Source organism: Camponotus vicinus, unplaced genomic scaffold (genome assembly GCF_025532165.1).
Source record: "Camponotus vicinus isolate PSW18456_S1 unplaced genomic scaffold, iyCamVici1.0 SCAF_10, whole genome shotgun sequence".
Classification (NCBI taxonomy): Eukaryota; Metazoa; Arthropoda; class Insecta; order Hymenoptera; family Formicidae; genus Camponotus; species Camponotus vicinus.
This window is the reverse complement of record NW_028141946.1, coordinates 8,091,456-8,163,544: the sequence shown is the minus strand read 5'-3', so window position 1 is coordinate 8,163,544 and position 72,089 is coordinate 8,091,456. Positions and strand designations below refer to the sequence as shown.

At 31.2% G+C, this 72,089-nt stretch overlaps 2 protein-coding genes across 2 annotated transcripts; one reads left to right on the top strand and one right to left on the bottom strand.

Moving 5' to 3' along the window:
• Positions 1–24,454: 24,454 nt before the first annotated feature.
• LOC145960356 (uncharacterized) lies at positions 24,455–68,252 on the bottom strand. The gene is made up of 20 exons (XM_083079737.1): positions 67,473–68,252; positions 55,699–55,759; positions 48,404–48,521; positions 45,983–46,213; positions 45,328–45,596; positions 44,233–44,517; positions 43,740–44,104; positions 42,291–42,418; positions 41,797–41,923; positions 40,463–40,611; positions 39,369–39,567; positions 38,746–38,898; positions 31,293–31,601; positions 30,747–30,888; positions 30,417–30,574; positions 30,157–30,337; positions 29,677–29,830; positions 29,385–29,508; positions 28,902–29,050; positions 24,455–28,527 (listed from the first exon to the last, which is right to left on the bottom strand). Exons 2-20 carry the CDS (start codon positions 55,749–55,751, stop codon positions 28,327–28,329), a joined length of 3,495 nt encoding a protein of 1,164 aa, XP_082935863.1. The 5' UTR covers positions 55,752–55,759; positions 67,473–68,252; the 3' UTR covers positions 24,455–28,326.
• LOC145960357 (uncharacterized) lies at positions 50,026–52,572 on the top strand. The gene is made up of 3 exons (XM_083079738.1): positions 50,026–50,288; positions 51,797–51,829; positions 52,311–52,572. The coding sequence occupies exons 1-3, from the start codon at positions 50,079–50,081 to the stop codon at positions 52,407–52,409; spliced, it is 342 nt and encodes a 113-aa protein (XP_082935864.1). The 5' UTR covers positions 50,026–50,078; the 3' UTR covers positions 52,410–52,572.
• Positions 68,253–72,089: the final 3,837 nt, after the last annotated feature.

Sequence of the window (72,089 nt, the reverse complement as noted above, 5' to 3'; positions counted from 1 at the left end):
GAACATTGAATCGTTAAATCGCTAGTCAAATGTGCGGTAATTAGATTTATCAAATGGCATTCATTAGGTTCATTAAATTTTTCTTCTCAGGTCAGAAAAACTAAATACGTTACATCATTCAAGTATTTCAATGAAAAAATTCATTTTGCACTTATTTAACATTCATTTAAAGTCGTAAAAATAATAATAGCAAAATAATATTGCCTGATCGAAACCGCATATGTCTTTTGTAGAAACGTTTCTCCGTCGACGAACGGATTCACTTTCACCCTTTCCTGCGGGATCGTTAGCGAAATTGCAGAGAACATACTCAATGTCGATGCGATGTGGCACGTTTGGTCGTGGGAGCCCCCCCGCGAACAACCGCGACAATGAACACCCGTTCGCGGGGGGTCCGTCTACGGGTGCTGCCGGGTATTCGCTCGACGGTGGGCGCACTTCCGACTTCTCGTGTATATTAGTGTCACTGGACCACCGTGAACAGAGGGAAATAGCGAACTATCTTGATATGAAATGTTTAATACACTTGTACCATTTATTAGAATATAATTTATCTTTCATACTAACGTGTACGAGTTGTAACGAATTACACTGGGATGTTTCGATTGGCGACACCGTAATCTTGTACTTAAAGTTTCTGAATGAATAAAAATCACTCTCACTTATAAATCTTGAATTAAATTTTAATCAAGCATAATATTTAAGAATTAATACACGATGTAATTTCAGGTAGAAGCAATACACAAGGAGATTGATCGTGATCGGTATGGTGGAGATGTTTCTTGCTCGAAGGAGATTTCTGTATTAATGCACTAGCAACTATAGTGGGGAAGATAACGCACACCTAATAGTAAAGCAGAAGGACTATAAAAGCACATCAATCTATTTTCCAAGGTAAACCACTTGTTGCTTTCATACTTTAAGATCCATAAAACGAAAAATTCTAAGAAAGAAATTCTAAGGAAATAATTAAGAATATTCGTCAAATCATATGGTCAAAATTATCGAAATCCTACCAGTTACTCATGATGATCAATTGATAAATATACGGTCTTAAATATCTAGTTTTTGTGTATAGATCACCATTCAGTATCAAAATTTTGCTACAAGATATTTGCTGATAATTAAAAATCTTATGTGCGCGAAGATAGATTTAGAAAGATTTAATAAATCAGCTGAAATGATACGTACAACACAAAGATATTCACAAATGTGTATTTAAAAAAATGTTAAAAAGTCTCAATCAACCTCAACTTATTTTTTTTTAATCCTGGAATTATTTATTTTGCTATAAGACAATAAGTGACACTTGTAAAGGCTTAAAATAACGTGCACAGTAATATTCAATGATACATCTTAATTCAAATTGAACATATACATACATATATTTAATATATAACATAAAATAATAATAACGAACAGGGAGAAAGCAAAGGGAGGAAAGAAATGTTGGAAGACAGTACTCGTCGCCTCGACGCGCTTTATTATTAGGCCACTATTGAGGCTGCCAATCGACGCGGAAATTAATACGCGAGGAAAGAGCCTCTCGTTCGAGCCCTTTAGACTTTGTCCGTCCGCTCTTTACGTCTCGTCGTTTCGCGCGAGCTTAAAAGCGCGGAAACGCGTGCCTTTATTTCGAAGGACTCGCGCCCTCGAGTGGTACTCCGTTCCCTGTCGAGAGTATTGCACTCGACTCCAAACGCGCACGAGGCCAGATGTTTTCAAGTACTCCGATACTCTTTCGCGTGCAGCACGCGCTAAAAGTTGGCGCTTCCTAAAAGTTGTTTCGACTCGCGACATCAACGACCGCGTTGTTGCCCTTTGAAAAGGGCAGGGTAAATAGCAGCCTTTCGCTACATCTCCTCGAGAGGAGAGAGACTTGGATTATTATTGCATCCTCTTTCCTAGAATTCTTCGATTTTCTCATCTCTTTTAATTAATCTGGATTATTTGGATACAATCGCTGTTGTTACTTTGGAAAATAGAAGGGTGGGTAGATTACGAATTTTCACGTTATCTTTATTTTTTTTATCCTCTGCTTCAGATTTATATATATATATATAATATAACCGGTTACGACGCTGCGAGATCATCACACGTGATACCGTCGAATCGATTTGTGCGGGGTACAATCGAGCGAAGATAGAGAAAGACACAGATGATTTCTCACGGCATCTAATGCGCGTACGAATTCATCGAGAGAGGCCGCGGTCCATTTCCAGCGCGGTGGGTCCGGCAAAGATCGAAGCACGATGACTTAAAGCGTCTTCGAGTGAAACTCATCTGTTCATTCGCCGGGCAACAATGCCGCGATACAATGATACACACTCTTCCACGAGCGATTTCTTCTTTTTGTCCGTCTCTCTTTTACCGCGCCGAATAGAATCGAGCGGTGTCTGATGATACGCGTGTATACTAATCGGGATAACAAACGTGCCGCTTTACGGAGAGAATTTACGATATCTTCGAGCCGAAATATACAGATCAAGCGTGACAAGTGTTATCACTTGTATTATTCCGATTTCAGAAAGTTTCGTATCTCTTTAAATATTAATTTATTAAATTGCCGATTTATATAATTTAGATATATTTATATGTGTGCGATTTTTGTACGAGATCTTGCTAGACAAATGTTTGAAATAATGGTTAAACCATGGAGAAGAGGATGCTTTTGTATGCTAGATATGTAGAATGTACCTCTGAGTTAGACAAAAATTTTTTTCGAAATTTTCTAAATTAATTTTCAAGATTGCAATTAATTTGTATTTTTTTTAACGGATCAATCTAAAGCTTTCTATTACACATTTTAATTATTCTTAATATTTATTAATATATCTGTGGAATAATATATTATTTTTATATAAAAAAATATATAATTTTTATAACTTAAAGAATATTAAATATTTTATAAAAATATTGTATTGTATAAAAAAATCTTATATTTATAGTTTATATTCGCTTCTCCATCTTTTCATTCCATCTTTACTATACATATTATACGGCACTATTTGGCTGTCAACGTACATTGTAACATAATAGATACAACATAAATTGTAGGTTGGATTGATAAAAAGAGAGAGGTTGATAAAAAATGACAAAATTAAACAGTTTTTCTCTAAATTTATTAAATAATAAATCTTCTTTTTCTTGACAAAAAATAAAAGATCGAGGTATAAATTAAGAGGATAACGGATGATAACATCACGTTTAGAAAATAAAATGTTCAAGCAATTCATTATTTACAGCATCGTACATCTTTTTGTTACTATCCCAGAAGCGACAATACACTTTCATGTACAGATAAGAATTTATTGTTATACCTGGTCCTCCGAAGCTACATATTTTCCATCTCGGAAGGAACTTAGGACGCAATAAAGCGAGCCATAAATTCCTCTATGGAATTACCCCTTTATCGATGTTCTCTTCGCTACAAAACGCGAGAAACAAAACCGAGAACGAAAATCGAAATCGTGAGTGTCCTTTTTGGAAGTGACGCGTAAATTACTTTTATCCGTCGCGTTTCGATTGTTAACCGGAGATATCGCATATACTGTCCATCAAAAATAATATAGAACGCATTAATCTATTATCTTTTTTATCTTCCTTTTGTCTGATATATCTCAAGCAAGTCAACAGCTGTTTTCTCTAAAATAACGTCTTCTGAAATTTGTACAAAAATTTATGAAAAGAGAAGAAGATTAAATAATTGCTAAATCGCGATTAGTTTGGATGATCAAACAATGATAATTGTCACATTATTTATATTTTATTTTCTATTACATAAATTTGTATTCTCTCTATCTAGTTAATATAGATGATATTTTTTTAAATAAATACGCAAATAAATGCACAAAATAAATTCGTGAAAGCGAATTATCTTGAAATTTGTGAAATCTAGAAAGAAAAACATATTGTCTATATTTTATACTGTGACTTTGTCGCCTATTGAAAAACTCTCATTCGTGACATCGATGAGTCCGCATTTAAAAAGTCCGGTTCTTTCGTGATGTCAAGTCACCCATCACTCGTAACGCTTGTTGTCATTGTCGGTGCCCGCAATCATGCAATGATGATGCATATGCGCGATTCACACTTAATCGATGCTTTTTGAGGAATCTATCGAGCGGAATATATCAAAGATTTATTCAAAAGATTTATTTTCATATGAAAAATGTATTAATATATCTGCGATTGACGACAAGGACGATGATGATGATGATGAAATCGCGCCAAGATGCATTATTCACGCGTGACTTCTTGTCATCGTATTAGACAGTTTAAAAAGGTTTATTATAAAGATTTATATAAGGTAATATAGATAGGATAGTTAATATAAAAATGTATATAGAGTAATTAATATAAAAATATTAATGAATCTTTAGATATATTTTAACATTGACTTTTTAATTCTCTCCAATATTCTAATGTTCTTTCTTCCTTCCCGAAAATATTTAATTCCAAGAATTTTTTCGGCAGACTTTTCGGCAACTGTCAACACTGAACATTCAATAGACAATTGTTCTCGGATGACCTTCCAATAAAAATCCAAATAAGAAGCGTTAGAGACGTGCGCCCAATGTAGTTATGTGTGAAGGTCAGTAGATACAGAGATTTTTTTTTTATCAATTGGTCATTGACATTGATATTAAGTATTAACAATAAGTAAAATCACAAAGGCTTTTTTAGAAAACCTCTCATAAAAATTTTACCAGTACCAATAAATCTTGAAAAATTATTTTATAGGCGATCCGTTCGTGTAAATAAGAAGAAAAACCTCGTGAATGCGTCATTTACGTCCAGACAATACTCGACGAATTAGAATTATTTCTCTAATAAAACCGTGGCAGGTGCTGACATAATTATTTGAGAACGAGAGCTGATGGGTACCAAATGAGAATGCAAAAGTAGGACCGTGACTCGCGTAATAATCTCCCCGAACGGTGTCGTTAGTTTCTTCGTCTCGTTCTCCGACGTTGCACAGGTGAAAGAGCAAGAGACTCTTGTAAAGTCGATTGTCGAGTTCCCGCCCAGCGACTCCTTGGCCAATCGGAAGCGCATGCTCCCGGTCTCGATTCCTTTTTTACTCTTTAACAGTTACACCAGAGTAGTTTTCTCGTCTCAACGCCATCTTAGCCGGCCGGACATTATTGTCCGGTCTCATTGATTATTCCTCAGAATCCATGACGTCGTCATTTGACGAGAATCCTTATTCACGAGACTTTTTCTCTCCCGATTTTAACTCGATCCTTTGCCTTGCAACGCGCTCCAAGTATTATTCGATCGTTGAGGAATTTTTAAAATTTTCTCAATTTGCATAACGCGGCTCAAGACATTCCTCTCGTCTCACTCTATAAAACGTGCAAAGCGATATTGGTGTAATGAAAAAATCGTCGTGTTTAATTATCGAATTATCGCGCTGTCGTTTAATGTATGCCGATTCTTTAATTGAATTATGCTTAATTATATCGATTAACGCACGCTCGAGTTTCCGCCGCATATCACGTATTTAATTAAAGCGCCTGATGAAATTATATGATTATTATATTGCGAGTAAAAATAACGTTCTCAAGAAGATCGCATAAAATCTGAGATTTATACAGCATGGCATTTACGTTCTTCACGGTTGTTACTTTGGTTTTCTCAGAAGTTTTTTTGGATCTCGATACGAAAATTTTACGATCCAGTTGATACATTTATACTGATCATCCAATTACATATTCCTCATTTAATTTGTTCATTCATCTTATGAATCATCTTGCAAGAAATGCCAAAAGTAACGGAGTAAGATTATAGAAAAAGAAGAAAATAATTCCAATTTATATTAAAACATTTATTCCATCATATTAACTCGTGAGATTTGATCTTAATATTCATGAAGCGCATGATGATTATTTTCCAAGCGAGTAGATGGTTTTAAATCATCGCTGACGCGTCTTATTTTATTTTAACGGGGCATGTCATTATTATGTATCCTCTGTTCCGTTATCTTTTATAAGTTATCACACTTTTCAATTTATTAATGCAATCTTACATACATATGTATGTTTATCTTGAAAGTGGCCCATGCGATTCTCTAGAGAAGCAGTCGGACTTTCTTTGAAAAAAAGACAAACTCTCTCTAAGCGTATACTTCTATTTCTTAAATAAAGAGATTGAAATGCAGTCTACTAAAGCGCGTGCACCTCCTCGAACACGCGCACAACGGGCTTACATGTCTTTTCTCCCCGCCGAGGGCAACGGGACCCTCGTAACGCGCACTTACATCGTGAGAAAGATCTCGGTGCTCGCCATCACGGCCTGTAATTTGCACTTCCGTTCTCATACGAGGTCGTACAATGTGCTCCGAAGACGACGGCCACGACGGGACGCAGGAGAGAAAAGGCGGGCCGGAAGCCCGCAGGAATCGGAAGGGGGATTGAAGGCCCCCAGCGAACTGCCGCCGCTCTCATCAGGTGTTCCGAATTTCGACTTCCCGGACCCCGCGACGTTATTGAGGGGTAACCCGATCCCCCTGGTGACGCAGGTGCGTCGGAACAATCGCGCGTCCGCCAAAGAAAGAGAGTCGGTCTATAAAACGTCGCGAAATGGGGTCGCGAGGCGACTTTTAGCGATCGAGGAGGAGAATGCCCCGATCTCCCATTCTCTCGGCGACATCGCCGGAGAATCGGAACGATTTCTTGCACCTCGCCGAGAGAGCGAATGCCTCAACGACCGTGTTTTGGTCTCTCCAACGTACTCCTCGTCGCACGTGCTCCGTCACACATTGTGCTCTCCTTTGTACCGGATCGCTTATTGAGAGGCATGGGATGTGTGCGCTAGGTGAGTTTCTCCGTCTAACGAGGTGACTTCGGACTATTAATAGCGGCGACTGAAAGATGACTGACAGACACGTATGGAATTTTCATAAATTATTACGTTAATGCGGTAAAATAATTTCTTAAAATATTTCTCATGGCTACATTGTTAGAAAAAAGGTAATAGATATTAGTTATCAAATTCGGATAATTTTTGAACAATTTTTTTTTAATTATTTTAATAAAATACAAGCTTTTAATTATGGGATAGATTGGTTTTCGATAAACATTTTTTTAATATTAAGGTTCATTTAAATGACTAATTTGTCACTGTTGGTAAATATCTCTATTAATGAATTATATATATTTAAGTCGCAAGTGAGTAAGGCTTCTTTCCTGTGCAATTTGCGCGATATTAATAAAAGCGAAAAATTCTCTCGCCTTCTACATTTATCGGGTCCATCTGTGTATGCGTAGTCCCGACGTGGTATTTAGATTTTTTTAACAACGGAGACCAACGGATCCTTTGACGGATTCGTTCCTCGTGCGCTTCTGGTACTCAAAGAATTCGTTCCCCGCTTTTGCGCGCGCGCCTTTTCTCGCATACCGTTAGTCGACTGCCTCTAAAGGGAGAGAAGGTGGGTATATTAAATTCCATGATATACTTGTCAAAACGTGTGCGTGAGTGTTTATGTGTATATGTGCTAGTGTTACTTCGGGAGCCACTGTGCTGAAAACCCTTCGGAGACACCGTCTCCGCCACATATTACGAGACACACTCGTCTTACCCTCCTTCCTTCGCCCAACCTACTCTTTTCATCCTCGACTTCGCGGGGTACAAAACCTACTGCGAAGCCGCGTAGCGCCTAATAACGCATATTAGCTTTGTCATTCATGATTTCAAAGCGATTTGATTTTAACAGACTTGCGAAAAATGTCGTTTCCGCGAGCATTCGATTTAATTAATTGCTATGACGCTATAATACAAGAAAAGACAATGAATTGGCAAATTTAATACAAATAAAAGCAAGTATATATCTTTAATATTTAAATTTTGAATCTAGAATCTAGAGTAACTATTGTTATAATTACTGTATTCCACTTTGCTATTAAAAATGAAGAGATAATTAATATTTTATACTTATTATCTATAAAATTCTCTATAAAATTAATGTCTGTATGAAATTAATCGATAAATCGCGCACTTTTATTAAAATTTAAATAATTTAACATTATTTTGAACAGAAATTGTTATAAAATTTAAATTGTGTTACGTTAATGACTATTATATTATGTATATCGTATTTTTCTTTATTAATTTAAAATTTAGAGATATTTAAATTTAATAATTTATAATTTTAAATTTAATAATTTCATATTTATTGGAATTCTCTGCGATAATGTTTACATGGTACGCCATGTTATATCGAAAATTGAACAATAGAATCGATGAAGGAATATGTACTCCTGATCATGATGACGAGGATGAAAATTGATTCGGAATGCATTTCGTAAACCATCAAAAGGATCCCATGGGACTATTGTACATCTCTTTGTGATTCTCGAATTTCATAGACGAGCGTTTTGCGCTTTGCAAAGAAATCGCCAGCCGATTTATTTTTATTTTGTAATAAGTTCATTCCTCTGGGAATCGCGACAATTACCTGACGCGATAAAAACTTGTCATCGGCCAAAACGTCCCAAATATCCGACGAGTGAAGTATTAATTTTCGCAAATCTTCGTTGAGATGACATTACTACTAGTTTTCAAGCGCGATAAAGAAATGCATGCAGTTTCGCTCTCGTTTGGCGCAGAATCAACAGGTTGCAGACTCTTCTAAAGCCTCTCGATGATTTATGAATTCACTTGGGATGCATTTTTTTCTTTGTATCGCTATTTTTTATTCCATATATCGCAACAGGATAACGTTAAAATATCAATAGAAGAAAAATTTCTTGCCTCAAGATAAATCGTTGCTCGAAAATCTGATGAAACTTTCAAATGGCAAATCTTTTGAATCAAATTCATTTTTTTAAATATCTATAAAGAGTCAAATAATATACAGTACCGGCCAAAAGTATATTACCTTTATGTTTTTTGAGGATAATTTAATTCAAAGTGCACATATATATTTAATTAATTTTTTTTAAGTTGTTTTCATTATTGAATAAAAAATCTATTGTTTAGGAATCTATATACCTATTAAAACATGTGACTAGATAGAAATGTATGCACTTTGAAGTTATCCTTAAAAAACATAAAGGTGATATATTTTTGGCCGATGCTGTATATTGTTTGTATGAACGCGGGCAGAGAGATTAACGCATTTATATAATAGCGTGCAAGAAAAATGTCACTATGTCAGGGCATTTTTTTTAGAAAACAACTGTGGGAATCTGTACAATTATATATGTTGCATGCTATGTATGTTACATAAATTATGAGATGTATGGACCGCAAGAACATATGTCCAGCACAAACCTTGCACGAGTGTTCGAGGCGATGGTTCCGAAAACGCCGGACGTATAAGCAGAAGTGAGGGACTCACGAAAGGACGAGTAAAAGGTCTGAGAAAACAGTAAAAGTAAAAATCGGTAAGATATGTGAGTAATAAAAGCGGACAATGGAGGGGCAAATTAATATTAAGGGTGGACTTCCTCGGGCGCGGAGCGAGAGACTCGGGACCCGTATCCTGGACGCAAAAGAGAGAAAGAGAGGCCTCTCTCAATCGAAGGTAGGTGGCAGAGAGAAACCAGGATCGAGTAGAGACAGTAATTTATCAAGCGTAGATAGGAATCTCTCCGCAGTCGCGTGTGCGGAATCGACAAAATATTGTCCGTCCTTTAGAATTTCTCTATCTTCTCGAGTCTCCCGATCCAACAATCGAAGGGAGTTAATTCTACATCGTTCTATTACTGTGCAATACGAGGCTGACGTAACGTCGATCGAAGTCGTGCTTTCGATAAAAGAAACAATGCGCCGACCTTCGTCGAGGAAGCCCGAGGACAACTATTTTTCCGGAGGCGACGCGCCGGCCAAAAATACCAGACATACCAGTGGGCGCGCGCCCAGACGCCGCCCGCTTCTCGTAGAAAAATAATGAGAGGGGAAATAAAATAAAAAATAAGATTGTCCGTTCAAAAAGTCGGAGCTCAATGAACGATGCGCTTGGCTGCGATATGCTCATCGTTCGCGATATAGAGGAACGTTGTCTAAATCACATTGTTTTCCAAAAAAGATCATATTTTAAATGCTATTTTTAAACGTTATTATTTAATTATTATTTTAATTATTTTTAATTATTTTTAATTATTATTTAATTATTATTTTTATAATTTTTTAAAAACTTTTGATTTATAGAAGACAATTTTCTTTCTTTTTATTTATTTATTTTTCTATTTTATATATTTATATATTTGCTATTTTTTAATATTTAAAAAAAATTGAAAAAAATATCGACGAGATTGGACAGATGTATTTAATGCGATGACACATCTCACGCAGTCACGTGTGAAATTAACCGGTAGATCGCGCACTTTTACTAATACTTTGAATTCGCATTGATCGTGCTCCTGTAATGCACTGTAACGGAGTGAGCCTGGCGTGCGAGAACAATGTAACAACCCGCTGGTAATAAACGGCAATTTGGTAGGCAAATCTCCGAGTATCCCGCACGAGTGTTCTTTGTAAACCCGTGTAAGATACTTATGTGCGTACTAAATATTTATTAGCGTCTCTTTTCACGATCGTGCAAACAGCTGATGAGCGATGAACGCGTAGAGCAAATTACTTAAAATATATTATCGTGTGTCAAAGGTATTATATTTTATTACATATAATTCTTTTTATAGATGACTACTTTACATATATTTAAACAATGAAAAAATACCAGTAAATAATTCGTGAAATAGATTGCTATTTCTGACATTTGACGTTCAATTTATCTCTTTCAACTGGACAATCTCGCGGAATCTCCTCTAATTCGCTTCTTGCTGAAGCGAGCGATTTGTTTCTACAGAACGAGAACACTTAGATGAGACTCGCGAAACGAGTCCGCGCACGATTGCAAAGTTATAATTTATTTACTTCGGTCGCGAACACAAATTACGCGCGTCAACACATACGTTTGGATACTTCGGCGGGACGGCGGACCTCCTCCTGGTTGAAGAAAAGACTCGGGGTGCAGGAGGAACGACGCGGGGGTGAAGCGACGGGGGCGATGGAGCCGTTTCGATCGCATAAATCTCGCGTATTCGGCTGCGTGACGGGTTCTAACGATATATTCTGATATAATTAAAACAATAAATAAGATGGCGTCCCACCGCGAGCACCAGGGGTCGATCTCTAGTTCGGTACCTTATCACCCCTCCTGCCCGGATCGCCCCCTCTTCCTCCTCGCGTGCCTTCGGAAATTACGTTCGCGTACGCGACTCGTTGCTGCTGCTGTTGCTGCTGTTGCTGCTGTTACTGCTGCTGTTGCTGCTGCTTGGCCTCCTTCTAAGAGGGTAACCAGACACGAGTGAATGTATATCACTACGTGAACTTTTTAGGATCCTCGATACGGTCATCTCTGTGGATATGACGTAATCCGAGCGTAATAGTCGCCGACGCGGCGCCGACTTTAATGAGAAGTGGATAATTATGTCGCATTGTCGGCTTTTGTGTTGAAACATGCGAATTGATATACAAGACGCATACGATCTTTCTTCCGGCGAAAGTGTACAAGTATATCGTCGAGGGATGTTTTACTGATAATTTACGAACGCCAGTTAACGGTCCATGAGAAGCGTGACCGAGGGCGTGGCAAGGCTTAATTACTGCTTAAACAGGAGTCCTTTCCGCCTCTACCAGAGTAGAACCTATCATAATCCTATCCTGGGTGCCTCTTCGCCCTCGGCCCATTACCCACTGGGACGTTATAGTTCCGGAGGTCTAGCTGACCATGTCGAGGAACAGGTCAGCCACTGGTAAATTACACGTTTGTTTTTAGAGTTCGAACCCACCTGACCCCTATAATTTATCACTTCTCTCCGAATTCTTACATGGACGAGCTCTCATCCTCACTTATCGCGGATAACCCTTCGCAACCCCGTAATTTAAAAATATATGTTAGAAGATATTAAATAAACATGATACAGAAATGTATGTTTACCTGAACTGCACGTCAACAAATTTCCGTGAATTTTCTCAATAAAAAATGCCGAGGTTCGTTAGTCGTAAAATTGCCATAATTTCTTGATTCTCTCTCTTGTTTGAGATCCTAATTTCTTCCTCATCGTCTCGCTTTGTTTGATTTTATTTTTTCGACTTCATATTTTTCAATTAATCGAGGTGACCAATCAGTAGTTTTAATTTTTTATTTCATATAAATAATATATTTAGAATAAAACAAAATATATTTAAAAATAACAAAAAATTTTCATTTCTGATATCTTCTTTATTCTTATATTTCTTATCAATGCTATTTTATTCAATTTATTTATTTATCTAGTGTTTTTCTGATTTTAAGATTAATATATTATATAAGAGAAAGCAAAGAGAGGGCGCTCTCAAAAACGGGCGGGTTAGGCCTGCATGATGTTGAATAATTCATTATCATCGAAGTTACACTTTTATACGTGTCGGTAATTTTGTTTCCAAAACAGATAATTCTTTCTAGCGAATTCATTATCGACATGCGGGCTTCTCCTTCCCCTATGATCGAGATACTACCCTTAAGGGATACGGGGCGCGTGAGCTCAAGTAAAGTGGTCAGGCCAATTGAGTGGTAATCGAGTACACCCCCTTTCTCTTTCCCCAGTAAACTCGATCATCGCGGATAACAGACTTATCTATAGTTGCCTGTAAATTAGAGTGTATTGTGCAGCAGTCGTTATTTTGATCGTTACGTCGAATAATCGTTCGAGATCCTCCTTAGAGTCTTTCCGAAGCATTAAGTGAAATAAAATTATTGACATACATGTGTATATGCATTATAATATGTATATGCAAGGACGTATCTCTCTCAACCTTTACAAATTCTCTATTAACGATAACTAAAATGCAAATAAAAATTAAAGATATTTTACATCTTATATAAAAATATTTTTTAATCATGATGCAAGTGTTTATCTTTGCATTAGAGAGAGTATTATATATTTTAAATTCACACATTCTTCAATTCGATAATAAGACCAATCGTAATTAAGAAACAATATATAAAGATATAAAGGTATAAAGATATAAAAAAGGTATTTTAGATAAAAATCCTGTGGTTCTTTTGATATAATATTTAATATTTAATATATGAAGATTATTTACTTTAATAAACTTTTATATCAATTCTTCTAACAATAAAATTAACCATGTTAATTGAATTTTTACGGAAGGATAGAATTGTGAAAAGAATGAGAAGCATCTAATCTCTTTTAAGTACAGTAACGATCGCGCTAGGCAAGGAAACTTTAATTATACAATAATTAAAAGCGTTAAGTTTTCCGCTCCATCGTGCGTTCCATCTTTTTTCCTCTCTCGCTTTTCATTCTCTCTCATTTCGTTTTCCTTGATTTCCCGTGGCTCTCGTGTAATGTACAACGAACGATAAATTAATAAAGCCCGCTCGGTTATCCAGCTCCGCGTTGTTAATTTCATGATGTACGTTCGCGCTGAGTTTGCGGAGTGCAATAATAACTTTGTAATTAAACAAGAAAATACGATGACACTAACTCGACAAACATTTTTCTCTGAAACTTTTTTCTTCAACGCATCAAAATTATATCTTTTTGAAAAAGACTATAAATCATCAATGAAATACATATCCCTCTTCTTTCTTTTATTTATTGCTGAGTTATTTAAAAAATAGATCACAACTTTCTTTAATTGTGCAGCTATTAAAAATGGAAATCTGTGATAAATATATATAGATCAAGATTTTCAAGAAATAAAATAGATAAATAGATAAATAGATGGAGCATTTATTTTACTCTGATATATAATATTAAGAAAATAATCACACAGTTGCAAGTGTTATATTAGAAGGAACTAGGAGAAGTAGAGACAAAGAGAAAATTTAGTTTTTATTAGTAGCGCATACAATTTTCCAGAAAATAGATAGGATTTTCTCATTTTATTTTATTTTATTTTTTTATTTTTGAGATATTACTTTGGTCAAGAGTCATGCCTTTTTCCACGAGTCACAGAAAGGGTTTCTACCTGATCCTGAGATAATTTGGCGTCTAAAGTCTTCATGGAGATGCTACATCAAGGAGAAGATTGTAAAAAAATTACTCAACAAAACATTTTCTATTATATGATTGTTAGAATTTTTCGTTCAACGTATTCTAAAGATCTCAAGATTCTTTGTATTCTTATCTTTCTCGACTTAGTTGGATGTTGACGTTAGTTGGGAGGATAAAGCACAGCTGCTAATATACATAAATACTTTATGTAAGATGACAATATATTTAATGAAACTTTGGTAACAATACTTGATCGAATAATATTGAAAATATCGCCGGGGCAAGATATTAGAAGAAAATCTTGAACACGTGGGGGATGAGAAACGAACCGGTGCACGTGGAGGACTAACGCCCCGTTGCACACGCGTGATCTTTAAGCTCAGCTTAAGATGGGATCACGCGCAGCGGGTGCTTAAATGTTGATATAATCGCAGCAACGATTTCGATGCCCCGGTAGCCGCGTTGCCGATATACGGAGTCCTATTATAAGTCCGATAAAAATATTATAAATCTCACAAAAGATCAGCGGATTGACTTAGGATTTCGGATCAAAGGACCAATTGATCGAAGATGATATGGGAGGTAAAATGATCGCGTCTCCCGAGCTTATTGTATTTATTCAGCATCAGGAAACGAGATAATACTGGAAACAACATTGTCGAGAATATAATGCCGAAAAAATATCGCCGAGAAAATTATAACGTCGGCGGCCGTAAGTTCGTTAAGAGGCCGACGTATGTCGGCCATGATTATAAATTCAAGTACGAAACTTATAATCGTGTTTGTTTTAATTAGAACCGCAGCATGCGCCGGGCTCATTTAAGACACGGAGTTTACACCAACTCCCCCTCCCTCTTCTCTTCGTCACGAGGCTTTCTCTATCTTTTTCGCGCCCGCCTCCCGTTAATTTCACGTAAGGCATTAGCGCGTTAATAAACCGTTATTTATTGACGCGCTTCCGCGATTATTTACTTCCAGCGTCCTGCTGCATTTTCCCCGCCTGCTTTTCTATCTCTTAAATTAGATGCCGCGTCGCCCACGTGGTATCTCGGTGCGCGCGATAAATGAATGCGCGGACATGCAACGCGAAGCGATGTAAAATTTTTATTTCGTCTTATATTGCGCGAGAAAATCTAAAATAATTCATTCGGAATAATTTGATGCTTAAAGCTGTCGCGGTATACATGAATATTAAGATTGGCTTCCGGGTTTGAGCCGCGTAAATTCTTTATTTAACTCCAACGTCTCGTAAACATTTTAGTTTCAGAAAACCTGGAAGCCGATTCTAATAATCATTCGGAACAAGTTTTGCGTAATAAATGGCGTATTATAAAATATATCGAGTCTTCAAAATCGATCAATATGCGAGTGATATTTAACTAGTCGCCTTCTCTTTCAGGACAGTTTCGTCAAAAACATATGTCATGTGTCTAATTTTAGCAACTTAGACGGGACTGGGACGCGCGTCTTTTGTAAAGAACGACTCGATTATGCTAGAGATTTTTACGCTTCGACTTCGCTCGAGACTTGTTCCCTGCGATTTATCTCATTCGAGGACAGAGATTTTACGCGGATAAATTTCAAATCCGATCTCGCGCATCGTTCGCTTCGCGCAAAGCTTACCTCGTGAAAGGACCCTTTGCTTTGCTGCTCTCAGGATACCATGATGCGCGCACGATATCGCGTATGATACAGAGGTAAAATGGTGTGTAATCATCCGCGGATTAGAGCGATGACAGTTTCGTCGAGTGACGTTACATGATAGTGGCTTCTGTTCCTGATTCGCTGTTCCGATCCTTTCAATCTTGCTCTAAGAAATCTTCTCGAGCGTTTAGTTACACACACATAGTTACAATTTTAAAAGACATAAGTTTGAGAAGATTTAAAAAAGCGATTTAAAAATTAAAAAGAGTGATTTAAAGTTGAAAGCGAAATTGTTGAGCAGAAAGCTTTTTGCCATAATAACTTTTTGAATATTCTATAACGATGTGTTAAATGCCAATATATTTTTCTAAATATCTAATATGTGCAAAACAATTAATTAAATATATTTATATATATTTGTATATATTGTTTAGTTAAATGAATATTTATATATATGTATGAATATTTAAATATATTTTAGTTAAAAAATTGTATATATACATTAAATAAATTATAAAATAAATTGTACGATGAATTAACTACGAATCAAAAATATTACGTTTTTACTGTTCGTAAATAAAAAAGTCGCTTATCATGGTGAAATTAAACGTGCAGTTACATACATATATGTGTATTTACCGCGCGATGTTTCAATGATCATACCGATAGTCGATAAGCATATATATTTTGCGAGCTCTTATTTTATCGATAAAGAATAATAATAAAAAGTACAATAAATTTTTAACGAATTTTAAGTATAATATTTTCTTACGCACTGAAAACGTTTGAGAATGCAAATTGATTATAATTTATTTATTTATTGATTTCAAGATGATCAAGATGTTAAGGAACGTGTTAAAGAAATTTGGACGAAAATAACTAATAATAATATATGATGCATAATATTTTACATATTTTACAATATTGTTATTTATTTTCAATAGTTTTCTCAAGTAAAGTAAATCGTTCGTATTTTTAATCTTAGCGATCAAAATTTAAGTTCAAAATACATCAAAATACATCAAAATGAAAAGCAAACTGTAGCCTATTTTAAATAAAAACGAATGAGATATTCTTATTTTTAATTACTAATCAAAATCATAATATTAAACTTGATTTTAATGTAAAACTAGATTTTTTATTATTGAAGGATTTCTTATGTTGCTTTTATAAGTGAAATAAGAATTTAAAATAGTTTATAAATTAATATTTCAATACAACTATTCATTGAAAACATCCGTAAGTAATTATACATAAATATATATTATACATAAATATGATTATACATAAATATAAATTACATATATATTAATTATCTAAAATTTAATTTTCTAACTATATAATTTATTATATCATAGTTTCTAATTTAATTCTTCTTTTTAAAACAAAAAAAAATGAAAATCCTATTTTCATTATTAATAAATATTACAGATAGATAGATATTAATATATGTATAATATGCAATAAATATTACATTAATAATAAATATTTTTCGATAAATTAATTGTCATTTAAATTAATCGGAGTTTGTTTAGAATGATCAGATTTATTTATCTGATTATAAAAATTTAGTAAGATTAAATATTTTTTTCTATACATATCTCTCTGTATACTATATATTTCTAGCACAGAATTCGTTCTAAAACATTGATATCTAAATTCACTCGATAAATGAAAAATAGTATCTCAATAACATTTTACAGAAAAAAAGGAAATTTGCATAGTTTAGAAACCAAAGATTGTCTCTAGAACTGATACCATCTATTTATTATATGTATGTGCTAAATAATTGTTCTCAATAATTGCAATACTAACAGCATTACAACGAATTTATAGGTGTCAAATAATAAGATACATTGTTAATACATAATTTATTTGTCAACACAAATTTTCCATAAATATATCATATATCAATATTCATCATATATGTATATATATTTTTTGGCTGCATATATCTTCTTACAAGATATGTGTGTGAGTGTATGTACGAATGCGAGCTTGCATGCGTGCACGCGTATGTATGTATACGTGTGTGTGTGTGTGTGTGTGTGTGTGTGTGTGTGTGTGTGTGTGTGTGTGTGTGTGTGTGTGTGTGTGTGTGTGTGTGTACATATGCACATATATATACACATGTGTGTGTGTATATATATATACATATTTATTTTTATAGAGCCTTTAATTTAATTACTTTGTACCAATCTGTATCTATGAACTCACAATATGATTCTTGTGCCATGTATTTTCTTTTATTTTTGCAGATTGTACTTATTGTTAGAATACATTCAATAGTCATTCAGAAAATTAGAAAATATAATGAACCTACATGTAATGGATCTACAATATATCTGCAATGTACTGTATAATAGATAAAAAATATGTGTTGAAATAGAATCATTTATTAGTATTGTATCCATATTTCGCTTCTTTTTTACATTAATAATGTCTTCGAATACCATTCTTGGTAAAGAAACAATTTATGTTATAAGATGAATATTATAAGATAAAATTTCAACACATATTCTTACTCGGAAACATGTCAAAACAAAATATATCGTCAGTCCGAATGAATATTCATTAAAATCCGGTATCAACTGTGCAGCTGACAGTCGATCAAGCCATCAGCTCTTCGAAAAAGTTGAGTGAAAATGATAAGAATCTTAACAAATTTAATCCCCTTTACAGATATGTCCAGATATGTTTTTAAATATTCATATTATTGCTAATAGAATCTTTATTTTTTTGTACTTTTTCTTATATTCATCCTCTATTAGCTTCGATATTCTATTTATAATCAATCTGCAAAAATATGTCGACAAACAGGAGTATCTACTTATGCAGTCACACAGTCGTAATAATTAACATAATAAAAATTATTAATTCAATTTGGAAAAAAGCAAAAAAAATTTCGAATACAATTAATTATACAAGAATATAAATTTGAGACGCAATCAATATCAATATTATTTATAAAATTGTTACATTATTTTTAATAGATTTTAAAGTAATAGCGTGCAACAAATATTTCAATATCATTTAGTCTCTAATTTAATAAAATTGAAATAAATGCGTGGGTTACATATCAATGTGTATTGTAAGATTCCAATTATAAAATAAGACTGACATATTTAAATCTCCGTAATTCATCTGCATATTTAAATTTTCGTAATCTCCCTTCAATTAAAAAATAAATTATTAAATATTATTATTGATAAAATATTTGTAAAATAATTATATTAATTAACAATAAATCGCAAATAATAAACAATATATATTAATTAATAATAACGAATTAATAGGTGCCAAACCAATATGTTTTTTTAAAAACGATATTAGAATATGAGATTATACAGTTAAATACAAATTTTAAAATCAGTGTTATTATGTATTTTCGACAAAATTCTAATAATTTGCTTGCGTACTGCTGAAAGTATAATCCCGTAAGTTGTCTTCACATGGCATTTATGTCGCGAGAGAGTGTATATATAATCTCATATATCTCTCTTGTTAAATATCTCGCTACGTGACAGACTATGACTCTCGACCAGCAAGAGTGAGTTCAATTAATATTAATTTCTTCCTTCAATCTACTTTTTTTCCAGATGTTTACGGATAGAGTTAACAGCAATATGCATATTTGTACGCAACAATATTTCATAATGTCCGCGCTAGAGACGAGACAGTCACGTCTGATATTACACTAATGAATAGGAAAGGCAGTGCAAGCGTTGATTCTACTGTATTATCTCGAAGTCATCTTGGTAATCGATATTTTCTAATGTTTCGCATTTATCTGAGGAAACAAGGAGACTATTGTTTATTACGAGAATAATATTTAAAGTCATACGTCAGTTCATATATACGTAGGTACTTTCTTCTAGAATAACTATATTTATAAAATTTTATTATATGTTTCCAGAATTTATTGGAGAACCTCATCTAAAATGGCAATATAGTCTCTATTCGTTCCTTACATCAAGATCCCTCATAATGATCTCTATATGATGTGATATGATGTGTCGAATGACAATCTTGTAATCGATACGTCATCTCATAATTATTTATGTCTAAATTACTAATGAATCCCAAAAGTGACTTCGAGACAATATCATTATGTTCTTATATAGTATATTAGCTAATTAGATTGATCGCGCGTAATAAAACATCAGTTAAACAATGATAGCAGTTGAGTATGCTTTCGAAGACACAAATTCTGTTCACATCATATGTAAAAGAAAATCCCGCGAATCATGAGAGAATGTTAAAGAATAGTATAGCGTTTAAAGTTTCAAAGTAACAAAATGCTCGCTAAATCGATGTCAAGAGCGAAATCATAGAAAGAGCGAAATCCACAAGTTTCTAAACTCGCGATATATAAATATAAAATCGCAAACGCAGGACATAATGGAGAGATATATCGTAGGCATGTAATGTATTGCGCGCACATCTAAACGATTGACAGCAATGACTGTCTTTATCCCATTTAACATTAATTGTCCGTCTAACGATACAACACTAAAAATATCTATGTACTATGTATCAATCACAGCGATACACAACGTATGTACCTACATTTATAGCCAACGTCAGGTATATTATCAACATAGAAACATCAGCTTAATCACTTTATGCTACACGCAACATACGGTAGCACTAATACGATATAGAGCGGATAAAAAAGAGATTTGCGCATGCTACATCCTTCATTTTGAGATAATTTTGTACAGATATCAAAAATATCGCACAAAGTGTACCAGAATATCTTTTCTTTAGTCTCTGTATTAATATTTTTTTCCTCTCACTTTTAATAGAGTAAAGCCTTTCATAACAATATCTTATTTTTCTGTATGAAATTATCCGAAATAACGGATGCAAAGAATAGGCAAATAACTGTTTTTTATCCACTGTATTAATCTTGTAAATGTGAGCATGTCTTTTACGCGTACGTATATGTATTTAAACTGCAACGCGTATAAATCTACATTAACATATCGTCGACCACTGATTGTACGATTAGGATTTGTGCCGAGCACAAACAAGCAATCACATTCAAAATTTTCACGTTATATTCGCTATCGTCTTCTTTGAGTACTTACACTAAAAGCAAGCTGAAGTTTCAAAATATATTTGAGCTTGCAAAATTATTGAATATCTTTTCTCAAATTTATACCTCGTATCTGATCTTATTTACTTTTCTTCTCTTGTTTATACATTATTTAAAAAAACTGAAAAATCTCTTCTGCTTCGCTGAAAAATATTTAGCTTAGAAATCTTATAACCCGACGAAATATTGTCGCAGAGTAATTTCAAAAAGTGTCTTAAAGAACCTCTATATTCTTTACGCTCTTTCCAAGAAACTGAAAATATAATTTGCTACAAAAGATATAGCTTGATAAGATGCCTTATTTCTTAAAAATATACAGAGTTGAAAAAATTATTCCCCTGAAATTTATCACAACTATAAAAAAATTTAAAGTTTTTCCCGTATAATGCATTTTTTAAAATTTCTCTGCGATTTGATTTTCATAAAATTAGATCTTAAAAATCACATCTACTTATTTTGAATGACAAATATCACCGGCATCATTAAACGTAATTATAATTTTTATTAGCTTCCGGAAAAAATAAGGCTCCAATTAAATTAAAAATATATCTTTAGCTACTAATATTTTTTTACATAAACATATGTTTTTCTCTTTCATTTAAAAGAAGAAATAAAGAATAAAGAGCACGTATGTATATATGTATATAAATAATAATGATGAAGTATTGATTTTCTGAAATATAATATAATATACATGTTATAATCTCATAAACCAATCATCTATTAAATGTTGAAAAGAATATCGAATACGTTTGATGTGCGGAGAATTGATTATTAATTAAATTAATATCATGTATTTATAAGTATATATATCCTCTATTGCAAAATTTGCATTATCACTGTCATTAAGGAATCTAAGGTATAAAGTATACTACATCATAAATTTTATTAGAGCTTTCTGATATCGATCTACACTGTTTATTAAACATAAATTTATTTTTATAGCAATTTTGTACTATATTCTAATATATTTTACGAATTAGAGATTTTAAAATAAACGATAAATTAATTTTACAATAAATTAATGAGACAATTTAATGAAATTTTGTTTAAATACAAATAAGTTTTTTAGGAATATCTATAAATGATCTAATAAATAAATGCACAAATATCTCTTGTTTTATATTTCGTTCATGTGCCTGATCGATATCAAAATCTTGTTGTATAATAGTATATCAATCTTCAAGCTCAGTAACGATTGTATAGTTGCATATTTATCTCTTAAGATAATTTATATCTAAATTCATTCCATTCTGAATATATAAAGATCAATTTATTAAATCGAAGAACGTAAAAAGTCGGACTTTATATTCCAGTCATTCTATCCCCTCCATATTGTTCATATAAAATAATAGCACGAATAATAGCATTAGACTAACTAATTCGCAATTTCCCATGCATTAATAATATGCATATATCTACATTTACCGACTTTTGACGTTTTTATCCGAAACAATTTTCTCTAAAACCGACAAGAATTAAAGGAGCTCGGAAACAAAGATGGCGAGAAGCAACGAATGCACCTGGTTGCAATCACGCGCTTGACAAAAATGAGGTTTCGCAATTAAATTTATCAAATTTTTCTAACTCGATATTGAGAAAGTACGATTTTCTCATTAGCAATTGATATGCGTTTTGCATCCGATTATCGAACCTAACTACATCCAACCTAACTACAAACGCACTCGTGACAAGTGCAAGCATTACTCCTTAATGCGCAATATTTGTGCAACATCTTGCGACGATTCATTATATATACACACACATGCAACGTGTAATACCTTACGCTATCTTACTATCCGACATTGACTTCACAGGAGTAGTTATGCATTTTTGTAGTATCTTTTAGAAAGAATACTTCTTCGCGCGAGAGAGAGACATCATTGTATTTTGTGCGCAGCATTTTTCCACATCTTCGACGCAAGTGAATACTTGCCAAGGCTTCGAACACACTTACGAAGTCACTATTTTCAAGCTGTGACGGGACCGTAAGTGGAGATTTCTCTACTAAAGACTATTCTTCGTTGAATAAGCGTAACGCGAAAATAAATAAGATTATCGGCGCAAATTATTGAATAATTATAACTACACAGCGCAAAGCGAAATATACTTTCATCAAGTTACATAACTTTACGCAAGCGACCTATGAGAGTCTAACAAATCTTACGCCTTACATATAAATTAACACGATTAACATGCTACAACTGCTCTTAAATTGACCACGAATATTAACTTGTATAAGTCCTCTGACATTGAATCTTTTTTCTAAAACAATCTTTAAATACCTAGTAACTAATATTAATAACGCTCCTTTAAAAATTATATTTTAGAGTATTATTCTTGAAAATATTTTCTGTGTTAATTCATATTAGAAAGTATTTTTTTCTTTCGCTAATGTTTATGTATACATACATATGCAAAAATAAATATAGTATAAGTTACATCCTCTCTTTATGCTTCGTCATATAATATTCTTTATCTAAATTGCATTATATGCGATTATAGGATGAAAAATTGACAAAAATTGAAATGATAAACAGATTTTTTTTCGATATCTGAATTGCTCAGATAATCAAAATCTCGGATCGTTGAAAATCGACTAAAACAGTTCGATACATTAAATCTTGAATGTTCCCCCCACTCCCTTTGAACTATTTAATCACGCCATTTATGTGAATCCTTGCTCCTATGTAGAATATAAATTTGTTTATATAGTAATCTTAAATTGTAATACAAAGTGAAATGCAAAAGACATTCTTTCTTGATAAAGTAATATACGTAATAATTTATACAAATATATTTATGCATTTGCGCATTTTTTTTAAAACTTAAAAATCGATTCTCTATGCGACATTCATTTACGACGATATCTAATTTAATTGTATCAGAACATCATGTTATTCGAAAAATTTGTTCAATAAAATAAAATAAAATTACAACTTTTTAGTTTTTGGCACTGGAACATAAATAATAAAATTAAATACCTCACATTTTATTATATAGTAAATATGTATTACTATATTATATAGTAAATATGTATTACTATATAATATTTATCTCTGTAACTATATAAAATCTTACACTAATTTTTCAGTTTATTACATATAATATCAGCTATATTCTCACTTTGTATTATTCGTATATATATATATATGTTTGCATTAATATATATATACGTATATATTTAATATACATATATTTTTATATAAATCATTGACTTTACACTTCATCACAATATTTTGTTTACGCACCTGCGATCAAAAATATTTGTGTTTCATATTAATCATACCAAACACTAATAACATAATAAAATGTTTGCAAAATATAAATATAATGTCATATATAAAATAAAATATATATAAATCACATTTTTATAAAAAATTAATAATAAAAATTATATATATATGTTAATTTAATTTTATACATAAAATTAAAATCACTAAAAGGCAAAGTGTGTAAGATGCAGATAAAAATAATAATTGTTAAATACACCTTTTATAATTGGCAGTTACTGTTCTCTAACTGAACGTGAAAAAATATAATAAAGAAAATTACAATCATTCATATCTAATTAAATCCAACAGAGATAAATATAGATAATTATAGAGATATCTCATAATAATATATAAATAATAATTGTTAATAATTAATATTATAATACATACGAGAATGAAGTGTAACAGATGATTATACTGATAATATACTGCCACTTTGATTGTCTCTATATTATCTTTCTTCAAATATATATGAAAATAATGTATAATATATATGGGATATACTCCGTAAAAATATTTTACAACTCAAATAAAACGTATAGAAATATTAGTTTTTTCTCATCTACTCCAAATAATAGATAATCTCCGATTGTGCAGTACACCTTTACCTTTTACAGTATATTATCAATTCATATTCAATATATTATATGAGAGTAATTTTAATAGACTATACATCTCCGAATTACAATTAAATATTCTAGTTGTTTAACTAATCACTTTCGTATCCTAAATTTACAAATAATTTCTTATTTTATTCCTTAATAAATAATTTATTGTCCATTATGGAACAGTTCCTAATTCTATTTATTGTCTGCTCACACAGTATTGTCGGTTATTTAATATATTATCCATTTTTACAACTAAACTGTTGTCTGGATACTAAGGAAGACCATTATTGTCCAATGTTTTTTTTCTTATTGTCTGTAAGTTCTTGCCTTAGAAAATCATTCTGAGATGTTTGAAATATTAATATTTTTTCAAGTAATAAGAGCTTTTTTTTTAAATAATGCACTTTCAAAAGATAAATTTACTATTAAAATGAATGTTCTTTAAAAAAAAATAACTATTCTTTATCAAATATCACTTATATGCATTATATTTATTAACAATGCACGGAATGTTACTATTTTATTAAAATACAACAAAAATATGTTGCTTTTGTTCTTAAATGGCAAGAAAGAAATTTATTCGTTTAAATTTAAAAAGTTTGCCGAAATTTAAAAGCCGAATCTTTGAGCTTTAAAACAAATTTCTTTTGAAATTTGCTCCACTATTATTTTTCGTTACTACAGTTATATAAATTTGTATCTGGCCATCTATTTAAAGTGGCTCTTTAATCTGTTGTCGAACATTTAACGAAAAATTAGAGCATAAATTAGAGCATAAATTTCTTACCTCAAGAGTAACAAGCGATCAAATTAACAAATATATAGTTCATAAACTAAGCTAAATATTAATTCATCTCGGCCAACAATACTGCTATTCGTCTCGCCGCTTAGAAAAAGTCTAAGTCAGTTAGAGAGTAAGGCTCCTATAGAGATTCCGTAAACAATACATCTTTTACAAAGTATAGTCATTGAAAAACGATTTCTCTAGAGTGTGCAGATCAAAAAGGTGCTGGTGCAAAGTATTGTCCCTAGAATTCAGTCAACATGTTTCTTACGTCTATGTCGAATACAGGCCCTACGTACAGTGACGGATCCCGGCACTTCGAGGTCTTTTCTAGACGCAACTTGATTTTAAATTCTTCCACCCTTCTATAATATGCCTATTGCGCCTGACGAAAACTCCGTCACCGTCTACGAACGCTAATCTACAAGCCTCTATGCTTCAAATTGTTGACATTAACGTATAACAATTTAAATATTATTTACTTAGTGCTCGATACGCACACACGTAACAAATACTTCGTATTGAATTAGAATATGACAGGCTGAGCAACGCTGTCAAGTATGCAAATTATTTACTTGCAATTATTTTTTTTATTCACCAAAAGATATCAGTGATATAATCAATTGAAAATATAACATTGCGGTACTATATATAAAGCAAATTTGAGATTTAAAATTTTCAATTAAATTTTCAATTTTAATCAACGAATATATATGCAGAATCAGATTTTTATATATGTATATAAAAAAATGTCTTTTATACACATGCTAATAATGAATCAAAAATATTCAACGTTCTCAAATAAAATAAATATCGTAATAAATCATAATAAGTGTAAGAAATATTTATCAAATGTTTTCCATTTTCTCGTTTGCTCAGCCCAACATCAGAGAGTTCTGGCATACCGTATTCTCGATACGATAAACGCTGTAAAATCCGAAACAAACAAAATTACGTGAGCGTAAATAAGCATTTAGACTGCAACGCTGTTTCTCATAGAATATAGTAGCGTTTACAGTAAGATACGTGCTGATGTATTACTTCGTCATGGCAGTTCCTCCATCTCTCTGATTCGTACATTACATTAACACACCTCGAGATTTCCACCTCGTATATTTACACGCGTAAATACGGATTATGATATTGAATTACGTGATTCGTTCAGCGTTTATCGTGTCCAGCGAAAGGCACGGTACGCAAGACAACGTCTCCTGTATGTCTACATTTATACATGAGATTGTAGTTTTAGATGTCTGACACGTGTTTCCAATAAACACGATTATTATATAGGTATAACTGACTAGACATACGTTGCAATATTTTTTACATCGATAAGCACATAGACGGTTCCTGTCGTAGAATATATTGTCGTACGTTATAATATTTCATTTAAAATATTTCTCCGACGGTATACACTGATTGCATTTCATGCAATAATCGTGTATGATATTTTTCCAACGGGTGTGCGCTTAACTCGTTCCTTTACAAAAATACAGTTTGTTCATTATATATATTGCGCATTTTTTCAATATGTACGTTTTTTTTTTCTTTACCTTAACAGTACTTGTTAAATTATAATTTCTGGTAATATTAAGATATCTCTGTGTATGTGTATCACAAACTTTTGAAAATTTTTTTTAACTTGTCTTTTTACACAGGAATATAAGATATAAAATGAAAGAGGCTATTTCAAAATAACGATTATAACTTTCCTATTTGTACGCGAGAGGATTGTTCGTAAAAATCACAGATCTTCTATATAATTGTCATACAAATATATAAGTCGCTAGAAATAGAACGACGGTGTAAGTCGAATTTATCTCCGTATTTCAGGAAATATTTAGGAGGATTTTACAAAGTATTAAATGATAAATTCAGTTGTTTTTATTGTACTTATCCACGTCATTGTAAACGAAAGATTAAAAAATTTTGTGTTATAAAATAGGCATCGCATAAATCCTAAAATGTATAATCTATTATATTACTTACATCGCTTATTCCGCTCTCAAAAACGACTCATATACCATTAAACGTTAATTATCAATGAATACCGTTAAACGCACACCCTTTAAATCAAGAGTATCGACCACTTGGTGGCTCATATACGGCTGTCCTAAAATCGGCAGCGATACAAAATATTTTTTGTCGCATCATATGCGGTGATTTTCATTTTGTGCACAAAGCCTCAAGTTTTTTTTTTATTTTCTTATTTCAATACCAAAAGTACACACATGTCGGCATGTTGATCCTCTAGTAATTTCCTAGAAAATGGCTTATTTTATTTGAACTTATGTACGCAAACCTCCACAGCATTCGTATGCAGCTTCATTTAAATACAGTAGTATCCTATATGTTTCCGATTATCTGGTTCTCCATGTTCGAGTGGCTTATCATATACTTCTTCTTACGAAAAATCGCGAAAGGATGAAACTTGATGTTTAGTCAGACGAGCTATGACTGAGAAAACTGCGATAGCAAATATCCAATATTCGGGCATGTTAATTCACGATATGAGGAGAATTTTTCCTGCTACGGTTGCCGTCGATTTAATTGAATTCGTCGATTAATCTTACTGTTATCACTCGAGGAAAGATTGATCACATTGCGTCGGTATTTATCGTCCAAAGCTCAGCAAACATTGACGATTGCCTGCTCATATCGGCTCTTGCCATCCGTGATTGTTCAATTGACGAGATTAATGATCTTCTACTCTCTTCTCTCTTCTCAGATATGTAGAAAATATTATTTTCCGTGAACGATGTTGAAGACAATTCAGATCATACATATTTACTTTCGATTCTTTCTACGTCGTCAGCTGATAGGAAAGTCCATCCTTTTTCTACTTCTATTTTACTTCGATATTGTCTACAATTTTATCCGACTTGTTGAATATCTCGATTGATTACGTTTCTTCGTTATTTTTATTATCCTCGGAATATTTCGACATTTCTCTTTTAATCCACGATACATATTTGGGCACGTAAGCATAGACTCCGGGCAGTTTTGGATGAGCGCATTTTATGCCCCAGCTAACGATCCCCCCGACGAACCATCTCTCATTGTCGTGACTATCCTGACATAATAGAGGCCCTCCGGAATCGCCCTTAAATTAATTAGCGATTCGCATTATTTTTTATTTATAAAAATAATAGAAAATGACATAAGATATTTTTGTAAGGTATTTTTATTTTACGTTAGAGTTGTTTGACTAAATGATACGAAAAATTATTCGCATCTACAGGATCGATATAATAGAATTGGACAAATTTAACAATATTTCGCAATTTTTTAAAAACGAAAGAGAGAAAGAGATCCCGATAATTAATACCGAGTAATTAAACTCGAACAATAATACTGTGATTTTAAGACGTATTGGAAAATAATTCTCATTTTTTTCCTCAGTATAAATAAATTTTTCGTCGTAATCCAAGACGGAAGAGACACATGTAAAAGATACAGTTTATTTTAAAAATTTACCTGACATGCGTCCTTTCCTCCACTCGAATAGCCAGCGCAAATCATCCCGTCGGTGACGTTCAATTCTTTATGCGCTAACCACATGTTGCAGATTTGTCGATTTAGAACAGGAACTATAACCTCGTTTACAGTCGGCTCATATTCAGACGCTGAGATAAAACAATGAAATAGCAAACAATAGAGCTCTATCTTCGAAAAACGAGAGGAACCATATTAATATTACTTTCTATAATTAATTAAGAAGTTTAAAGTAAGAGTTTGTTGACTAAATTCATCATCTGTAAAATTTATTTTAATTATGATATTTTACATTCAAAACTATAGGTTTATTTCTTACTTTTGCTCTGAAAATTGCAACTGTCAAAAAGATAAAAAGTGCAGTCTTTATATAAATATAAATAAATAAATAAATAAATATATTTGTGGATATAAACTTTTAATCTCATCGATTTTCAGCGATTTTTCTCTAATACTAATACTTACATTCGGTATCGTTTTTCTTGCCCCAGCCGATGACGGTACAAAGTGTACCGGGTGTAAGATTAGTGGCAGCAGTTGGTAAACATACGGGCTTCAGATGATCGTTGTAATGAACTCGCCTTTCCAGCTATGACACAAAGTATATCGCATGAAAAGATATCAAATTTAAAAAGACAATATTTGAATTTAAATAAAAATTAATCATTTTATATGTGATAGATACATCAAGTTTAAGAAATTTAATTTATTTTGCATATTGTTAATTGAATTTAGACTTAATAAAATGTATATTTACCTGGAACAACGCGATATCGTTGTCATGAGCGACACCCAAGTTGTAATTCGGATGAGCGATCACACGTTTCACTTTTAATTTTTGTCCCAGATAAGAATGAGAGAGTCTTCTAGTAATACCGAGCTGTATCGTCCAACCGGATATCTCCGAGTGACTAAAATTATTCACGTGAGAGAAATCAATTCGTATTTTTTTGAGATTTTCAATTATTATTAACATGTGATGAAAAAACATTCGCTGCTTAAAACTTTCAGCCATATTTTTCTCGCACAAATATTAATTTATTTAATCATAAATTGTATTTAATCATAAATTATATATAAACATATTGATATTGGAATTTATATAAATATTGATAATAATTCATATAAATATTGACTACCAATAATTGAAAATAATATTTTGTATTTGTATATCGTACAGGTATGTTTTGTTTAAAATATGGAAGCGGAACGGTGTATTTTGACATCGATTACTTACTTGCCCACGCAATGGGACGCAGTCAGAACCCATTGATCGGCAATGAGAACTCCGGCACAGTAAAATATCTGTTCGGGTCCACCCAGAATAGCTGCGAGAAACGGCCAATCGCCAGGCGATGATTCCATACCACCCACTATTCGTTTCACTCTCGTTTTGTTAACGTTTTTGCGGCCGCAAACTGCAGCAGAATCGATCTGTCATGTGTCGCAAAGAATTCTGGGAAAGATTTCAGAAGCAAATATCTTCGAATAATTTACCGTATCCATCGCAAGTAAGCGTGATCATAGGATAAGGCTCCCGCTCCTTGATGCAGCTTTGAAATCGTCTCAACAAAGGGAAATTCCCCGATTCGATATTATTATTCAGGTTGGTCTGTGTCACATTATTCATCAGCAAAGTCAATCCGATGGAGGCCCTGAAAAAATGCAAGCGCATATACTTTAGTAATGTAGATCGTACATCTCGTATAAGAACTTATAGAATCACATATACAAATGTACAGTCTACCGTGTGAGATGACGATAAATTTGTGTGAACAAAACATTTCGACTTCATTATGATTTATCGAATTGGAAAAAATAACTTACCTATATCCCAGCATGGCACAAATCTTTTCCGGCGACATTAATTTCCAATTCGCGATACATGCTGGCATATATCTACCCATTTCAGCGTGGTATACCTCCAAGCGCCCCTCACCAATATCCCCGTTCCTGTTGCTCAATCGCACTGGAAGACGAGAGAAAATATGAGTTCTTTTTTTATAAAAATCACATCCATTAAATTAAATATTTTTCTTTTTTTAAATTGACACATAGCTGATATATATATATATATATGTCCATTAGTATTTCTTAAATTACGTGATTGCCATATTTGTCGTCAGCGTGTCAACGAAATGTCATGAAAGATACTTTATTGTTCAAGAAAACTATAAAACAAAAATAAGGAAAAATTATTTCTTCGATCAAAATAAATTTATTTATTTATTTATAGTCTCCTCAATAATTTAGAACAATTATTTTAACTACGTAATTTTGCGACAATTATAATATACAATTGCTGTCTACACTTGTAATCCTTAATTTTAATTTTAAAAAATATAGAATAAGAATACATAGAAGTTTTCTTACTGCAATTCCGCTCGTCCTGCCCTCGAGGACAATCCCTAACTCCGTCACAAATATGACTGGCCGACATGCATTTCCTTTCGCCGCAGTAACGCGGTAACGAAGAACTTGTGACGGCACTTTCGGTCGAGGGTCCCATGACTATCTTGCCGAATATGATGGGCGTTGACGTCAACACCGAGGACGACGAGTTGGAACTGCACATCCCGCATCCGGTCTCGTCGCTCTGATCGGAACAATCCACGTGACCGTCGCATCGCCAATCTAACGGAATGCATCTTGTACGGTCGCATTGAAAACCGCTGTTGCATGCTATAAAAACGAATTGGGACAGAATCATGGAAGCTGCACACGTACTTCCTCCGTGATCGATATTGATTTGCAGTCGCATATATTTCATAAATATTAACCAAAAATGCCCTTCCACCAGTAACCGACAAGTGTCAACTTTTGGAATGTGTCACGTACACTTAAAAGTTTAAGTTTAACAGAGACTGTGTCGAGAAATTGTAGATAAAATATTTTTAGCAATATCTTGACACGTTCGCTTATTATAATACGAAAATATAATATAATAGGTTAATTAAATATTTTGATATTTCGCACCAATTTTCTGAAATAGATACTTTAATTTATATATATATATATATATATATATATATATATATATATATATATATACATATATATATATATATATATATATATATATATATATATATATATACATATATATATATATATATATATATATATATATATATATAAATGAATAAAGATGTTTAATTATATAAATGTTTAGAAATATTTCACTTTGATATCGTGAAAATAAATTATTCTCTCTTCTCTTTTTCTTTCTTTTTATTACTTTAAGAGAAATCTGGACACTCATCCAGATATTTTATATATTACTTAGATAATATATATTTTTTTAAATATAAATTCCCCAAAGTAAAATAAAAAAAAGTAAAATAAAAGAAATACTATTATATTCATACAACTATTGCATAACGATATAACAACTTGCTAAGCATATCGAAAGCAAATTTCCTCACGTCTTCGTCACATTTCACATAAAATCCACCACCCATTGGGGAATATGTATAAATAAAATAATATGTATAAATAAATAAATAAATAAAATTATCCAAAAACACAATTGAATATAAAATTCCTCTGCATTATTTTTACAAAATTATTTACATTTAGGAATTATTTACATTGACATTTAGGAGAAAAATCGCTTATGTACTTAATCATGACAATAATACTTCACAATCGTTATTATCGATATTTTTGAGATTTTAACTTTCTCAGAACGTCGCTATAAATTATAAAAGTTTGAAGATATTTTCCGCACATCGAAATGTCTTTGAACTACCTTACATTACATTCTCGCGCCAAGAGATGTTAACATTATCGACATTCCCTGCCATCGTGATATTATATCTTCCGCAATATGTCTCCTTGTACGATGGACATGATCGACCTCGTAGCTTAGTTCGATACTTTTACACGTATATATGTATATATATTATACATTGCATCAGAGACGCGATATGTACACGTGCACCAAACGCGACTCAATAAAGCTGCTTGGTGCCGCAGATGGGCCGTCATACGATAGTTTAATATGGATTTTGCAATTAAGATTCCATCAGCGGTGACACACGCGATGTAACTCGGGGCCAACACAAAATCCGCGATACGCAGCCTGTACACAATGTGCGGTAACACGTACGCGTGCATACGGAGTGTCGCTAAACTTCTTCAATAATTACAGCGTCAGATACTGCTTTTACAGTGTCACATATAATGTATTACATAATAGAAGCATATGTCGAAAAATTTTCTATCATATAAATATTTCAGTTATAATAACAATATGTAAAAAAATGCAATACCAAGAGAATCTACGTTTGCTTGGAAATATATGTTTAAAAAATTCTCCTCGATTGAAAACATGATTAAATAAATGAATATAATTCGTATCGTTAACACAAATTTATTTATTTTTTAAGAATAAATTGTTTTAAGAATGAGAAAGAATAAACAGAAAAGAGAACCTTTTAGTACACAAAGAGAAATTAATTAATTAATTAATGCATTTTTACATTCGCACAAGAAATGGGACATTAATGAATGCAAATTGCAGAATATTCGCGATCGAAGAGCGATATATATACATAGAAAAGAAAAGAGTATTTAAGATATTATAAAAAAAACATTAAAAAGATAAAGAAGAGTTGCCCCAAAGCATGATTCAGATAAAAAAAACCAATAATATTAATAAAATAATATTAAAGTAAAAATATATAATACTATTAATAATAATATTAATAAAAAAATTTTGATCATTTTTTTATTTCAGTATCATACGAGTGAACCGTGTAAATATTCTTCGCAATTTACAAAATATAATTTTCAGCGCCACTTAATCAGCGTTAATCAACAAAAACATTCACTGAAAATGTTTTATGTGTTTAACGCTGGTTAAATGGAGATGAAAATTATATTCAAAGAATATTCAGACGTCACTATCTTCGATTTATTGATCAACACTGATCTAATAGAGGATTTTATACATTCCGGTCATCAGTGGGGCGACTATATCGCAGAAAAATTTTCATGCTGTATTGGGATTTGAATCCGAGATTCTTCATATAGCAGGCAAACATTTTGCCGCCTCAATCACACTGGAGGTAAATCAAAATACAGAATGAGAAATAAAAATTTTTTTCATATATTTATTAATTTTTCTTTTTTTTCAATTCAGGCCTTAAAAAATAAAAATAAATAGCTACATTTAACTATGAATATTAAATAATTATTTTAAATATTAACTATTATTCCAATTTAAAATACGTAAAAATACATTAAAATATATAAATATTAACTGTTATGCAATAATTTAAAATACATAAAAAGTTATATTATAATTAATAAAGATTCATTCATAAATATATTCAATCATAATTATTGCTTATGCATTAGAGTACAATGTCATTTTTTCTCTATTTATTTCTCTTTTTCTTAAAAATATTTCTTTAAAATATTTTCAATTACTTTGATGTTCACTTCTTGCACACACGTATACTTTACGTCATTTAATTTCAAACCGTGCTTAGTGAAGATACGAATCTTAGCAAAAACTCAAATGCATGGTCTTCGTTAAATAGTCCAATTGTTCTTGATAAAACAATTTCAAAGAATGAAAACAATTTTCTTTAGATAAAGTATTAGAATTTACTGATTAATACTTTAATAAAAGTATTTCCACGCTTATAAATGTATATGTTTATAATTTTATTTAGTTGAAGAGAGAGAGAGAGAGAGAGAGAGAGATCGAGAAACGACATCGTTGAAGAATCTTGAAAGTTCATTGAACTCGTCCGATCGAGTGGACCCTGTAATTGCAACGCGATTCAATCTTAATTAAGCACGGATGCAAATGGATTTCTCTCTTTATCGGATCCGACAATCGTGAGTTAAATTCCATCGCACGCGAGGCGAACGAGCACTTCCGATCAATTCCGTTCGCCATGCCTGTCACCGCGATTTACGTAATATTTGCTTTGGAAATTGCAGGGTGTGTACGCGCCCGTGCGCGATCATTTAATTCTCTTTCTCCTCTCACATCGCAAAATCGCCCCACAAGCTTTTGAACATTGTTATCGCGTTATGCATGTTGTACGTGACTATCTTTTAAACTCGACGAATGATATTGTTCGAGATGTTTTAGAATTTTGTGTGTATCTCTCGTTGCTTTACAAACACCTCTGCCATCATATCCCCAACAAACTAAAACTAAAACACTACACAAATATAAGAAAAGAGAAGCAGGTCTAATGCATTTTCCGCAACATTTCTTCGAGTATAATATATCGCATATTTATGTTAAAATTAATAATAGCTACAACAATCGTTATCTGATATTAAAAACTTATGATATATCTGATATTAAAAGCTTTTTTATATTATTCATATATACACATATATATAATAAAGAAATAAAATAATAATAATAAAAGAATAAAAGAATAAAATGGAATTATTATACATAATTTTCTCTTAAATATACATGAAAGAAATTTTTGTTGTGATTTTTTTCTGCCATAGAGAATTAACTTTTCGCGGTGAGATTTGTTCCCGTTGTGATAAATTTGTTCTTTTTCTCTCTCCGACTTATTTTTTTTACAGTGTATTCTTATATTTTTAAGAGCGTCATTCATAACACTGACAGCTTAAGAGTGCCATTACATCACAGTTATATTTTTAAAAGCTCCAAGACAATGTTTCGAAAATTTTGAAACATAAGCGGATTGAATGACATGTAATTTTGGATATAAAAGCAGAAATGCACTGTTTCTTTTTATCTTTTCGCTATTCAACGAATTTTTCATTATGTATATGTATTATATGAGTGTTTAAATTATTTGAAATGAAAATGGAGATAACAAGAAGCGAGCAAGGATTCTTAATATTAATGCATATTAATGTATTAACGTGTAATAATTAATCCGCGCGGAAAATCTAGACCAATAATTATAATCGTTTTATTAATATATAATCCAATAAAAAATAGGAGATTTATTATATTCCAATATATCACACCGTCTTATCTTGATGTAAAGTGTTGAATTTCCTGAGCTAAATAATCCACGAACTCGATCGATAGCCAATAATCATAGTCGTTTGATTCATGGATCTAATAGAAAACCCGGATTTCGACTCGCGAAACACCTCTTATTGTTCCGGACTCTCTTCTCGCGTCTCTCACATCCTAATTATATCCTTCTCACATTATCTTACCTCTAATTCTTCTAAAAAGGAATATATTCGAGCGAGCACCGGCTTCTCCTATCGTAACTCGATACGCAAATAAAAACTACAACAAAAAACGTACCGATACTTTTTCCAGCTGTTTACGTATCATATATCATATCAAAAGTGTGAAAAAACATGTTTATTTACATGTCCACCTGTCATCGACTTTCTTGTCGCGTTTAAGTGATTTATGTCTTAATTCAATTGAGACTATTTACTCCCACAGATTTGTTTCATATTTTACTACGCGCAATTATAACATCAGTGCGTCTGAGCGTTTCCCCTTTAAACTTAGTTTATTAAAGACGCGCTTAATATATTATTGATACTTTTCGATTAAAACAATTGTCGTTTGCATAAGAAGTAAATGTTTACATTATTTATATTTGTTTATAATTCTCAGCTATAATGACGTTTAATTTACATATTTATTTTATTAATACATTAATGTATATTAATATTAATGCATTAAACGATTTCCTTTAAAGCATATTTAAAATATCTTCTAACACGCCGAAACGAAAATGAATGATAAAAAAAGAATTAATGACACTATGTATTAACATCAATGCCATTAGAAAACTGAAGATAGCAGTTTAACAATAATTATTATATATCAATAATTTTCTCATCACTATTTATTATCGTGACATTTCTATGAATTAGAATTTAAGCTTTCTTTAATTTGAAAAAATAACTTGTATATTACAGCAAAAATATTATTAATTGTAATTATAATTAATATATTTTATTTTTAGAAAGATAATAAAAATAAATATTTAAGAATTAGTTTGTTCTTTAATGAAATTTTTTTTAATACATACGATTTTATAACAACGATCATTTACAAATGAATGGTTTTTAACTTGCGTTCAATATAAATCGAATTAAGTTTTTACCTTGAAGAACATTTGGTTAATAAGTTATTCTCAACGAGCTAAGATTGGCGAATGTAATTTTAAAGCGTATGTTTATTTTAATGTTGTTAAAGTCATAATGAGGAAATTAATTAGCGATATATCGTAAAAATAAATCTACGCATTAATGTGCATTTTCTTATATCTAGAATTACAATTCATTAATATATTTAATTATTATCACGCATTGCTATGGTTATGGTACTTGGATAACTTTGTATTACCAAGTTTGTACCGTGTTTGATTGTGTTTCCAAAAATCTTCATGTATGTAATATGTTTATTAAAGATAAAACGCGGAAATCATTGTTTGTAAGTACTGCACTTTTTAATTTTATCTTTAAACATTCGTAATTATTATAATTTATTTAAAATTTAGGTATTTCTGATAAGTATGTATCTTCGTATATCTGTGATATCTTCGAATATCATTAAAAGAATATTAAATCTTTACAGAAATGAAGGTTTTGAGAGCGAGTTTAATAGACCGAGCGTATATCTAGCGAATTTCATGAGATATAGCCAAATCACTATATAAAATAGAACATAAGAGAAAGAGAAAGAGAGAGAGAGAGAGAGAGAAGAACACCAAATATAAAAGCGAATCCGAGATATGAAAGGACAAGCGGACAATGGATATCGAGTTAGTCAACAATTAGTTCCGTTTTGCGGATCCATTCTGTATTTAATATTCACGTGTGATGAATTGGCATAGAACAAAAGCACGGAAAATACATAAATAACTATTATTTCGTATAAAAGCTCGTGATGCTTAAAATACTTTATGCAGTGATATGAGTGTGTATTATGATAAATGTTTAATCTGACATTAACTTCCGAAAGCGAAAGATAAATTTCACGAAACAGGGATCAATATATTAAATATTTATATAGAGTAAAACGGGGTTTAATGCGCTTTTCACTTGCAGACTATCGACTCCTGTTTTAATCATATTTATTAGTATGTTCATTATGTCAATAAGAGGAGCATTTTTCCTGCCAGGGTATATTACATCATTTTACTCTATTGTTATTCTCGCTTTCTATTTTATTGATTTCTTTTTATAATACTAATTACTAGGAAAAATAATGCATTATAAAAATTAGTTTTTATCTGCCAAGTGAACAGCATTCTACAAATAGTTGAGAATAATGTACGATCGTGCTATTCTCAATTGCAAAAACTGTTTAAACGCTGCTTTTTTAATCCATTATTAAAAACATCAAAGGAAATATAAAAGCTTTTTCTTTGATTGAATATATTCTTAGTTGACTTAGTTGACATCGAGATTATTTTAATCCTCCAATTTTATCAGCTTTTTTATCAAACATTTTCTTTTATTTGATAATTCTCTATTAAAGATGCAAATATTCTTCAAAGAAATGATGGAGAAATTCCAGTAATAAAATAATTGAGAAAATAAAATGCCGCTTGAAATATACACATGATTATATAATATATACGTGAATATATAAACGATAAAAAAGTTGAGAGAAATTATATCAAATAACTCGTCTTCTTTTGTTTATTATGAGCTTAAAGTAAAGACGAACTTTTAACTTTTCTTTGATCTGGTAGAAAAATACAAGATTTAGTTAGAAATAATAATGAAATGGTAAAGTATAAAAAGTGAGACGATAAGCTGTGGATTTATCGTGCTGGTGTTGAAACTTGAGTGCTAAAATTTGTTTTTAAATTTATTTTTTACTCACTCGCTCTCTGGGCTCTTTTCTCTGCTTCGATCACTTCGTAATATCCGATGCATTCATCGGGATTTGAACTCTCCGGAAAGAGTTCACACTCCAGATAATCCGGGAGAGACAAACCGAAAACCTTGAGAAAGAAGCCGCAGCGTCTCTTGGTTTCTGAAATTGATTGAAGAGAAATTTGTTTTCTCGCCGGTCTTGAAACTGGAATATCAAGTAGTTATAAGGGTTGTGATATTCAAAGTTCAGGAAATATGGCGATTCAACGGGTATAAAGATTTTATCATATATTTACATAACCGAGCAGTGAGAACAAACATTATTAAAAATTTACGTTGCATATATCTCGTTTGTCGAATAATACAAATTTAATATCAACAAAATGGAAATTATTTATCAAAAATTCGAACAATTTTTTCAGCATCATATTATAACACATCGTAAAACGAAATTATTACACAATAATTATATCAAAATAAAATGTATTATAAAATGTATTAGGATAAAATGCATCAAAATAAGAATAATCTCTCCGTTAGAATATATAAATAAATAAAAATAAAATAATTTTTTTGGTAAAATTAATAAATAAAGTCGTCATTCCTGGATAAAATAACAAACAAACTTACGAAAGCAGAGACTGCGACAGGGAAATACGACACGACCGCGGTAACCGCATTTTGGCACGAAGACGCTGCACAGAAATAGGGCCGCCAATTCGTAACATCTGACATCGACAACGGCATCGTAAAGCTCCAATTCGTGCTGGGCCTCTCGCTGTCCGAAATTTCCCATGTAATTTGGGAACACGGTATAGTTGTACGGAACCTGCAATTAAGATTTTGCGATTACGCATGAATCTCTTGGAAATTTCATTATCATAGGAGATGTCAAGGAGATGTCACCACCCCTCGTAAGAAAATCGTGCTTTATAGGAGGGATTTAAACATAAATCGCTATTAATTTAATCAGATAAAGTACATTTAAAATCTGCGTCGTAGTAAAAATTAAAATGATTAATTAATGGAGAATTAATTAGAATTAATTAATCATCTCGAAGGAAGAGAATTTTCTTACGAGCGAATTCCAACTCGAGATATCTATCTTAATGAAATGAAATTCACGAATCACAATTGTTATCGCAACCGTAAGACTTTCGTATTAAATCTTCTAATGTGAGGTAACACCTTCGCGATTTTCGTTGCCGCTCGATCTCTCGTTCATGCCCGGACACGTACGTTTTCCAGAACGCGCAACGAGCGCCTTATGAATTTTAAAACGTACGTCGGTCCAAGCATGCGCACGTCACGCTGAAATAGTGGGGAAAAAAGTAATCTCGAAATGTATTCTCAGGGACGGATGCGTTGAAATTACGAGCGACGACGGCTGCTTCTAATGCCTGTCGACGGACATTTTCCGCAGGAGGGTGAAACTAACGTTGTCACTCTTTCTCGAAACTCGAAAACAAGTGGCACGCCGGAACAAATTCCGGAGTATCTGACCTACACGTCCATTTTTCACGATAATATTTGGAATTTTTTTTAAAAGAACAGTTAAATATCCTTTCTCGTAAAAAAAAAAATAATATGAATAATCGCTAGTAAATAGATGTTGATTGATTGCTCTTCGTATGAGGGAATGAAATATTTCCGGAACAAAATAATGATTTCTTTTGATTGAATTTCGAATAAATGTGCATTTAGATGAAATATAGCATAGTTACATTATGTTGCTGGCAAAAGTTCACGATGATGGGTAGACATACTCCTGGGGCTGGATTCTTATCCTCCGTTGAATGCGCGCGTTCAGGTATCGGGATGATGGTGTACACGGCTCCTGTGCCCAACTTTAAGTCACTTTCGGGAACTTTTGCTAATCAATGAAAAAAATACATACGTCGATGTAGCAAGAGGAAATATTTGTTAAAACATAGATCGGTATAATTTATTATTTTGTCATTAATCAAATTACAGGGATATAAATTAAATATATATTTGTCGTGCGTTGATTCCCCTCCAGATTTGTCTCGGGACAAAAAAAATATATTGATATACCAGTCATATTGGAGTATCTAGTAATCTGGGAGATACGTGTGCATGCGTGCGCGCGCATATATGTGTGTATATGTGGGTTCTAAACTTTCGTAATTATTATCATGTCACCCGCAGAGACACGCGATGGCACTTAACATCGCGATGTTTCCAAATATTATCACTCGGTATATGCGGGCGTTACTGTAGATTATCGTGAAATTATAAAGAGGTAGATGCATTAAATTAAAAATATATATCTTTTATCTACTTTATAAAAAGTGCGATAATTCTCAAATGCTCATAATTGACAATAATTTCATTGACAATAATTGGCAAATAATTTCAAAATAACTTCATGTATAAATTGTACAGAATTGCAATAAAAATGTTATTTAATTTGTTATTTTAAAATTATTCTCGAAATGAGTTAAAATTGATCCCGCTGTCTGATAATTAATTTAATCGATTATAAATTTAATGTGCGCGAATAAAATATCTGATATTTCAAAGATAAAAGGCGTTATAAAAAATTAATATACATATATATACATGAGAAGCATTACGAGGAATATCTTTCATTGGTTGCTAAGCTAATGTTAACATTTGAAATCAAATGGATCGCGTGAACTCGTGGTGTTATTGATCTTTCGGTCATGCGAAGCTCACGTTGTTCTACATACGCGCGAATTAAAGCATTTAGAGAAGCGAAAACAATCGTGTTAATTTCGGTCAGATACTACGCATTGTGTTCAATGTTTTTCGATTTCACTCGCATTATTTATTACTTCTAAAGAAAAATATAACATTTTTTCAATGACTTTAATAATTTTACTTTTTAACTTTAACTTGATTAATGATATTTATTTCTTTAAATTTTGATGATAATTTAAATTAACAATATTTATGATATTATGTTATATTATAGAAAATATTTGAATTAGTGATTTGATTGAGAAAAGGAAAGGAGGAAAGAAAAAATAGAGCTCTATCGTGTAATATATAATTAAATATTTTATAAGCTCACTTTTGAGATACGCAGCTAAACCGCCGGCAATAGCCAACAGGGCGAGGGCATTAAGCAGAATCTGTATAAATCTGAAACGTAGTCTTCCCGTAGTCACGTAGTGGCTGCTAGTCATGTCCTTGATTATCTGAGCAGAAACAGACAGACACATCAGGAATTCAGAACATGTGTTCGCAAAATACACACTACGATGTTAGTAGCAAAAAATAAAATGTGATGTAAACTATATAAATGGACATTTTCTACATTTAACTGTCTAATTTTAAAATGTAAGAATTCGAAAAGAATCTAATTTATATATTTGATAAAATTAAAATGTATACATTAATTTAATATTTAATAAATTATTATTTAATTATTTAATAAAATTATTTAATAAAATGAAAATAAAAATTTATACATTTAAAGGTCGAAGATATATCCATAGTAAAATCGATATCTTGCACGTTTCCACCCTTAACATTAACAGTTGGCGTTATATTTGGTTTACTCACTTTATGATGCAGGGAACTATTGTTTCCGGCATGAATTCTGACGATGGTCTGCAAACTGGCCGGCGTGCTTGTCGACTTCGTTATCGGCCTACCGGATGAGTTATCAGGCTCCGACACCAAAGCTCTGTCTGAAAAGCATAAAGAGCGAAATCGATCATTTTGCGGGATTTCTTCATCGCGTGAAGTCGATTTATCGTTAATTTAAAATGTTTTCAAAATATAAATTTTAAAAATTGTGATAAAAACATGCATGCAAGAATAAAGAGTATACGTTAAATTTTTTGCAAATTGAATTTCTTCCCTGATTGGGAAACTTTTCGCTTCTTATTCCTTTTGTTTGTTTCAGATAGACAGATTTAACAATGGTATAACGGAGCAACAAAATAAATAGAATAAAAGAAGTGACGTGTGCGTGGGCGACAGAAGCGAGAAAAACTTTTCATCTTGTTTCTCGCGGGTGGCTGTCGCGTTTTGCAGTGGCATTTATCCGTTATTCTCAAGGAGCAGCATTAAGCTTTGCGAAAAGAATAAAATAACGAGAAAATTTCAATTTTATATACCTTGATAGAATAAAGAAGAAAATGTCATAGAATCTCTCTTATACCTTAAGTTTCTGTTTAAATTAATTTTTATAACTTTTTTTATAAGTCAATATATGTTATATTATTAGTTATAAAAATTATCTTTATTTTAATTTTATTAACACTTTTAATAATTTTATTTTAATTTTAATTTAGATATACACATAAATAATATTAATTTAACATTTCAATATATGTATTTATTAATTATAATGTATATATAATTGTTAATATCAATTTTTGTTATTTTACAAATTTCATTAAAATTCTAAATGTATAATTATGTCTATATTAACGATCATTTGTGTCTGTATGTTGTTTACAATTATAAATTATTTGGAATGTTTAGAGAACTATACGAAGAATTGCGCTACAAGCAATCCTCGCAAGTATCATGTCTTATTCATTTTGACATAAAGCCGTAAAAGACTAAGAAAAGAGATAATATACCACTTTGATATCATAAGTAAATTTGCAGAAAAGTCTTTTAGCATAAAATACAGTGTTCCGTCTAACTTTTTAAGCTTTACAGCAAAATTAATTTACAAAATATTTATTTATAAACTTAATAAATGAAATAATTTTTCGAAATTTATATACTATTTATGATTTATATGTCGAACAGCTTTTATTTTATTTTCCCTAACAATCGATATTATTTATATATACGGTTTTAAAATAAATTTTATTGTAGGATTTAAGAAAAAATAGATATTACAAGATATTATATTTTATAAAAATTATCGTATGTTAACAAATTCTCTCCTTTTACGATGCTACTATTCGAATATTCTGCTAATGAATTCTTTGCCAACGACAACGCTTCTTCCTTAAGAACGAGTCAATAAGCTTCGCAAACTAAACATACCTGGGACTTTCCCATGCTTGTGAGGCAGAAGGGGTGCTTCCATTGTCTTGCTGGTATAACTGGGCGAGCTGGTCTGACTAAAACTATCCGAGGAAACGTTACTATCCTGTCGGACACTGATAGGTTTCGGTACAGGATTCTGACAAATGGCGCTCAGAGGCGGTGGTAGATTCGTCTGCGTTGCCTTCGGCAATTTCTCGAGTTTCTCGCTGCCGCCTCGCTCCTTCCTGAGATTATGTTGTAGAATATTCCTGGCTCTCTCCATATCACTTTCGTATTTGCTTCGTGTTATTGGATGATGCTGTTGCTGCTCGCTATGGAAACGTCTGTCGAGCTCCTGCGGGATACCTTCCAGATCCTCGTATCTAAATATAATGCGAATCGCGCTTTTACATTCACTCGACGAATCAATTAGGTGAATCAATCTGCATTTATGAATTAAAATGCGCGATGAAAATAGAGAAAAAGAAAGAGAGCGGAGAACTTGTCGCACCTAGGTGGCTTGTCCTTGTTTATGCGTCTCTCCATCTCTTGACGTCGACGATCGTCATCTTCATGCAAACGTCTCTCTAGATTCTTCGAGGCCGCTTGCAGCTCCTCGAACTTTGATCTTCGATTCTCGCGATTAGCTGCCAAAATCGTCGCGTACTTTGATTCATCCTTCGGAAAGATCTCCCTTCGAGGTAACGACATATCTTCTCTGGGCTTGTCTTCGCATGATTCTTTCTGCTCGGAATTGCTGGATTCGTTCTCTTTCGTAAACTTCGATAATTGTTGTCTATTTCAAAAGGAAAAGACTTCCTTGTGATGTGATCAAGATAATATTATTTCTCGTATTAATAATTCGTAAAAAATCTTTAGAATCATCAGATTTGCAATTATCAGTAATTAACCATTTGTTCAAAACACTGATTAAGGTAAAAATATTATTTTTTATAATTTTCAAAGCTCAAACAATTCTCTAAATTATTATATTTGCTTTGATTAAAGCACAATCACCACACATGTATTCTAAAAAAGTAGTGAATTTATTGAAATAAATAAGCATTCTTATGGAGTTAATTTTTTTTAATATGCGATTCATATTCATTTTAAACTACAAGAGATTTAGAAACAGAAATACGCGTCAACAGTTACTGGAATACCTGGGTATTCTTTAATGCAATAGAGTCTAGACTTACGCTTCGTTTAACGAACCTATCATGAGCGTAATCGTCCGTAATATCTTGCTCCAAATCGACCCAAACTTTAGAGAGATAGAGAGGAAGAGAGAGAGAGAGAGAAAGAGAGAATGCAAGTATGCTTCAGGGTAGTGAAGCGCGGCAAAATCCTGCATTCGAGTAGTTTTAACGTAGAGTATTTCATAAGTACTCGGCGTTAAATATGATGGATTCTATATAATATGTATATACAAGTCCGATAAAACATTTGGACATATTTGCACGATATGATGCACAGACCAGCACAATAAAATGTACTGTAGAATCATCTTCTCAAAAGATTCCAAGAAATATAGGAGGAATTACGTATATATGTTATAGTAATGTATAATTAAAAAATAATAAAATTATATAAATAATATAGTTACCTATTATGTCGGGAAACGGTAGCAGTTCCTTGTCGTTGACGAATGTCCATTCGACCGTTCGAGTCTTCGAACTTGGCCTCAGCGCTCTTAACAATTCTCTCGTGGAGCCTCTTCTCGAGATCCAACGAGGCCTTCTGCAGCTCCTCAAAGCTCGAATTTTGCGCGAGCTTGCGCCCTTCCTGAAAGTTCGCTCGCTCGAAGTCGACCATGAAATCGTTATGCTCGTTCGTCTTCTGCTCGTCTTTTTCGCCGTAACTTAGTAAGTAATTCTGTAATGCACAAAGAAAAGAAAGCATAGAAATTTTATTTTAAGTTCCAGCTCGATGAGCTAATGAGTTTTAATGATGTCGAAGCAATTGATATAAAGTTAATTCATTAATTCACATTCAAAATAACACAAATTGACAACCGACTTTAGTGCTATTAAGAAACATGAGTTATTTTATTCTCAGTATTCATTGAACGATTAATGTGAGTGACTTTTAAAAAAATATAGCTAATGTTTAGTCAACTTTTTAATTTGTGCTCATAGACAGAATAAAATTATGAAATACTATGAATGATTTAATCAGAAAATTCTATTTTTTGAATAGCTATAAACAATGACACTTTCAATATTGTTTCTTTCACGAGATTACTCACATATTATGCTCACCTGTGATTTCTGATCTTGATCTCTGAAAGGACCCAAGTCTATAAGTTTTTCACTTGTCGAGTCTATCTTGTTCCATGCAGTCAACATCCTCGATGCGGACGAAGGATCACTCGCTTTGCGACGAGTCACTTGATTATCTTGTCTGGATGTGGGTTGCAGGGGTATAGGTTTTTCATTCTTGCTTCTTTTCGGAATCGCCGGCGGCCTTAGCGGAATCGGAGGTGGTGCTACCTGTATAATTAAAAAATAGAACACTCTATATCTCCTCATCATGTTCATGGTTTCTAAGATGCATAATAGGAAGAGTTTCTTTTTTTTTATTTCTTTTTTCAGGCTTTATTATTTTTTAAAAAGTTCTTGATCTTAAGATTTGACGATATCGAATAATACACATTAAACAGTTTAATAAAAGATGTTCGGGAATTAAATTTTTTATAAGATTTCATTTGTTTTTTTATATTTTTTATCATTCCTATCATTTCATATTTTTCTTGATTCCGATTTGAATTTTTAATTTAGTTTTTATACTCTTTTATATTTAATGGCGGATTTACGCGGATTATTAAAGTTACTTTGGAAAAATTTCCTCTTAGATAAATACACTGGTACTTTATGGTGAAAATCATCATTTCGTAATAAGTGTTCACTGACAACGAGTTACGTGATTTGCGTAAATTGACGTGAAAGTTACGCGCAAAGTTACAACGCTTATCACTGTTCGAAGATAAACATCAAGTTTAACCGGCTTGTTGACACGCGTAAAGTAACATACAAGTTCATTAGCTCTAAACATTTATCGTCGACAAACCCTCTTTGCATGAATCACGCTTTAATACCTTAAGCACTTTAGAGATGCATTTATCGAGTGCTTTGAGTGTCATCATTTCCTGAATTTGTTGATAAACATTAATCTATTGATGCTTTACGTTTATGTAAAATAAAAAATATAAGCTTTCATTTCCACTAATAAATCTAATAATTGCATATATAATCGCGTTAATCTAATATATTTGACCTTTTTACTTTAAAGTTCACACATGCTAGAACATTGCACTAATATAACAAGATTTATTATCTGTCTTTAATTAAATTATCTTAGATTTGAATTCTTCTCTTTCCCTATAATACACAAAACGCAAATTTAAGAATAAAAATAGCAAATAAATTTGAATACGTATTATTTTTTATATGATAAAATTTATGACGAAAGTTTTATTATAAACCAATAATAAATTATCTATTTTTAGCACAAATCATACTAAATGAAAAATATTTAAAGTACAATGGTATATTACACATGTACATACACAGGAAACCATTTTATAAATATTCATTAAAAATATTTCGAATGCAACAAATTTACAAAGAAAAGATGTTTTAAATAAGAGTTGCTTCATTTTATAAAATAAAAAAGTAGTGATCTTGAATAGTGAAGTCGTATCAAAATTAAAAACAGAGAATTTTTTTCAAATAAAAACTCTTTCAATTAGGTTTTTATCGCTTATTCGTGTAGCTAAAATTGCATTATTACAACATTAAAATATCATTAAACGTCATCTCGCGTATGATACACGATTATATATTTTTGTAACGTAATTAATCTTTCTTTCCGCAAAAGACCATTGTGCAAAATTTTAATTTAACCGATCGATCTTTCCTTCTGGCAATATTAATCCGTAAAGTAGCGGTGTACCGCTAACTACCGGTGGCTTTAGTTGCCTGATTTAAGATGATATGAATGTTATATACATATACACATTGAAATACCGACGATGCGGTTGCAACTTTCCAAACTTATCTCGTGGGAGGAGATACAAAGTTCGAAAATCCCTTTAGTACCTCCCATTCTGTCCCCTTTACTCATTACAGCAACTTTCCCTTTAATATGTTTCAATTATCCGACATACAATGTTTTATCAGACCAGATAGTTGACAAATAAATATGTATTAATAATTAATATTTTCTTTGGCGAAAATGTACTCCAACATATTTATTTATATATATTTGTTACATATATTTGCCTATATATATTTATTCTACATATGATTATATTATTATAAATGTGTGTCAATATAAGAAATAAGAAAAGAATCTTCGAATAATATAATTTTATATCAATTTTATTTTATTTTATATTTTATATTATACTTATCGAGATAAAAAAAGAAAGAGACAAATATTTAATTAAGTAACATTTTAAATAATTAATGTCGGCAAATAGGTATAATAAATATGTTAAATGATTTATATAAGTAAGATATTTTGGAGACTGTCGAGATTTGTTAAAATTAAATCATAATTAATCTCGAACGAATTCATTCAAAATCAAATAAATAATGAAAATACGATAAAGAAAGTCTCGTTGAAATTGAATTTATTAATTTACGAGACAATAATCAGAAATAAATAAAATTTGTTACCGCTGGAGTAGCAGAATGTCGACGTGGTATTGGCGGCGGTGTATCATTTCCGGTGAGCGGCGGTTGCGGAAGCAGTGAAGTTCTAGCTGGTAGACTAACGCTATGAATTCTGCTCTCCCTGAAATTCAAAATATATTACCATTGAAACTCTCCCTCTCTCTCTCACTATCATTTTTCATTCAATTTTAATTTATTAATAAAATAATTTAAATTAAAGAAAAATAGTTAATTAATAATTAACAATATCTTCCCATCAACAATTTTTGGGACCGACAGATCTTCCTTATTACTAATAAACAATTACTATAATTTCATTCCTACAAAAATGCGATTACAATATTATTGTAATTTAACCATCAAAATAATCTTTGCGGTGCGCGAAGAGCATACTCCGTATTCTTTCTAGGGTATTAGACATAATAAATTGCATCAGTATTTGCAATTGTTACTGTCTCCAAGTTATAGAGATTAATAAACGTTGAAACGGCTTTTAGATGATCCAATCACAGTGTCAGTCGTTAAGAGCCAAACATTAAAGTTATGCATGACGAAATAATATTATATAGTATCGCGTTATTTTATAAATATCTATCTAATAACTTTTATACTGACAAAAAACACGTTCATCTACACAGGAAAGCCCATTGCAATTTTATTTTCCAGAAATCGTATGTTTATCTTATAGCTGCAAAGTTCGTGTATCTGCTTTTAAAAATGTTCACGTGTTACGTATCAAAGTGTATTACGATATTCATATATCAAGAATTTATTGCGTACATAACCTTCTCCGAATATTACGCTTCTTCAATGTCACATATTTTTCGCGTAAGATAAAAATATTTCCATGACAAAAGTATATGTATGCATACAAGTGTGTAATAGAAAATTGTAATTAATTTTTTTTAGAAATTATGCTTGCTAATGAATGTATTTCTTATACATTCAATCAAAAATGTAAAATGTATTCGATAAAATCTAATACATGTTATAAAATAAAATATATAATGTAAAATAATATATTAACTTTTAATCAAACGATAGTGAATATTAAATTTGGAAGCAAAATTATAAGAATGTAGACACTCTTCATATTTCTATTATTATTATTTGACACATCGTATCTTTATATTTTGATGATTGTAAAAAATTGTTTCTCATGAAATTCACGATTCAGTAAAACAGATATGTACATTTTATCAAAGCTACTGTACATGCAATATTGATCGTGCTTGAAAAATATCTCTTTCATCAAAAACATCTCTAATAATTTTAAAATTTATATTTTTGAGAAAAATGACTTTAAAAATATTAAAAAATTTAAATAATACTTTTCATTCATTTTATGCTTTTCATTGATATTTATACGTTTATATATACATATAATATATATAATATGTAATATATATATAATATATTCTTAATATATAATATATTCTTTTAATATTTAGTAAGAGAAATAAAAATATTTCTATAAAATATTTTCTATAATCTATATTTCTGATAAAATGTATAATTGTAATATAAAGAATACAAGTATCCCCCTTCTCTAGAGGCACGAAACTGTGAATGTTAATCGCATTTTTAGTACATATATATATATAAGCGCCGCTTGTCCAGGGCAGTAACTTAGAAACGTGTAGATTGACACAACTTGAGTGTAAATAAGCGCTACAGAATGCGATTATTGTGTTTGTCATTAGCGCTCGCTGTAATCTATATTATGGCAATCATGCGCTCTTCTAGAGTGGAAGCGAGAGCAACCACTTCTTCTGATTTTTCTTCTTCTTCCTCCGAAAGTTGGGAAATACCTCCAAAACCTCCAAAACCACCTACTCCTGCGGAAATCTACGAAGATGCTGCTTTAGCCATACCAACTATTAATGCCGTAAGCTTAATCATAAACTTTGTATTCGGGGGGAGGGGGAGTTTTCTATAAATTAACAGTATAGCAATCATGCGAATTTTAATCGCATTTTTGTATTAAAAATATTGAATTGGCCAAAAAGTCTTTTCAATTTTTTTATTAAATAGATGTAGCATCACCATATGTAGCTTATGTTAATTCCAATTTCATGTGCGTATATAAAATGATCTATTAACATTTCAATTGTTTAAAAAAAATAGAAATGATGATCGTGTTTGACATTAGCTTGAAAGTGGAAAGGAATAAGAAAGTGTATTCAATTTTATTACTATTAATATCGGTTTTATATTACTGCGATCGGTTTTATCATTAGGATGAGGACCAGAAAGATGATAGAAGATAATCGAACAAAATCAATCTTTCTTCATCTCTTTTTTTTAATATCCATATATTATTTAATAAAGTTTTATACATGAAACTCGGTTTTAAATTTTCTTAAAAGAACGAAAAGATTTGTTTGTCTAATCCAATATATTAATTTATGAAATTTAAAGAACTTTCCAAGACGTTTACATTTCGATATATACTAATTTAAAAATAACAATTTTAGAGTATACAATAATAAATATAGTATATATATAACTAATTAATATTTTAATTTTCAGGAACTGATTTATGTATACATATGTATATGTTTATTAGATGCATATCCATTATGTATATATTTCTTAGAGATATTTTAATCTTTATTTCATATGTCATACAAAAAGATCGTAAAATACAGGTGCTTAAAAGTAAATTAGCTTGATATTTATAAAAATAAATTGCTTTTTCTTCTTATTTCACATTTTAAGAAAGATCTGGACACTCATTTACAATGCTAAATATAATATTTTTAAAATAATATAAAAATCTTGAAAAAAATAAAAATAAAAATATTATTACATAAATAAATAAAGCGATATGCACATAATTTTTGCATATAAAGTTTTAGTTTCTCTGCGCGTGCAGAAATGATCATACAATCTTAGTAGTGCAATAGTAAAATCATTTTTTTTAATTCTCTACAACATTATGAAGATTCAATTTTGTCCATTCGTTATCATAAAAATATCAAAGCTATTAGCATTTTTGAGATTTTAACGATATCAAAATGATATAAAAGTATCAAAATCTTCACATGTTAAAATGATTCTAAGCTATTATATATCACTTACAATATTTCTACATAAAAAATTTTATCTATTAATTCAGTGTAGGTTTCTATCTTTCTAAATCTTTTCTTGAGTAAAATCAATTTCAAATACCAAAAAAAATATAATAAAACTTATCAAAATAAATATAAAACTTATCAATAAAATTTATAGTGATTTATAATGATAATTTTGTCCTTTTTTTCTCTCTTTTCCGAATAACGATCGAATTGATACGCACTTTTTATTGGTCATATAATTTCTTACATATAGTACATATAGTATATATAAAATTATAGTACATATAGCACATATAAAATTATTTCTTTTTATTAGGGGGTGTATTGGACAGAAAAAGCCTTTGATACGGTAAGTACACACTATCTGTAAGTAAGATAAAAAGAATAGATAAAGAAAAAATTGCGTTTTATAATTTTTAAACGGTGGACGCTAAATCATATCTTAAAAATGATCCATATCTTAAAATTATTTTATAAAGTTCATATACACAATGAAACGAACATTTTATATATATATATATATATATATATATATATATATATATATACAGAATTATAATAAAAATATCATTTAATTTTAATTTGAAAATATATTTTTTCTTTAACGTAAAGTAACATATTTTGGAAAAAAAATAATTTAAAAATATAATAAAATTTTAAGTAAATTATAAGTAAATTTAATTTCAATATAAAATTTTATATTGGATGAGAAATGAGTAAAAAAAATCTTACTATAAGTCATATTTAATTCCCAAAGTCTATCATACGCGCGGTTGTCGCACCGTTTGCTGTAACAGTAAGAGTTAAAGCAAAATAATTTTTTTGTTTAGCAATACAACAACTCGATGCATATGGCAGAGAATTTAAAAGATTATCCAGAGTTGGCAGAAGCGGTACAAGCGTACCTAAATAAGACATTAACTTGGTAATTACGGAGGAATTATACATATATGTACGAGGGACATATGTATATTTTCAACAAAACATTAAAATATATATGTAATTACTGTAATATTTGTTACTGTAATTATTATTACTGTAATTGTTATTCCGCAATTACATGATAGGAAATAAATAACATATTTAAATTTACAGCAATGTACCTTTATTACAAAATTGTTGTGTATCAGAATGTTACGAAAAGATTAACACTTTTTTATCGTATCATTTTTTTATCTATTATATTTAAAATGTCTACTTTTCAATTATATACGTTCATCATCATTTTTATATGTTTAAAGTGCTTGGTTCTAATAATGAACACGTATTAAAGTAATATACGATTACTTGATATATCACAAAATAAAAAACACAAATTTTTGTTATAATTAGTAACATGTACATTATTTCTGGTTAAATTGTAATTGGCAATGATATTTACAATTATAATCAATGATTTATAATAAATGGATCCTGTGACAACACAAGCTTATCATTTTTATAACCTGCTAATGCGCCATTTTATGCATTTCGATAACAAATCATTTTTATAATAATTATGAATAAATAATTATGAATAAAAAATTGGTAAGATATAAAATTTACTTGAAGACGTACATTTATATATTACTTATACCTTGATGTTTTGATTAGCGCACGTGACATGCCCCTCTCTCTCTCTCTCACACACACACGCATGCGTGCACAAAGTAATTTTTTAAAAAATTTGTTTAATAGTTCAATAAAATAAATATGATTATTTTATCATCAAGGCTAATATATATATTGATTACAAATACGCGTTGTTTGAAAAGTATACTTACTTGAAAACAATTTTTCAGTCATATCTTTATGTTATATATAACTTAGATATAAATTTTAATACACACGTTTTGCACATTTCACGTATATAACATGTGATATAAAGATGAATGACGTTATTTTATATGATTTATTATATATAACATATCAAGTCATTCAAACTATAAATATAATATTTTCATATTTATGTTATTGAAAAGTCGATTTAAAATTATTGTACCTATACAGATTCGATTTCTTTCAATCAAAAAAGTTAAAATATATGTTTCTTTGATTGATTGCTATATTGTTTTCTCTTCTGTTTTTGTTTTCAACTTTGCTTTATTCTTTTTGCTCCCGCAAGAGGATTCGGGTCGGCCATGAGTTCGGATTAGCAAAAGCAGTGGCAGCAGATAAATCCCTTCAGGATCGACCAAAGCTTTACTATAGAATTTAGAGATATTGTTATTTTGCAGAAAGCGTTATAACGATCCTGAGATAAAAATCGTAGATTTTCATAGCGTTCATGATGTTCGACAAGATTATGAACAGCATATCAAAGTATTTCGTATTCAAAACACTAAAGAAAAATGGGTAAAATGTACATAATAAATTATATTAAATATTTTTATTGATTTAAAAAGTATGTTAATCTTTTTCTTAAAGTTTGATAAAGTATTAAAATTAATATTAACAATAAAAAGAAAGTCCAAAATACTTATACACATTATGCATCGTTTTTTATATAATATAATTAATTTGAATTTCATTGGACATTTGTTTTTAAATATAATCTCATATTAATAAAGAATTTTGATATAATTCTATCGTTAAAAATTTGGGGAACTAAGTTAATTTTAATAAGAATAAATGAAAGGATAATTATTATATATATGAAAAATGTTAAAATAGATTATCTCTCTCTTAAAATATTATATTAATACTATTTTTAATTATATACATGTCTGCATTTTTATAGAAACGCGATTTTAATTCAAATATTTTATAAGTCTATATAACATTTGCGACTGATCTCTTCAATATTTCAGCTCTACATTATGCGATAACACACGATAAAATGCGGTTTGAATATGTAAATATTAAATTTTTTTTCCATATGATTTCATAGCCTTGTATAAATATTTTAATAACGTGCTATCTCTACATATACAAACTTGTAAAGATATTCTAATTATCACTTTTTTATATACGTTTAATTGAGTCAGTTAAAGCGTTATAATTGCGATAGATTTTTTGATATATATATATATGGGTGTACTTCCGAAAACCGATCACCTCCGATTTGAATGAAATTTTGTAGAAAGCTTCCTTTTAGCTTAAAATACAAGCCTGTAAAAGGAATTTTGGCGACTGCTACAAAAAAGTCATTTTTTTTAAAAGCGAGATTCTCCACATGAGTTTGTAACTTTCCACGCGAAGTGAGGGGGACGGGGTAGGTGCGGGAGGGAGGGCCAAAGGCCCCCCTTGCACCCCCCCATGTGTGTGTGTGTGTGTGTGTGTGTGTGTGTGTGTGTGTGTGTGTGTGTGTGTGTGTGTGTGTGTGTGTGTGTATTTGGCTTGTTGCGCGACCTTGTTTACATTTGTTACGATTTGTTTACATTTTTTGCTAGCCGTTACTCGTGGTCACGTTTCGATTTGTGCTGAGTACATATGTATCGTTCAAAGAAGTAACGTTAACTAGTAAGCTAATAAAGCTTTGTTTAGTATTTTTTTGTGTATATATTCTAATCTTATCTATTATTATATATATTTCCCTTATTATTATATTTTTCATTTTCTTTAAAAAAAATGACTTTTTTGTAGGAGTCGCCAAAATTCCTTTTACAGGCTTGTATTTTAAGCTAAAAGGAAGCTTTTTACAAAATTTCATTCAAATCGGAGGTGATCGGTTTTCGGAAGTTTATCCATATATATATATATATATATATATATATATATATATATATATATACACATTTGTCACCTCACACACACACATACACATGGAACAACAAAGTTTGTGTTCTTCAGTGAAAGTATTATTCTATATAACGACCGCATGCTCATAATAATAATTCGCCACGCGTATTAAGCTCGGACACAATCGCATTATTATAATTAATGCTCAGAGCGAGTTGTTATTTAAGCGGAATAGAGAGAGAAAACGAAAGAGAGTGAGAGAGAGAAGAGAAGAGAGTCGTCATCTGATTAAGCTCGTCGTCTGATTAAATATCCCTGTTGGGTTTATACTAAATTAATTACAGATGATTTGCGGATGAATTGTACTTTCTACAAAATTCATGATCATCTTTCTCTCTTTCATTATTGTAGCATGTAGCGAAACTTTAAATCGTCAGTATAAGACTGATTAAACTATACTTTACTCTTTTTTTTTAATGAAATAAAGATGAAAATAGCATATTTTTGGAATATATGCAATTAATATATATATGTAGCTATATATGGGGATTTTCTTACCTTGGCCGACGTGTCGGACTTGTATCACCATCGCACGATTCCGTAGTGGACATATTGATTTCTGTAACATACAAAACAAAAATGTTTTTTTAACAAAATTAAATATATGTTATGTGATATATATACTTGAAAAATTTGAAATAAAAGGATTAAAACAAATAAGGACTTATAATATATTGTATCTGCTAATTAAAGAAATTGATTAATGTTATAACATAATATTGTATGAATAATTTATAAAAAGATTTCATCCAAGAAAAACCTCGATTAATTATTAAAGTTAATTTCCCAAGAGAAAATTCCAAATAGCGTAGTTATCTTAATTGGCATAATTTGTTATAATTTAAAAATATTTTACAAGAATATTAATAAAACCAACCGTCATTCCTCTCCGTTACTATTTTTTACTATTTATTTGGTTTGAATAATTTTTATTGTAAAAGATATGATGAAGAAAAAATAAAACAAAGCGAAAGAAAGAGGCATTCTCTATATCTTTCAATTCTACGGATATATATAATAGATAATGTCTTTCACTATGTAAGAGAAACATCTGAATACGCTTACTTTCTAACAAGTTCAATAAAATACTAAATCCGAAAATAATGAATTAAAGTCTTTTTTAATTTGCCTAACGTCGATGTGCTACTATATTGATACACGACGACAAAATACATAATTTATGATCATCATTAAGATGAGCAGATCAAATCATGCGGCATGGACATATCGATGTGCGATTTCAAATCAATATAAATATGATACGCGCGCGCGTACAAATGCTTTGACAAGAGAGATGGAGAGAAAGAGAGCGAGAGAGAGCGAGAAGATTGGTCCTTTAGCCGTAAATTGTCGGTTTGCAAGCGACAGCTTCAGCTTTACCATCCCTTTGCTTTATGAAAGCGCTATTCAATTTGCTTTCATGTCTGTATATTAACGTACATAAGCCGCTCATATTTAGTCGACTGACCAAGAGAGGGTCCTAATCTGAATCTTGATCTGTCCGCAATCAATCTACCGCTCCGTTACATCTCCATTTCACATTCAAGCGTTCGATCGTGTTGTGCAATTTTTATTTTCTCATTTGGAAGTAAATCCGAGCTTGTTTTTGCAGCCAACAGATGCGCGATGCACAACCAACCACGATCAGTTTTTGCCCCGAAATTTTTTTCCTCTCACAAATTTCGCGAAAGTTTCTATCTGTATCACTGTTTACAAAGTTAAGCGGAATTTTTAGCTACTGCACACGCTGTTGAAAATAATATTTAACAATCAGCGTGGTATTCTACTTTATTTCTCTTGTCCAAATAAATCGTTATTTGTTTGCGAAAAGATATTTTCATGTAAATAGAACAAAATATTTTTCAAAAATGCACACACACACACACACACACACACACACACACACACACACACACACATAATATTGTGTAAAGGAATCTTAATAAATGTATATAATTATACATTGTATGTGTGAACAGTCAATATTTATTACTGTGTTTATATCATTTTCACCATTTATTGAAAGCATTATTAATTAAAAGCACAATTCAAAATCTTTATTCAATATTTAATCTCCGAGAAAATAATTTAAGCTATGTAAAGTGGAAATATTAATAGGAAAGCAATTTCTATATTCACATTAAATTTCTACTCTCTTAAATTATATTGCTTAATGAAAAAAAATGCAATCTGCTTATTTTTAATGATAATTAAAAATATAATGTAACTTTATTTTTTGATATTATAAATAAATCAAAATAATATATATATTTTCCGAACTAAACTGTATATGTATGTATTATATTGTGTATTGTATAAGTGTGTTGTATCTTTATTTTGTAAGATATTTCGCACTTATTTCTCTAAAAAGAGAAATATAATTACATCAAATGTACTATTTGCAACTATTTGTTTAAATTAAAGTTATTCGTAGCTATAATTACAATGAAAATCCATTGTAAAATTTAAAGTATGTTACGCATTCTAAGATTCATCGAAATAATAAAGTTTTACGGTTTTACTCTGCTGGAATGTGTTCTCGCGATCGAATATTTAGAATGTTTGTCGCGGCGCCAGAAAAGCCTAACATAAGAAAAAAAGGAGTCTGATCACATACGGGGGGACCATTTCACTCGATGTAGCTTTTTATGAAGCTAACTTTGTAGCCGGGAAGTAATTCCCCCATCGGCGTACGACTGCGTAAACGACGAGAAAAAGGATCGTCGGAATTCCTTCGGTGGCGTCTCGGCCACTTTTCATTATACAGCTACTTGAGCGACCGTTTGTGCGAACTGTCAAGGATATTGCACGTGAGAACGCGTTGCCTCGAGAAAATCAGTTTCATCGTACTATTCATCTTCTCTCCAATTCACCCTATCTCTCCTCTTTGTTTTCTATGTCATTAACTTTTAATACGAAATATGTCAGAATTAAACAGAAAAATGGACGCAGAGTATTTCATTCTTTGTAGAGTTTGAATTAAAGTTTCAATTCTTGTTAGTAGAAAGATTATTAATAAGTATTAATAATTTTAAATAAATAATCATAGCACATGAGGCGAGTTTTTGCGAATTAAAAAGTCAAAAGCGATTGATAATGGAATGATATTTGTCATTCCATTTAGCTACAGAATTCGCTTTCACACTTTAGTTTTCGTTGCTAAAATGTTAAACGCTGAAATTTCAAAAGCTACGAATAATCCTTTATTTGTTTATTGGCATAGATTAACAGCAAAAATAAAAGAGTAAACGTATGACAACAGATTCTTTAATCTCAAATGTTTCTTCTTGAGATATTATCTCATTGCATGTGGATATATTCAAATTGATCTCTATTCTCATTTTATTTATCTCTTTTCTTTATAAGATAAATATGATTCGCGAAAGCCTAATCACAAAATTTATTAAACTTCGACTGTGTTACAATGCGTTTCAATTTCCCGATAGAATCCTATAATTCACAATCAATACGGCACGTGGAATATTGAATAATAAATAGAAACATAAATTCTACATTTAATAACGAATAACCGATAACGCATGCCTTCGAAAGTAAAGCGATATCGTTAACGCTATATATCGTTCTCGCAAATTTAATTCCACGCTACGAGCAGGACGAATTGTGCCTGTATTTAATGTTTAAATGTATTTACATTGGCTGCACCTCGAATGAAATTATCATCTATCTGCTTACAACGTGAATAATCAAATGCTCTGTGAGTGATAAATATGTATTATGTAGTCCATTATATATTTTTATGATTCTAAACCCCAAATAAAAATTTCATTAACGTAAACTATATCTATTATTAATTGAAGAATGTAATTTTAATTCTACAAATATAGTTTGTAAAAAGTCCCTCTTTGGCAATTATTCGAAATTTAATTCGTCTCGATTTTCGTTAACAAAAAATCATTTTCAAATTGACCAGAGAATCTGTTATGAAAAGAACATTCAGTGATTTTGATACATACATATACATGCACGTATACAAAATATAAAAAACGTATGACATGTATTCTCGTGCACTTTATTATCTTCGTCACGTCATAGGGTGCGAATTTCATGACAATAGCAAATCGGCAAACAATACGTTTAATCAGCACTGGTGGCAGCCAATTAATACGCGGAATTCGCAGTAAATCTCACTTAAAAGGACAGTTGCTGTAATTAGAAATCCCTCTCTCTCTTTCTCACTTTCTCGCTCGCTCTATGACGTATCACACCGTTCAACCCTCTCTATAACGTTCTCTTCCATGCCTCGCGTGACCTACTGTAGAGAATTCCTCTATATCGATTCGTCAAATGTACTCTCGATAACGTTATATCTCTCGATTTATATATATTTTTTACATTTTCAGGAAATTAATAAGAGAAAGTAGAACAGCATGATATATCGACGCATTCCTATCATATAATATTTATATATAATACAATATTTAAGATAATTTAGAAACATCTCCATATATTAGCACAAAAATAGTCCTGGAATTGGCTAATTTTTTAATATATTTTAAAAGCTGAAATATATATACGCTGTAATTTTTATTTTATTTATGTAAAAAAGAATAAAAATCATAGAACATGAAAAAGTATCATATTTTATCAAAACAACATACATTAATATGTTCAATAGAATATATATAATATTACATATATTACATATATTATATAATAATACATATATTACATAATATTACATATATTATATAATAATACATATATTACATAATATTACATATATTATATAATAATACATAATATATAATATATAATATAAATTAATTACCACATAAAATTATTATCGGTTGCAAAAATTGGTTCCTTTATCAGTGCACTTACACAATGTCAGGAGCATGTCCAAAAAAAAGAGGAACACATGGGCGATAAAAACGTCGTCACGAGCAACGTAAATGTAAAAGATTGCATAAGCATCTTTTGCATATATATAGACGTAATTACGTATACGAGCGCTACCGGAAACACCCACGTTTTTGCATTATAAAGATAGAATAACTGAAATGCTCATTATTTTAATCGAGTTATTATCTTATATGGAATAAATACAGGATGTTGCAAAATTACCGTCACTTTTTTTATCGAGAAATTTTTTGGTACATTTTTTTCCGTACATGTTAAACGAAAATCTAATTAACGGCTGTCATATTTAAAATTAAAGTTAGATGTCCTTGTATTTAAGCATGGAATTAATTAATCCATTCCAAAAACTTGATATTAATTAAAGATCAAAGTTTTGTTATTCATTTGCATTCTTAAAACTCATGAAAAATCCCGAATTAATTAATGTGCTAATAAAATTCACTTGATATTAATTAAGGATTTTGGTTACTAATTTGCATTTTTAAAATTCGATTTACGAAAAATCTCTCAATCACATTAATAATCAAAAGATATATAAACATTTCGCGAATGCGATTTCAAATTGATCCAAGAAATTAAGTAAAAAATTGCAGTCCTAAATATTTTCAAAAAGAGTGATACATTGTATGTATAGAATGTAATATTCAAGGGAGAAGGTCCGCCCCGAAACGACCACAACAGGATTTGATGTAATCATGTCGTATAACGGAAGCCGTCTTAGTACTGTTTCTTAATCATCCCGTAGATTGAATCACTTTATATCGTTGATAATATTGCGCAAAGCTTTCTCCTCCTCTCGTTTACTTTCGCAAACTCAATCAATTAATTCACTCGATTCGATAACCGGAGCTTGCAATCTCCTCGACAAGTATTCTTGCAGCGTAAAATCGAACAATCTGCCATTGTTCCGATTTGCAGAAGAATCGAGAAAGGATTATGAGCACCGAAAATCTCTCTTGTGACATTTTGCACATAAAGCATATAAACTGCTGGATATTGACTTCTAAAAAAGGAAAAAAATGGAAAAGAATAAAAGAATGATATACACTTATAAAAATGGGAGAATACTTATATATAATATTAATAAAATGTAAATAAACAAACTTCTGAAAGATAAATTAAATTCAAAAATTTCATTCTTTCTAAATCGTAAAAATATTATTTTATTATAAAATAAAATTAATTATTTGGAATTATTTTTGTTCGATAAATGCCAGAAGAGAGCGAATATTAAAAAAATAAAATTGAGAATCTTGTCGTCTAATAATAGGTATATTCTGAAATATATTGAGAGAGTAGAGAGCTCTTAACCCTTTCAAAGTCATCGTAACTTTCTCCTTTTTTCGTGCATTATGAAGATTAAGTTGCTAAAGATATAATAGTTTTAATAACGTGTGATATTTTTAAAACGTTGATTAATTATATTTAATCATATAGCTTTAGGCGCAAAATCCAAGAGTCAAAATCTTGAAAAAAGTTTTTAAAGCAATTTAATAAGTCAAATTATTTAAGTTTTCTTTAAATAGGGACAATACATTTTAAATACATTTTAAATCAAAAGGAAAAAATTAATATACGCACATCTTTTTTATTATTTCTTTAAAAAATTTGAAGTAAATTTTGATTAAATATATATATCGTCCTTTTTCGAAACAAAAGGATCTTGAAAGTGAAAGAAATCACTCCGAATGAACTTAGAGGCGCAAATAAGTAACAAAACTTTGTTCGTTATTTAAATTAAAGTGGACTTCAGTATAACTTCAGTTTGAAACTTTCAGTTATTAAGATATTAAACGATAAAAATTTTGAAACATAAAATAACGTCTTCAATATATCCGCGTTAAAGAAAACTTTCTCTAAATTTCGTAGAGAAACATTGTTCATATTTCGCCAAATTGTGCGTGAGACAATTTTATACTTTAGATTTGCTCTCTTCTGTTCAATATGCTCCGTTTTCAATAGCTAGAGATACTCTTGATGAAGCGTTTGTAAGCGGATGTAAGCGTTCGCAAACGGATCACGCAGTTCGAAACGGCAACAAATAACTCGCGCGATACGCTTGAATCGCTACGCTATTTCACAATTCGCGTTTGCGAGGTGACACGAGAGAGAAATAAATATTTACAATTCTGATGATCTCTCCCTTCTCCTCTTTCTCACCAGCTTTCTCTAACAACTGCTTGTTTTCTTTGCCGCGAAAAATCGCGATTGTGTTACACATTTTATTTCGATTTATTAGAACGGCCAAGGTCCTCGAATACCGCGTATAATTTTGCTACGACAGTCCTTCAGGTTTGCGCGAATTTACCTCGGAAAATTTACCGAAGAGCAAAGTCCTGTAGCGAATTTATTCCGGCGGTGGGAATTTCGGAATGGCCGATAGTTATCTACGTATCCGTGTATACGCTTGTCCATTTCTCGCCGAAAACACGCCTTTATCGATCTCGTGGCTAGGTAGATAGGTATATTGCTGGTCTCGTGTATTAGCATTCAAAATTCAGCCGGCCCATCGTTGTGCGCCGATACAGGTACGCGCGATTAAGTGCGTGTACGTGTCGAAAGCCGAACATGTATCGCGAACGTGACTTCTACCGCAAAACATTTCGCATTTTACAGTTTATTTTTCCTTTTTTTCCTTCTTCTCTTTCTGCCCTTCGCAGATCTACTTCCATATCTTTTCTCGCTCTACATACAAAAAATCTTTTTTAGCTGTGTGTATACATGCGAGATACATAATGCTGGACAAAAAGTCCTCAAATCCCTTACCTATATTTGAGGATAAAATGCCATAATGGCATATCGCGTATAATAAATTCGGAAGATCGATTTCTAGAAGTAAAGTTAAATGTCTTATGATATATACGTTTATAAGATAATAGCGAAAAAGAATTGGAAAGAATAACGGATCAACTGTTTAAGAAGACTGAGGACGGAAAAGTATCGACTTGTGTTATTTCCGTTACATTAATACGTAAGTTCAAGATAATCGCGATGAATATGACACGTTTTTCAATGATAAATCGTCGTAAACGATAGAAAAAAATAAGCGAGAATTATAATACATAAATCGAGAATATATTATAGTATATAAATATATTTAGTCTTGACATGTAGACGTGAATTATCTAGCGTGCGCGATATTTTATCGACTGGAAATTTTAATTTATCTGTCACAGCCTCATCAGTAGAGAGGAAAAATGTATATTTTAGAGATAGAGAGAACGTATAAACTCTCTCTCTCTCTCTCTGTATTCTAGAAGCAGCCTCGACGGCGCTTCGAGATACCGTAAATCACGAAAAAAAGAGAGATACGCACGATCATAAATCAATCTGTTATTTTGGTATTTATAGCGCGGGTTTATACAATACATGACCATCGGTCATGCGCGAGTTGACACGTAGGTGGATCGGACACGCGCGTCCGCGTGACAACCTATTTCGTTTAAATTACACATGGTGGAAAACTTTTGACGTTTGGTCATTCGTCCGAAAAAAGATGAATGAATAAACAGATAAAGAAAAGAAAACAATCGTGTGGAAATCACTGCGATCGTGAATTAATTTAGTCTCTTTATTAAATTGCTCTCGAGTAACATCATCGCACCGAACACTCGACTTAATTTCTATTCTCTCTTTCTCTTTCTTCTTCCGGATACTCTCTAGATAACATTGATTTTCCGGCAGTGGAGAGCCACGTTCTTCGATTACGTGTTCCTGGCCGCGAAAGAGATGCCATCGCCGAGAAACTCTACGTTTTCATCTCCTCTAAACGATAAGGAGTCTCGAAACAGCGACTCGAACTAGCGCCTCGTTGGAGTAGCTTCTTCATCGCGTTTTTAAAGTAACCGCGATTCCATTTGCACGATTCGTTATTATAGAAATAATTGCGCAATATAAATACTTTATTATTGCGCGAGCTAAATTACTTTATTAATTGTTTGTATATTTTTAAGACGACTTATCATTGGCCAATAATGTTAGTTGCCTACTGCTTTGTGCTTTCATTATTATGCGTAAAAAGTCATTCGTTGCAGAACCTTTATTTATATTTTAAAAATCATCAAAAATATCGATGTAAATATTTTGTAGAAAAATAAATTAAATTCTTGAAAAGCGCTCTATAAATTGGACAGAATGTTTTCTGAAAAAAAAAGCATTTTATTGTTAATTATACAATCTAGTAAATTGAGAGAATTTTGCAATTCGCGGACTTTCAGAAAATAAATTTAAGCATTGCACGAGATTATCTCTTAACAAAAAAAGCAGTTTTACGATTTATTTCAGTTGTAAAAATAAAGAAAAGAAAGTCGAGAAAAGCAATTTTCTTTAGAATGAAATATGATATCGATTCTTTCATATATTTGCGTCATTATTTCAAATTCCCTTATAGACAGTCTTTCATCATTGCAATCGATATTTTCTTTATGACGCGAGAAAAAATCAATGAATTCTAATGTGTCATCCTTTCAACGGAAACTTCGGTACGTCGCAAGCGTAATTGCATTTCCTTCGTAGGAGATACATAATGTTCGTACAAAAGAGGCTGCCATACTGGATAAAATTGTGAATATAACTTATTCTGTTAAAAGAAGAATAGAGATTATATATGTTGCATTATCCTCTTCAAATAACGAAACTTTTTAATATCGTAAACTTTGATTGATCTATCTTGATTTTAGTGAAGATTGACGTGTACAATTATTGTCTCATGAATTATTTTATTTCTGCCTCATAACAACAGAGTAATTTTATCTAATAATTTTAATCTTATAGAATCTTATAGAATTTCAATTTTGTAAAATTAAAAAGAAATGTTTTATATATTAGCATGGATAAAATTTGAAAAATGATAATATATTCTCTAGATATCTCATTTCTATGATTTTATAATAAAAGAAAAAAATCAGAAATAGTATAAAGGTAATAATGTAACATAAATCGAAAAGTCTATATAATATCACGGCATCGGTAGTTTATAAGGGAAGTTTTATAACGGCGGCTTTTGTCGCACGGACGTTCAATCTTCGATCTTCCACCCGAATCTTGCCTATCTTTAGCTTAGACGATCGACACTTTTTCCTAACTCATCGCAAGAAAAGTACGTGTAAAAAAGATGGCAAAAATCTGTCGCGTCACCCAGCAAAATTACATTATAACGCCGTTATATGTAACAATATATGTAATGTAATATGTAACGTAATATGTAACAATTTTATGTAACGTATAATACATTGAAAGCAATTAGATTTGAAACAAAAACAAATGTAATCGCAACCTTTAAAAGATAAAATGATTTTGCGTTATGTGATTAAAAAAGTAATTAGAAATCGTATTTATAAAAGGAACGCTTCGTCAATGTTATTATTTCTCATCCTATTATAATTCTCTATTACATATATATTACATATATATTACATATATATTACATATATATTATAATATATTATAAATAATTAATGATACTCAGATGTGTATATTGATGTTTCAAAATAACATAAATATAACCGTTCGTATGAATACAAAGCGTCCGTGTAAATCATATCGTGACGTCCGTGATCATCAATTTGATATTAAAATCGATCATTTCTGTAACATTTTGATTGTAATCGTAAAATAATGCGTGATACATTCTCATCTATTTTCCTGACAGCGGTATTCCGTTTCATGGAATATTCAATTAACGTCTTTGCATTTAATGAAGAACATTCGCTTCATCGGCGCATCAGGGTAGCCACGAACGTTATTTACAAAGTTACTTGCAAAACTGAATCCACACCTGCAACCGATACGTACGGTAGAAAAATCGTTCAAAAATATTTGTAATTGGAACCGACTAAACCACTAACAGTGTAGAATTTAACGGTAATTTATGAGGCATTATAAATTATTTTATTCATTCGTCTTTTCTCTCGAGTTATAAAGAGACACATATTTTCTCTCTTTCAATTGCAATTTTCTATGCTATGACGTTGAGCTCATAATTGAAAGTGAATTCATGTCAGCAAAGCGAAAAAGATGAAGAACTGGTGCAAATAATATTCACTTCGCACTCCTTACATTTTCATTTCGCCCAATATACACCACCAAAGTGTGGTAAATTGAATTTCCATAATTTCGAGAGCCATAATATTAAGCCGATTATTTTTGCTTAATGAGAAAGTAACGCAATAAGAGAAGAATTCAAGTGTAATGATGCAATATTCGATATCGATAACAGATGAACGAATATTACAATGCAAATTTAAAATTAGCGAATGTGAAATATGTGAAATCCTATACATTAAGAATGATTTAACAGCTACATATTAATAGAATCTCACACACATATTTCTTTTATTATCTGTTTTCAAAATCAATTTTTCGAATTACTTAAAATATAGAAAACAAATTTTTTATTCAATTTCACTCTTTCCAATATCAAAAAATTTTTTATTCAATTTCACTCTTTCCAATATCAAAAAATTGGAAAGAGTTTAACATACCTTCCACCTGTCTTTCTCTTTCACTGTTTAAAAGTCCCAATATTTACCCTTTTTAAGAAAAAGAGTCAATAAAATTATATATCGAAAACTAAAATATGTAAAATTTACACAATTTTTTATTTCGACATTTTTGTATCGATTCCATTCCTATCAAATTTTGACAAGTTTCTCGAGAAGTATACGAGAATACATGAGCAAAAATTGAAATAGAATAGCTTTATATTTTATGCAGATAAAACAGCAGAAACTTTATCTTCAATCGCATTCAAATTATCTATTGAAGCCATCCCTATTAGATAACTCACTCACAGATTGTAATATCATTGTACTTTTATAATTATGAATGTAATTGTCATGATATTTTATTTGTGGACATTCTTACATTATTATTATTATTTGTCCTTTTATCGTTACATATGATTTCTATTGTAATAATGATTGATTTCTACCATAATAATGTAATATTGCAATCGATGAATAATGGCTAAATGAATAATGGCCAAACAATTAATATTGAACAATTAATATTGAACAATTAATATTGAATGGATTTATAAGATTACTGGATTGCAAAAAAAATAATTATACACACACAATTGTATTAATATATATTAATACATTATATAAAATATTATTTACATATATAATATTTAAAATAATTAATAGTGAAATAAATAAAAATAAGGATTTCTAGTTAAAAGGATTGAAAAAACTATCTAATATCGATTAAAAATTAATTAAATGATAACAATTCTATACATATAAATTTTATATAATTTTATTATACATGTAGAAAAATGTAAAAAACTTATATAAATAGTAATAAATGTAATAACTGATATTTTATTTTAATTAAATGGAACTACTCTCTGAATTCAACTATTCTTTTAAAATTCTTTTAAAACTTACTTTGTGCCGAAAACGACAATCCTCGATCTTCTTGATTTCTTCAGGGAAACTCAGATCTATCGTGCCTTAGGAAATCTGTAGTTTCGCCATCGTCGGAAACGTGAAAAGTTCTCTGCTTCGTGTAATGTAATATCATCATCTTGAATATCTCTATCACGGATATGATGTCCCGATCTTTAAACTCATCGTTACTATCCGACAGCGAATCGAATTTTCAACGGGAAATCACGCTACAAACATGTGAGATAGAAGATCGTATTGGCTCATTTCCTTTCTCGATAATAGACAATGCCAAAAATTTTTATGTCATATCGTGTCTCGTGACATTCGCCCAATTGTGCTCTCGTTTATCCTCGTGAATGTGTTTTCTTCGATAAGAGAGAGAAGAAAAGAGATCTCTCGTTCTCACTTTATACGTCCCGGTGATGACATCCGCAAGTGTAAACTCTAATCGCACGCTCCATCTCCGCTTTATGTAATATTTCGTTATGATATGACAATTGACATGTAATTTTTCTTCATTATTTATCTTCGAACTTTCCTCAGTAACTGACAATTCTCTCTCTCTCTCTTATCTCTCTCTCTTTCTCTCTGTGATTGAATATTCCCAGTTGGATATACTTGCGGCAGAGGTGGTTTGTTCCGAGTTACATCGCGGGACGCGTTGAATCCTTGTTCCTGAAGAAAAACTCTCTCGTTGTTACTGATCGCACGCTGGATGCGAGAGAAACGGGGATAACTTTTACACGGAGCACACGTGGAGCGAACGTGCGTACTACGTGCGTGGGTGGTAGCGTACTAGTGAGTTTCACATTCGCGAAAAGCCAATCCTGACTCACCCCCACCGCGTCGCGTCCTAGGCACCCTTCCAGGCCCTCTAGCCACCCTCTTCGCCGCCCCTTCGTCCTTCCATCTGGGATCGTCGCGCGCGCGAGCACGATCCGTTCTCTCTCTCCTTCCCTCTCTCTCTCTTTCTCTCTCCTTCTCTCTCTCTATTTCTCTTTTTCTCACATGATCGAGAGCGAGTTTGCGCTTCTTCTACTCGCTTCATCGCGACAATACATGCTCTCTACGCCTCGTTTCGTTTCTCTCCACCAACAATAACGTCTACGATAATTTCTTCCATTATATATACTTTGTATACTCATCGAGTTTATCTCGCTCGCAGATAATTTCACTTGATTGCTCGTTTAAAGAAATGAAACATAAAAATTCGCTAGTGTCATGCTTCGACACGCACAGGGTATTTCAGATTTATTTCGCTGATTATTCCCTTAAAAGTAATTTTAAATTTCAAGCCGATTTTTCCATAATAATTAAAAATAAACATCCCAACTAAATTTCCGTTTAAAAAAATCGAATCAAAATATTCAAGATCAGAATAGCGATAATATGATAGGCAAATATGAGTCTCTCTTGGTGTACATGTCAGACAATCTTATAGTACATTCTTATCCTTCCTTTCTTAGGAACTAATTTGTGTTTACTCAAAATTCTCTTCAATCGACGATAAATAATCGATTGATTTAAATTGTATTAATGGTCTCCTATTAATGATATAAAAAACCTCGTAAACCATTAATGATTGTTGTAAACAAATAATATTTATACCATTTATACCATTTGGTTATTGGTCCGATATTGTATAAGAGAGATATTTCGTTTCTTTTCTCAAAAATAAAAACCAATTTTATTGCGCAAATTTTTTTAATGATAGGAAAATATGCATGATCTAATAATTCTATGTCTTGTGTGTGGACCAAAGATTTTTCTTTATTGTTTTATGTATGAAATACTTTCGAGATGAGGCATTTGTAATATGTCAGTTAATATAAAACAAGAGGGAGGATTAAAAATGTTATACCACACATAATTTTCCATTATTAAAACATTTATGGAATAAAATTAGTTTTTAAATGCCTTTTTTCTGAAAGAACAATCATGAAATTTTATGGGTGCAATAACAGATAAAAAAAATGTAGATCTTATTTATTTACAATCAATACAAGCTTATGATTAGTGTATCTATGCTTGAAGTCTCACATTTACCTATCGTAATATCGTTTATTATAAAAAGCAACCCAATGTTTCAGTTTTATATATCTAATATAAAATCATTCAGTTTTATATATCTAATATAAAAATAGTTTATGCAACGCAATATAAATATTTTTAATTATCTTAACAATTAAAAGATCGAAGAATGTTCTTTAAAAGAGATATGCTTGAAATTTTATAATCATAATATACATACGTATTCTTTACGAAAAGTTTTTTCTCTACTCTTGAAACATGTTATGTTTTTGTTAAAAACACAACAGATACAAACAAATATCTGTGAATTTTTTTTATCAACCAACTATAAAATATATTAAATTTGAGAATTTTTTTTAAATCGCTTTGGTATTTACGAGAAAAAACGATCAGTAGCAGCATATCATGTCAAATTCGTTGGATGCAGGCTACTCGTGTATTTGTATTTGATTCCCTGATCATCGATCACATTGATCGATCACAATATTTTCATCAAGAAACGAAAGATTATTATATTGTCAACATCGTTGTATCGAAAAAGTATTTAAAAAATAAGCCCTTTTCTACAATCTTCTCTAAGCCTTTTCTCTGAGGATAATACCGAGATTATTTCGCTTTCATCAGTCGCATTGTTTCTATTCCGCTGTTACGTTCCTCTCAGGTAAAACGAAGAGATTTTCCTGCTTTCAATCGCCGTAATGAGTCACCCTCAATCCTCGGATAATATTTCCGGAAAAAATAACTCTCTCTCTTTCTCTCTCTTTCTCTCTCTCTCTCTTGGAATCAAAAGATCACACAATTAAAAATTCGCTACGGATAAATTTGAATTAATCTAGATTGCATATTATTTCCAGATTTTAGGTATAAAGAGATAAAAAGATATAAAAAGAAATAATAATACATATGAAATTATGAGATGGAAAATGTCAACATGCTCTGTAATAAGTAGTATAAAGCAAGTATAATCTCTCTACGTATTATAAAAAGTGCCAAAAATAAAAATAAGCTTAATTTCTCTTTGCATGCGCGATGTCAAGAACGTTTTACAAAATACATTTACAAAATTATACTCTAATATTGAATTTAAGTAGCGTCATTTTTGTTACCATCTTTCAGTTTTATAGGCAAATAAGATTTATGTTTTCTCGATGAGACGGTTGCGCAAAGAAGAATCTTTTGCGTTTTCAATTTAATCTGCCCAGACGATATCAATGGTCATTAAAGCGATCGATAAGCCTATCAAGATAAAATAAATTGTGAGTTTTTCTTACAGAAATTTTAAGGGTCTCGCCCTATATTTATCTTCTTTTCATTCGAGCGTTTGACTACGCGAATTCCCCGACAATTTTCTTTCCAAGGTGAGCAATCGTTGTTGATTCTGCACTGAAGAATTTCGACGTTTGAAGATGGGTCATTTAGAAGTGGATAACGATAAGGAGCTAACGAGAATTCTCGCTCGGCAACCTTGAAAGTTTATTGACTTTGATTTATGAATACAAAGAAAAAAAGTACCAATCGTTCAATCAAAACAAGTTATTAATAATCGTAAATTATAATTCCTTATGTGTTTCCATATTATTGTTGGAAAATCAGATTGTCTCGAATCTTAAAAATTTTCTCAAAAAACACATGCATGTTTCTTTAAGTAATGATCATATTTCGCGTTGATCAACGATTGACAATAGAAAATACATGTGACATTCGTACAAATTTCGGTTCGCTAAATTTGAGATTTGCGCGGTTTCAAATTTAGGTCGCATGGAACAATAAATGTCCAAGATAAATATATCGATAGAATTTCGTTCGCACATAGAATTTCGTATCGGGTTTAGCGGAATTTCCGCGCGTTTGCACGTGCGGGGGAGTCTCCTAAGTTTCGCAAACGTTCGAAATTTCCTAGCAATTTCGAATATTAGCTGCCGAATCGAGGTAAATTACGCGCGACTACCATCAGTCTGAATTTAAAAAATATTAATATCGAAGTAGTTGGTACGGTGCATATACTATATAGTGAAATGAATCTAGATCGGTTTCTATATACGGTTCAAATTTCGCATTCTATTAAGCTGTAGTCTATTATGTCCATATGGCTCTTATAAATCACGAGAAAGCAACGAAACTTCTTGGTGTTTCTTTATTTTTCTGACCGACATTCGATTCGATCTTGGACATGCGGTGTACAAATGCGTTCTTTCTTCGCGACAACTCTAACTAAACAATAACTGGCGAAACAATGCCACCAACAAATGCATGTATCTGTCACACAATTACAAAAGCAAAAATATTATAAAAAGTAGTATATGAATCACCCTGTATATATATATATATATATATACAGGGTGATTCATATAAAGCGACCGATGTGAATATTAGCTAAAGTTGAAGATGAAAAAATGTTTATACCAAAAGATGTTTGACACAGAGGGGGACATCGTATGGTACAAACGATATTTTTATAGATGAAGGCATTAAGGAGATTTCAAGATCAACTTAATTTTTTTAAATGGAACCCCCTATTTTTGATTACATATTCTTGTAGCTCATCTCAAGAGCTTTCCAAAACACTATAATTAAGTTAGTTTT

What these genes read in the sequence shown, in the direction of transcription:
- LOC145960357 (XM_083079738.1), top strand. Translation starts at nt 50,079, where the DNA reads ATGCGATTATTGTGTTTGTCATTAGCGCTCGCTGTAATCTATATTATG. An exon ending in CCATACCAACTATTAATGCC is followed by an intron (nt 50,289 to 51,796) that starts GTAAGCTTAATC and finishes TCTTTTTATTAG; the next exon opens with GGGGTGTATTGGACAGAAAA. An exon ending in CAGAAAAAGCCTTTGATACG is followed by an intron (nt 51,830 to 52,310) that starts GTAAGTACACAC and finishes TTTTTTGTTTAG; the next exon opens with CAATACAACAACTCGATGCA.
- LOC145960356 (XM_083079737.1), bottom strand. Translation starts at nt 55,751, where the DNA reads ATGTCCACTACGGAATCGTGCGATGGTGATACAAGTCCGACACGTCGG. An exon ending in CAAGCATGGGAAAGTCCCAG is followed by an intron (nt 42,419 to 43,739) that starts GTATGTTTAGTT and finishes TATGCTTTTCAG; the next exon opens with ACAGAGCTTTGGTGTCGGAG. An exon ending in ATAGTTCCCTGCATCATAAA is followed by an intron (nt 41,924 to 42,290) that starts GTGAGTAAACCA and finishes GTTTCTGCTCAG; the next exon opens with ATAATCAAGGACATGACTAG.